At 37.0% G+C, this 72,089-nt stretch overlaps 3 protein-coding genes and 1 long non-coding RNA gene across 5 annotated transcripts; 1 reads left to right on the top strand and 3 right to left on the bottom strand.

The window, feature by feature from the left end:
- Nucleotides 1-21,028: 21,028 nt before the first annotated feature.
- LOC132035571 (pectinesterase inhibitor 4-like) lies at nucleotides 21,029-21,813 on the bottom strand. Its single transcript, XM_059425870.1, has one exon. It carries the CDS (start codon nucleotides 21,733-21,735, stop codon nucleotides 21,148-21,150), a length of 588 nt encoding a protein of 195 aa, XP_059281853.1. The 5' UTR covers nucleotides 21,736-21,813; the 3' UTR covers nucleotides 21,029-21,147.
- A 15,344-nt stretch (nucleotides 21,814-37,157) lies between these two features.
- Nucleotides 37,158-47,795, top strand: LOC132034208 (protein disulfide-isomerase 5-2-like). The gene is made up of 5 exons (XM_059424491.1): nucleotides 37,158-37,409; nucleotides 39,911-40,014; nucleotides 44,577-44,947; nucleotides 45,257-45,564; nucleotides 47,386-47,795. Exons 1-5 carry the CDS (start codon nucleotides 37,206-37,208, stop codon nucleotides 47,692-47,694), a joined length of 1,296 nt encoding a protein of 431 aa, XP_059280474.1. The 5' UTR covers nucleotides 37,158-37,205; the 3' UTR covers nucleotides 47,695-47,795.
- Nucleotides 40,593-42,041, bottom strand: LOC132035570 (uncharacterized). Its single transcript, XR_009409317.1, has 2 exons — nucleotides 41,543-42,041; nucleotides 40,593-40,894 (listed from the first exon to the last, which is right to left on the bottom strand). It is a non-coding gene; the product is annotated as an uncharacterized LOC132035570 (long non-coding RNA).
- An 842-nt stretch (nucleotides 47,796-48,637) lies between the features above and the next one.
- Nucleotides 48,638-67,028, bottom strand: LOC132034207 (receptor homology region, transmembrane domain- and RING domain-containing protein 2-like). Of its 2 annotated transcripts, XM_059424489.1 has the most exons (4): nucleotides 66,532-67,027; nucleotides 65,763-65,993; nucleotides 52,853-53,257; nucleotides 48,638-49,756 (listed from the first exon to the last, which is right to left on the bottom strand). In XM_059424489.1, exons 1-4 carry the CDS (start codon nucleotides 66,656-66,658, stop codon nucleotides 49,185-49,187), a joined length of 1,335 nt encoding a protein of 444 aa, XP_059280472.1. In that variant the 5' UTR covers nucleotides 66,659-67,027; the 3' UTR covers nucleotides 48,638-49,184. The 2 variants fall into 2 exon arrangements, with proteins under 2 accessions (XP_059280472.1, XP_059280473.1); XM_059424490.1 differs by lacking the exon at nucleotides 65,763-65,993 and having other exon boundaries at nucleotides 66,532-67,028.
- Between the last annotated feature and the right edge of the window lie 5,061 nt (nucleotides 67,029-72,089).

Below are 72,089 nucleotides of genomic sequence, written 5' to 3'. Positions count from 1 at the left end.
AACCTTGGTGAGGTATGATTGGCACCCGACACCTACTTAGGGCCGAGCGAACCAGACTATAACTTTGATCGTCTAAGTCCCGAAGGACAAGCAAGGCCAATGAGGCCAACCTGTGAACACAATATCATACATAAATAACATTAGGGCCATTTAGGCCGACCTATCTCTGTAATAACAGCCCAAAAGGCATTATGGTGGATGTTGATGACATTATGTAATTTAAGTATATATTAGGTGTTTAATACCTTTCTAAGACATTTTCTGCAAGTATTTAAGTTGTTTCTGTAGTTTCAAACAAGTTAAAATTCTGTTACACCAGATACTTAATCTGTTGGTAAAAATAAACAGCTGTTGCATGACATTATGTTCAGTAGTTTCAAACAAGTCACAAAATCTGTTGCAACAGATGGGTCAGTTGTTGCAACAAATCTCACAGCTGTTGAAGAAGTTGCAACAAGTTGATAATTTGTTGCAACAGATGGGTCAGTTGTTGCAACAAATCTAACAGCTGTTGAAGAAGTTGCAACAAGTTGATAATCTGTTGCAACAGATGGGCCAGTTATTGCAACAAATCTAAAAGTTGTTGAAGAAGTTGCAACAAGTAGATAATCTGTTACAACAAGTTTATAATCTGTTGCAACAGATAGCTCGCCTATTTAAACAAGTTACTTAGTTGTTACGAAATCATACCTAGATGTTGTAAATGTGTGTGTGTGTGTGTGTGTGTGTGTGTGTGTGTGTGTGTGTATCTATATATATATATATATATATATATATATATATATATATATATATATATATATATATATATATATATATATATATTAGTAATCAAGTAGTTTTCATCCAATTACTCTAATGGTCACTCGATTTGGGAAGAGTACACTTGGTTGATCATATGTCCTGACTCAGAATACAATCAAATTGATTAGGTACATACACTGAATAATAAATATCATTGGTTTCCTTTGTTTATCACTAAATATGGGTGAATCAAGTAGTTCTCATCAAATTTCTCCAACGATCACTCGATTTGGGAAGAATACACTTAGATGATCATAAGTCCTGACTCAGAATACCATCAAATTGATTAGGTGCATATACTGAACAATAAATATCATTGATTTTCTTTGTTTATCACTAACTATGGGTGAATCAAGTAGTTCTCATCTAATTACTTCAACGATCACTCGATTTGGGAAGAATACGCTTAGTTGATCATATGTCCTGACTCTGAATACCATCAAATTGGTTAGGTACATATACTGAACAATAAATATCATTAATTTTCTTTGTTTATCACTAAATATGGGGGAATCAAGTAGTTCTCATCAAATAACTCCAATGATCGCTCAATTTGGGAAGAATACACTTAGATGATCCCATCTATTCTGAAGTTTCATAGTTGCAGTGATTCCAAGATAGGAAGCTTACTAAGACTTGTTTTGGGATCTTTGTGAGAGAGAGATCAAGCTCCCTTTTAAAGAAAATTTTAAGGTAATTTTTTGGATCAATTCATGGTTAAATTAAGTTAGATTGGACGCTTTAATGGTTGATATTAACACTCAGTTGAATCAATAGAAATTACCCAAAGGTTCAAGAACACTCATCAAGGAGAAGAGCTTTGGTTTGAAATTTATAAATCAGTCTCTCAAGCTACTCTTAAACGTTACTTTAGGATAAGATTATGAGTCCAATTGTTTGTTATGTGTCTTAGTTCAGATTCAACTATTAGTGTGATCACATCCAAACTCATGAAGGGAGGACTAGTCACCCTCCCTTTGCGTGAGTTCAGCTAAGGCCATGATTAGTTACCCCACGCTTGTATAAAGCTATGTATGTTGTGGGAGATGGTTGATTATTCCCCTGTATGTAGATCTGGCATACGCAAGACATAGTTACATGCTTATTGAAAGTGTCAGCGTCACTTTTCGTGCGTATCGCTAGACGACAGGTACGCGTGGCACAATGTGAAATCTCTTTTCATGAAAGATTATTTGATTTTAAATAACTCGGCCTTCAGTTTCAGATCAGTTTACAGTTCTGCTTACATTCTACAATTTCAACTTCAATTCAGTTATCATCTTATAGTTCAACTTTTAATTCTTCTTTATCAATCTTTAGTCTTTTTAAAATGCTTTTTTGTTATATATGCACATATTCCCCTTGGATATAATGTTCCCTCAGAAAGTCTTGTGCCACCTTTTAGGAGGTAGTCTACTAGAATTACTAGCATACCCTATTAGTGGTACTTAGCCCATTTGGGCCTGCCTACATTGTCATGGCAGGTGTTGAGACAGTTGACAGCGAGACACATGATTAGATTCAAACAATACTGACCCTATCGATAAATGTCATTGATTATTTTCATGGATGGCCACTTCCTTTAAGTTTACATCATGTTTTAGATATTTTACTGTTGTCGGGGAATGCCTCATAAACTTGTGGACTCATATTCTTAATTAAAGACTCACAACTTGTTAGTAGGTACATTTTTTAGTTACTTTAGCACTAGATGTTATATTCAGTTTATTACATAATAATAATAATATTAATAATAATAATAATAAAATCTTAAATGATTATTGTTAATCCAGTTAGCTTAATTAATAATCTATCATTCATTTAGATGCAAGGTTCGCTTGATAGACAGTAAAGTCCGATGCCAAGCACGTTCCACCTAATCTAAGGACATTCGATCCTTAAAATGGGCTGGTTTCATCCAATTTTTACCATAATAGATGGAGGGCAGAGAAAAAAGTCCAAATAAGAGAAAGAAATCCTTTACCACTACCAATTTCACCCATTCGAAAAGGAAGGGGAAACTAGGGTTAGATGAGATAGCTGATAAAGATGAGTATTGAGGCTATGATTGGGAAAATTCGGAGCTTAACTATGGTAGGCATTGGTTAATCTCAAATGTCGATTGAAAGGAGGTGAGCGACTTAGATTAAAATGGATAGTTAGTCAATTAGATAGGTAGGTAGGTAGGGAGTTGGCTATGTTGATAATTTGGGTCACAAGAGGTTTGATTTTGGGTTGGATGGGGTGTTTCGTATTAGGTCGGTTGGATGGGGTGTTTGGTAGTAGGTCAGATGGATTGGGTTAAATGAAAAAGAGGGTTATTTTAGTTGGTGATGGTTTGAAGTACGAATGAATTGGACTAATGATTTTGGATTAAATACAAGGGAGATTGACATGTACATGCTATTGCAAATATCAATAAATAAATAAATAAATAAAGTGTGCTCTAATATCATGTTGAAGTGTGTGACTATCATGGTATCAGAGCAGAAAAAGGGGTTTTGGGATCGAATCTCATCGCCACCCATCATCCAAAAGAATTTTCACGTGCTTGACACACGAGAAAAAAAAAATTAAGCCCGCACATGAGGGGGATATTGAGAATATAATTAAGTGAACAAAATATGCTCTCTCTAACAGCTTAAGCTTTTAGTTGAGATAGTCGCACCCTTCAACACATACAACTCCTACGTAGAATTAACATATTTTTTACCTAATATTTTATTTACCAACTTAGGCTTAAAAATGATGGCATTATGTAGCCAATCTTGTATCCGGCCTCTAAATCATGTTGAACATAATATTTTTTCCCCTACAATCTTGCTGAACGGAGTATTCCCCCCTCCCCTCTAAAATCATGCTATGTTTGGCATACTTAAAAAATAATAATAACATAACAATTGGGAGCCGAATCCAAAGTCACTTCACTTTTTTGCATGTGATATTGATACGTCGTATGATTTTGATGTATTGCGGTATACATAAAGCAGTAGTCATTTAGTTAAACTAATAAATTGTTTGGTATTAAAAGAAATATAACGTCATATATATTTTTATAATACGGAAAATGATCAAAAATACCTCTGAACTTTCAAATAGTATTTATTCATGCCCTCCGTTATGCTTTTCGTCCAATTGTCTCCTACTATTATACTTTGGCACTGATTTGCCTTAATTTAAACGGAGTGACACGTGACAGCCTGATAATAAAATGACCCATTCCCAATTTTAATATCCGGTTCTAATTAAAACCCACCTCAAATTTTGACCCATTATCCGGTTCTATACATATTTTATACATGAAATCTTGAGCGAGGTTCGAACATGATTTTTTCCAGAAACTTAACATGAAATTTATACAAAATTTATATAATTATATACATTTTTCATACCAATTTTATACACGAAATTGTGAGTGAAATTCTAAGTTTTGAGCGAGATTCGAAGTGTGATTTCGCATATGTTTTTTTTGCAAACTCATCTTATGTTTGATAAACGAAAATCTACCGCTACGTTTGATAAATATGAGTCTTATTTTTTATATATATTTTTCCAAAAAAATATCTTCGTCATAAGTCGAGCTATCCAATAGCCCACATCTACCTCTCGTGGAACGAAAAACTTGGCCCTAATGGGCTTTCTTTTCATGTAGAGTGTTAAAAGTAATGGAGGAATAATTACGGCCTAATACCCACAAGTGATCTAGTTTACCAAAATTAGCCCAACAATCCACTTTTTACCCTAAATATTCCTTTGCCTACCTAGTTTGCACCCTAAGACCACCCTTCAGCCTTCAAACGCTCCATCTTCTTTGGCCCTCAATACCCACCCGCAACTTCGCTACCCCCACCCTAACCTCACTCATTTTCCATGATCTTTTTTTTTTTTTTTTTTGGTTCTATGATTGATAAGAAGAAAATTTGGAAACGAAAATTTCATATCAAGAATCTCTCTAAATACACACACAGAGATATTTCTTCCATGGCTTTGTTGTTCATGTAGCAGATCTTGTGACTTCAATGAAGGAATTTTTCCATTTCTTAGGCTGAATAACCGTTCAAGAAATCAATTCCACTATTCGAACTTTCCACACGTTTTAGAAAGACTGATTTAGTGTTAGCATTGAATTTGATTCAATAGTTTTGTTTGTTTAAATTGGTAATAAAAATGGAGGATATAGGAGAATTGTTCGTAGCAGTAAGGATATCTCAAGGATTTGAAAGAGGAGAGTGGACTCAAATTGGGGGTTTAAATTCGTTATCTATACACTGTAAATTGGGTTGGTTCATGTGTTTATACAAAGTATATTAATGTAAATATGTAGCTATACTTTGTATACACTGTACTTTGAGTTGGTTTCATGTGTTTATACAAAACATATACATTATGTATACAAAGTATATTAATGTGTGTGTGTGTCTATACACACACAGTGTACATATACATTATCTATACACCGATACAACAATAGTGGGCTAGAATGATATAGTGGGTTAGTTTGGGTGCAAACTAGGTGCGTGTGTTGTATATATGAGTTATTTCCCCAAAAAATAGTGGCTTAGTAAAAGCAACTTGGGCAAATTTGGCATGAAAGAAATGGAGAGAAGTTAGAGGTTGGAATTGAGAAGTAAGAAAAAACTAACAATATTCCCTTTCTGAATAAACTGAATTTAGTGCGAATAAATTGTAGCTAACAGATTTTGTCTTGATAAGGTTCAAGATATGAATCAGTGACTAAAGGTCGTGTTTGGTATGATTGATACGATTTGAATTGGGGGGAAACACCAATTCAACACTAAAATGCGGAATTAAAGGATAACAAGAAATTGGGATGAGAATTGAAGAAAAGGGGATAAGAAATAGAGGATAAAAACAAGACCCAATGAATAATGAACCTATGAGCAAATCTAAGTAGATGAAATCTAGGCCCTCTCAATTTGATTCAATTCAAAGAACCTATACTATTTGAAATCAAGGCAAGGGAAATTCAATTGAATCCACAAACGAACAACCCTTCATGAAATCAATGGAAATCGGTTCAAAACCAATAATGGAATCCACCGTTAACTATTACTAATCTAAAGCTAGTCCTAGCTAAACAATCTATCTCTCCAAAGGAGTATTCTCAATTCATCATAATTCATAAACTAAGTGTAAATGAGGTAGATCCTCCTACTTATACTACTAGGAAATTAAAAGACAACTAGCTATTACATATTTGCCCTTAATGAGGCAAGGGTCTTGTTTGGCTAGTTGGGATGTTGACTTAGAATGCGAAATGTTTCTTCCTTGCACAAATAGCCAACTCCCTATCTTGTCCAAGTTTGCAAGTGTAGTCAATTTGCAGAAATGTCCCCGTTTGCACGTTTGGTCACTTTGCATTTATGCTCTTCTTGCACTTCTAGCCACTTGCGCATTTGGTCCCCTTTCTAGTAGCTTCTTCTACAATCAACTCCTAAGCCACCTTCCACACATCATAAGCCATCTTGTGTGGCTTGTAGGAGCCTCTAAAGGCCTTCAATGCCATCCTTACCATCCAAGCCGCTTGTAGAGCTTGAAGTCCATAACTTGGCTTTGGATGTAAGCCTTTAGATGAAGTGTGCCATGTGATCCTATCATCCTCCCCTCTTTCAAATGGATTCGTCCTCGAATACGAACCTAGCAAAACCCAAGGGAGGACACATGAAAACATACTCCTCAAGGATTGACGGTTAGCACGCAAAACCATGATCACATGTTTATGCCAAGGATGAACAAATTTGTGGTACAACCACACATCAATGACTATCATAATTAACATTTGCACACATGAGGTATCAAGAATTTAATCCCTCCAAGGTTCATGATATAAAGGTAAAGTAATAAAACCAATGCATGTAAAATATGAAGCATGTAAAACTACATTGGTTCTATTTGATATGAAGCACCATGAAGATTCAATTTTCAAGCAAGGACTCTTCCAAGATAGTGTCCCTAAATCACATGAGGTATCACCCGAACCAAATGGGTAGATTACCCACCTAGTATGGTCAAGGACACAATCATTTACCCTATAAGAGTCTCCCTTAACATAAGATGCACCCAAAATATATACATGGGCATCATCAAATGCAAACAAGTAGTAAATAAAGGTATTGCGTAACACATCTTCTCCCTTAACATAAGATGCACCCAAAACATATACATGAGCGTCATCAAATGCAAACAAGTAGTAAATAAAGGTATTGCGTAAAACATCTTCCTCTTCTATATTATCCTCAAGTGTAACCTCACTACTAGAATTTAGAACAAGATCATCCAATAGGTTACTATGAAGTTGAGCATGAAAGAAGAATTGGCAATTTCTAAACAACGTCCGCCTTTGTTTTGTACACTTTTCTTCCCCACAAATGGATCACAATTGGACCAAGGAAGATTTCCATCATGGGAAAGAGTGTCATCATTCTATAGTGGGTTACACATCACATTATAGTCTTCAAAGGAATCCAAATGCTCAACACTGCCAAACACCCCACTAGGTTCATCATTTCCAATAGTTATGTCAATATCAAATAACACATTATATATAAAGAGAGAAGAATTAATGAAGCATGCAATCTCACTCTCAAAAAGACAAAGGTCATTCTTCAAAGCATTTTCAATCTCATGACTATCTACTTGGCACATAACACCTTTAGAATCTTGAGTCTTAACAAATGACAACAAATCAAGGTCATGAGACTCATCTCCATAAGTGTCAAACATGGGTGGTGTGTCATATTCTAACTTCATCACTAAATTAAGATTCATTAAGCACATCACGACATTTCTCAATTAGTGGACTATCGATACAAGCAAGTTGACCAAAACAATTGACATCCACACTAGTTGGACACAAATCGACCTTACTAGACAATTCAATTCGATCATCGCTAGGATCAACTAACGGGTGTCCTAACAACTCACATGACAAAGTATTAATATGCATATCAAGAGGATCAACACTAGGTGGACACAACTTGAACTCAAAAGAAGAGTCAAGATAGTCATCAATAGGATAAACTAGTGTTGGATCACCCTATCAAATACATTGTCAATTGTCACAATAGCACTAAGCCCATCACAAGTTAAAGACTCATTAAGCTCAATTAAGGACAAGCTATCATTTAAACTTACTTCAACAACATGGTCAATCACATCATTTGTGGTGTTAAAATTAGCTATATTACCTTGTAGTTCGCACACAACATCTCCTTTACCTAGGATTTCAACTGTGGAGTCCGTTTGCTCATCTGGGAAGCCTTGACTACCTCAAGAACTTTCAAAGTTTGATGCTCAACATTCGGTTTGCTTCCAAGAATACCTGCACCATTTTTCAAACAACTAGAGAAGAAAGAAAAGTTACAAGGGTTAGAATGGGGTTGTGATAACTCCCTCACATCACTCCTCACAACCTCTCATTTTTCCACTCTAGAGTTGTCACTTTTCACTCCATTACTCCTCTAAATCTTTTCTCTTTCGATTTCATAGGAGTTAGGAAAAGTGCCAAATATTTCTTTGCAAGGGTTAAACAAACCCTCCACTTCCATCTTCTCCTTCGCTTCACAAGGGTTGGATAGCTTTTCCTTCATTTGTTGCCCAGCCTCTAAGTGTTCTTACGAAGGCGTACATGCTCTCAACATCTTTTGATACATTTATTGATTTCGTTTACAACCTTTGGAAGTAGGAAAAGAAGTCTCACTTGTTTGTCCACTACAAGAACTTGTACCATTCTTGCACCTATGAAACTTTATGTTTTTGAAGACCAAGGATTTCCCAAACACATGGACAATCATCTAAGGAAGCACATCAAGCCAAATGTTCTTTGTGTTTCTTGGATTAGGTAAATGATAATCTCTTCGCTCATCGGACTACTCTACGAGTGCATTCCACGTGATAGTATGGATCTTGCTCTCATCACACATTCAATACCCAATGCCTCAACCATTTTGAGGTGCAAGATAGTTTCCATAGCTCCCTTATCATCCAACAATAGGACATATCCCGCACTACCAAGTAAATTCATTCTTTGTCTTGAAGTTCTACTTGGGTCATTTCTCTTGAGACCTTACATCTCTTCTACCTCCATGGTGTCACCATCAATACTTCCTTGTACCTTCAACATCACAACTATATCCAGAACATGGCACATTTGCATTAGGATAGGAAGAATGATTTATTATTTTTCGTGAAGTAGGAAATGTAGACTCTTTTCTTCTCTTAGGTCGACTTCGACTTTGCTCTCGGCACAACTTATATCATTTTTTTCCCAAAATAGGTAGTGTCACAACTCAATGTATGTGAATATCTACTCGGAAGGATTCCTCGAAGGTTCATGTTCAAATTCACTATCCTCACGAACATATTCGCATACAAAGTACATAACCATAATTCTCTCGTTCATACAACTTCCCATTTCATGAAAATTTTCCATCAATTAGCTCATAACGTAAGTATGAAGAAGGGATGTACCTCGAAATAATATATACACGCGCGGCTACGGGCCGTAAATGACGGGTATCACGGGGCTAACTACCGAACACGCTATTCTTACTGTTCTGTTCTCATTCATAATATATGTATATATATATATATATATATATATATATATATATATTCACGACCTTAGAAAGATATTAACATTTGAAACATATTTACTTATATAAACATAGGCTCTAACAAATCATATATATATATATATATATATATATATATATATATATATATATATATATATATATATATACATAAGTCTATGAGACCACACTACCCACGCGATGCGTATCTACGAGCCTCTCTGCTAAGTACTTGACATATGGACGGACGGAGACCCCGTCGTGCCCAAATCATGAATATATACATACGTCATACATAAGTATATCATATGCGTTATCATAGTGTATGCCTTATCATATCACATATACATCATCATACCATACATGCATCATCGTATCGTTAACCCGCGTCCGGGTAACCGTCGTATACGACCAGCTAGTGGTGATCATGTCCGGCCTTCCAAGCACGGTGGAATCATAGCAGCTCGCCATAGCGGTGACATGTCCGGCCAATTAGGCACGGTGGAATCTCAAGCAGCCCGCCTTAGCGGTGACATGCCCGGCCATCTAGGCACGGTGTAAACATAGCGACCCGCGCGCGGTGACATGCCGACATCGTAGGCACGGTGGATTCATATCGTCATACATATCGTATACTTATCACTATCATTCATTTCATAGACATATCATGGCTCTATAATAACTTAACATCATCATACATATATCATCAAACATACATTAGAACTTGAAAGCAACTATAGCCATATCGCGGTGACATAAGGTTGTAACCCCCGATTACGTTATAGAGTAATCATAGTCGTTATATCTCACCTTGGAGGGACTACATTTTAAGGTGAGTATACATGAAGAAAACATCAATGAATCGTAGTCAACATCATTAACTTTGTAGGTACATCATATCGTAATTTCTAAAATCCTTAGGCTTGAACTTAGCATTATCATCATTATATTCTTAGCATATTTCTTATCTCATATGACTATTCATGAACGTAGGCTCTTAGTCTTTCGGAATATAGGAAATTCATGAAGAAGGAGTAAAATCATACATAGGATTCATGCCTTAGGAAGAAAGGTTGAGCCTTACATACCTTTGTCGTTTAGTTATTCTATTGCTTGCTCGTTCTCCTTTAATGTACTTGTTTATACCTTCAAGGGAATTCGTATCGACATTAGCTAAACAATCATAAGAACGTACTTACTAAAGCTAGAGAAAATTGGGCAGCGTTTCCTTCGTTTATACTACTTTCCTCCATATTCCATATCAACTCCCAACATTCATAACAACAATTACAATATCACTAACAGCAATTGTCATTCATTTACATTATTCGCATTTCACAATTCCACTCCAATTCTCCATAATCATGACCAAAGTCCATTATCGCGTTCTTTCACATATAATACTCATTTCATGTTCTAAATATCATTTATAACGTATTTATAATCTCAACATATCCATTTTCATGATTCATTCCAACTCTCTTACCCAATAATGACACTATTTACCCATTTTATGACCCATTTTCTATATTCTTCTACAATCCAGTGTTTGACTTATTAACACTTCAAACATCATGAAAATACCATGAAACTTACCCTAGATAACGTAGAAATAAGCCTCGAGTGGAAGTATTCTTTTAGCACCAAAACCCTATTTCACATTTCTTGAGATTTCTTGACTTGGATGACTTTAATGAGGTTTCCTTCACTTGATTTACTTCAATTCTTGTTGTTGATCTTTGATTCCCTTAATTTTATTGTCCCTTAATTTTCTTGTGGATGAAATATATGGAAGATTCTAGAGGTCTTGAGAGATGGAAGAAGTTGTTGAAATGAAATAAATGAAGTGGAGATTACATTTAAAGACTTGGAACATTTCAGTCGTCGGGAGTTCCACGGTGTTCCACGGTGCAGTGGAACCTTGTGTTGGCGGTGGAGCGGTCGTGGTTCATGACCAGCCAGCCACCACTTCTGCTGGTAGTTCCACGGACCCATCCACGGTCCGTGGATCAGTCTTGTCCGTGGAACATGGTCGTGGAACTCACGGTTCCACGAAGTTGTTCCCGTCGTTTCGTTTGATCTCCAATCCTTATGGAACCTTCTTAACACTTGTTTTTCACTTCATTAGCAATCTAGGAGACGTTATAACTCTTCTCCAAGACATTATTAAAACACCATTAACTCGATACTCGTAACTTTGCCCGACATACAACTTATAACTCGCTTTCCTTGACAACTTTCTTTCTTTAACTCGAATGTCTTTGGAAATCTTAATTAGGACCGTCAATTGCTATTTCTTGCTTATCAAAACGTCGTATATATCATGCCCTTCATTGGCCTATTCACTATACGTTAACGAAAAAATTTTCGAGGTGTAACATCGCCTCCACGTCCATGGTGTGTAGCATGAGACTCTTCATAACTCTCGTCTTCACCATAGGACTCGTATCAACTCTCTGCCCTCGCCCGTAAATGCCCGTAAGACCTATGAGAATCACTCACTTCATAATTACCCCTTGAGTAGTAAGGTTCACTTTTATCTTGGTTATGATCATATGGACTATCATAAAACCCATGAATACCATTATCTTCATTATCATTGTAAGCATAGTGATGCTCACTATCATCATCATGAGTCATATCTTCTTCCTCATAGCCTTCGTCGCTATTGTAGTCATACCCTCCACTGCTAGAGGCATAACTTTCCAATTTATCACCACAAGATCCCGAAGCTATGGATGACATCCTTATCTCTCCTTGTCCTTATGACTCCTCTTCTTATACCTACAAAACGAGCAAACAAGATTAGTAGTAAAGTTCCTCACGTCACTCGTATTTGCACTCAAGCTTACCTCTCAATCTAAAGGTTCTTCCAAAGTTGGCCAAGAACCGCTTATCCAAATCAATTCACGAGGTTGCTAATCTTTGTGGAAGAATAGATTCTTGTTAGTTGAAAGACGAATGACTCGATCAAATGAAAGGACTTGAGCCAAGAAGTTTCAACGATATTAAAACGAGAAAAACTTAAAAAGAATTGGCATGAAAGAAAGATGGACTCAAGAACTAATTAACAACAAGTAAGATCGATTACGCGTTGTTAAGTAGTTAGGAGAATCAAAGAAGTGAATTAGAAATGAAAGGAATTGAAGTGGGATCAATATATGTTTACCTTGACAAGTACGGAAGACCTCAAGATTATACGATCAACATGGTTTTATACGGTTGGAATTTTGGAGCTATACGGTCAGTATGATGTAATACGGCCAAAATATACGGTCAAGCTTCACTTATACGTTTGGGTAGTTGACTTGTACGACCCGTATGTTGAGTTATACGGTCAACCTTCCTTCACTTATACTGGCCGTATAAGTTTATACGGTTAGTACCTTTGGACCGTATCAAATGACCTTCGCAAACAGTAAGCTCCAAATTATACAGTCAACTTTCATGGACTATATATCACTTTGTTGTCCGTGAAAGTGTCCATTTTTAAGGACCAAAATTGGGACAAAAACTAGTCCAAACAACTTGCCTTTCACGGTCAACTTTTATGGATCATATAATATTATATGGTCCGTATAATAACACCCGAATCTAAACTCTTTTGTTCTTCGTTGGGCTCGTGATTTGTGCACGATTCTCTTGGATTTGCTGACCTATTGGGACCCAAGCAACCTAGGATTTACCCTTTTAGGATAGAAAACACTTTTTTCACAATTTTGGAAAATTCTTTTGGATCAAAACCGCCTTTTGGTCACCTTCTTCCTTATGAAGATTTGAATATCTTCAAGAACACCAAGAACATTCAAATTTTCAACCCCTTCAATTTCAACTCCAACTGACCCCAAATTTTGAATCTAGCCTCCCTTCAACCTAAAGAACAAAGCCCACTCCGAATTGTGACCAATTGAATACCACAAATTAAAGACCCACTTTCAAGTTCTTCAAGTCCTTTAAACCTTCAAAACTCAAAAATAAATGGTAGATCCCTCAAATTAGCTCAAATTTCGGATCTAAGTTCTCTATGATGTGGAGAACAAAGCCCAATAGGTTTCCACCTCCAATTTTATCTCTTTCAACAAAAACCCAGACTTGTTCTTTAAGCTTAAAGCTCCAACAATGGTGAAATTCTCAAAACACCTTCAAACTCCACCAAACTTCAGATTTAGATGTATTACACCTCAACAAACTCAAATCCAACTTCAAAAACACTCAAATCAAACCACAACTTCAATTTTTAATTTTTTTTGGAATTTTTGAAATATATATATATATATATATTGAAATTTTTGAATTTGAGCCTAGGATTAGAAATTGCAGGAACAATCTCTTAGCCTATGCTCTGATGCCAAATGATACGACTTGAATTGGGTAAAAACACCAATTCAATACTAAAATGAGGAATTAAAGAATAACAAGAAATTGGGATGAGAATTGAAGAAAAGGGGATGAGAAATAGAGGATAAAAGCAAGGCCCAATGAATAATGAACCTATGAGCAAACCTAAGTATGAGATCCTCTCAATTTGATTCAATTCAAAGAACCTATACTATTTGAAATCAAGGCAAGAGAAATTTAATTGAATCCACAAATGAACAACCCTTCATGAAATCAATGGAAATCGGTTCAAAACTAACAATGGAATCCACCGTTAACTATTACTAATCTAAAGCTAATCCTAGCTAAACAATTTATCTCTCCAAAGGAGCATTCTCAATTCATCATAATTCATAAACTAAGTGTAAATGAGGTAGATCCTCCTACTTATACTACTAGGAAATTAAAAGACAACTAGCTATTACATATTTGCCCTTAATGAGGCAAGGGCCTTGTTTGGCTAGTTGGGATGTTGACTTGGAATTCGAAATGTTTCTTCCTTGCACAAGTAGCCAACTCTCGATCTTGTCCAAGTTTGCAAGTGTAGCCAATTTGCAGAAATGTCCATGTTTGCACGTTTGGCCACTTTCCGTTTATACCCTTCTTGCACTTCTAGCCACTTGCGCATTTGGTCCCCTTTCTAGTAGCTTCTTCTTCAATCAACTCTCAAGCCACCTTCCACACATCATAAGCCATCTTGTGTGGCTTGTAGGAGCCTCCAAAGGCCTTCAATGTCATCTTTAACATCCATGCCGCTTGTAGAGCTTGAAGTTCCATAACTTGGTTTTGAATGTAAGCCTTTAAATGAAGTGTGCCATGTAGGATCACATCAATGATGGAAAATGTTTTCAACAAAATATTTTCTTGGAAAATAAATGGTTTTCTACTCATTTTCTTATGTTTAATACGAAAGTTGAAAAACGTCATTTTAAGAGCATTTGCATATACTCAAAGCAAAACTACTATGAAGTTTTTAAATTCAAAGTGCAGCTTTTGGTGGTGGGGAGTAGGGGTTGAGAGGTGGGGTAATCAGGGGGGGCGGGGGGAGGGAGCTTTCTTTAAAAAAAAAAAATGGGAGCAGATGGGGTGTGGTAGAGAGGGGTAATAAACTTTTTTGCATTTTTTATATAAGTAAAATAAAATATATGAAAAAGAAAAAAACGGAAGGAAAAGGGGGAGGGGGTTGTTCGGGTGGGTTGCTTTAGGCGGGGTGTGGGGTTGTGGGGTGTAGTTTGGGGGTGGTGGAGTTGGGTTTATGGGTATTTTTCTGGGGGGGGGGGGGGGGAGGGGTGGTGGTCGTGGAGGTGGGGCGTGGGGGGAGGGGGGAATGCGTTGGTGTGTTTTTATTAATCCGGAAAGTGTTTTCCCTCAAATTTTTATGGAACACATTTTCTCCTATTTTTAGGATAACATTTTCCAAGATCTTATGTGCAACTAAACAAGTGAAAACAGGAAAACATTTTCCGTTGTACCAAGCACACCCTAAAACAAAACTAGAGAAAAAAGTAATCCCATTTTCAAAGTATGAATTTGAGTTTGTAAAGGAGGTCCCTTTCTAAAATTATAGTCCTTCCTCTCTCAACCAAATCCTCCGTAAAGGAAAAAAAAAAAAAAAAAGCATCATCTCCTCCTGTTGGCCCCATCTTAATCCTCTGCTTCTCATCTCACTTGTGGCTTATTCGGATTAGAAAAGTTTTGAAAAAAATAAAAGCAACCTTTTTGTTTCAAAACTTGATTTTGTTGCAAAAACCAAATTTAATTGTTATTCTAAAAAAAAAAAAAGATATAATCTTTGCACTAAAAAAGTAGGTGCTTTTCAAAAAAGAATTCTTAAATCAAAATAAGCCTTTTCCGAGATAAAAATAGTTATGCAAAAATTAAACCCAAGCTAACTTTAAGTGCTGTCTTAGATGTTTTTTTTTTCTGGCTCCTTTTCAAAAATCTAAGCATAGATTTTGGGGTAGAAAGCGTGTGGTAAAGAGAGCAGTGAATGCAACAGGTGATGACATTTAGGTACATATTTAATTTGATGTTTACACTCAACTACATTATAGCACAACTTTTTTTTTTTTTTTTCAAGCAAAAGTCCACCAATGGTGGAAGTCAGGGTTTAGACATGACCCTCGACCTGTATATTATCAAAAAAATTACATGGATGAGGACATAAACCATAACATCTCAAATGATGTGAAAAATGAAGTTAGTCACTATGATATACAAAAGATGAGGGGAAGAGTAATATACACAGCTTCCAATCTCATAAGGGTTATCCTGAGAAGAGGAAACTAGAGAGATCAATAGAAAACGGATGTCAATGTGCTTTTAGAGATTGAATCATTAAAACAAAATGGGTTTTTCTCTACGAAATTGGGAGTTCCTTGAAGATCCATTCTGATGAATACTTTAACTGATTCAGGAAGTGAATTAATATGATCATAAGCAAAAGAGTTCTCACCAATATTGGCAAGATGGTCAACAATATGATAATCACTACCAAAAAACTGCAATTTCCGACCTCAAAAAATAGACCTCACTTGAGGTCGGGAAAAAAAAAAGCGACCTCATGAGGTCGGTATAAACATCCTCTTTTTTTTTTTTTTTTTTTTTTTCCGAACTGACCGCACTAAGTCTGTAATTTAATAATAAATTTCGGAAAACAAATTATGACCTCAGTAGGTGTCAAAGGTGTCCCCCTGACCTCACGAGGTCGGTATATAAATTAAAAAAATTAAATATATAATTAATTGAGCGACGTCATGAGGTCGGAATGCATAATTTAAAAAATCCAAAAATAATTTTACAATTACCAACCTCACCAGGTCGGAACATTTCAAAAAAATAATTAAATTGTGGTAACCGACCTCACAAGGTCGATATTTGATCAAAACCCGGTCAACTATTTAATTAAAATATTCTTTTAAATTAAAAATAAAATAATTAAATTGAGGTCGGTAAATCAAACTAAAATTAGACTAACATCATTTTTCCACATTTTCGCATTCCCTCTCTCTCTCCGATTGCCTCGCTTTCAGCGACTACCCTTCTTCCCACGTCGCCTGCTGTCCCTAACCCAAAAAATAATATAATGTATCGACCTAATGATGTCATTAATATTTTTGTAGAAAAAATAATAATTTAATATATATTGACCTCATGAGGTCGGTATATTAATTTTTTTTGTTTTTGGGAATCCTGTGTAAAAGCTTACCAAACTCGTGATGTTGGTTTTCCAGACCTTATGAGGTCGAAATCGACCCCCGACATAATGTTGAGGTTGGATTTTTTCCAAAACTGACCTTATGAGGTCGGAACCGACTCCCGACATAATGTTGAGGTTGGATTTTTTCCAAAACTGACCTCATGAGGTCAGAAATATCAAATTTTTTAGGTCGAGTTTCGCATTTGTTTAGTAGTGAATTAAGGTGAGAATATATAATATTAATTAATCATTCAAGTGATAAATCTTTTCTTTCTTATATAGAAATGGGAGTTGTGGAGTTTGTCATGGACAAACAAGGGTAAAAGTGGAATTAAGCATTTCCTCATGATTAACAATGTTGTACTCTTTGCTTTACATTTCTTTTAATTCCTATTTTATCCCTCTTAGTGTGGGACCAACTATCCTTATAGGATTTTTAAGTCTTTTTTTTTTAATCTTTTTAAAAAGGAATCTTTTTTTTTATGCATATACTCTTATCGCCAAATTTTACATGTAATTGTATATGTCAATTACTTTTTAAATTACAATTATCTGAAGAAGAGAATAATCACTTTTCAAATTATAAGTATCTAAAGAAGAGAATAATTTAATTAAAAATAAAATCTTCATTTAATTATAATTATTCTTCAAAATAAAGTTGATTTCAAATTTAGAATAAAACAGGGGAACCAAATTAAAATATTTAATTAGGTGGAAAGACTTTTGTGGATTAAAATTTGCACAATAATTCTAATTTACTATTTCATTCTCACATAATCAGAGACTCAACAATGATACTTACCATATCAAGTGCAAATTCTATAATTAATCCTTTTTAAAATGTATTCTTTAGAATGTAATAAGTTAATGATGATAAAATGAACTTTAATTTAAAGTCCATACTAGAAAGAATAAACTATTTGAAAGTATCTTAAAAGAAAATTAATACTCCTTCCGATTCAAAAAGAGCGTCCACTTAGCCTTTATTTTATTTATTTTTGTTAAAAAAGAGTGTCCACTTACCAAATCAAGAAAGAATTAATCTTATTTTCTCAAATTTGCCCTTATTAAGTGTTAAGTGGTCAAATCTCAATACCTATTTAATTAGGAATAATTTGTCAGATTACCTATTTTGTGTAGGAATTAGTATTTTCTAAAAGGTGTGCATATGGCTAAATGGACTCTTTTTGAACCGGGGTGATTAATGTAAAACGAGAGAAAAAAAAAATTCTTTCTATTTTACAACATATTTCATTAATTCTGAACTAGAAATTATGTGCAAGAAATAGATGGAAAAAAAATGACTACATATTCATGCACTTTATATACAAGCATGAACCAAACCAAAAATTCATGTGTATGTATTTATTAAACAAGTGAAAGAATATTGATGATGATGATGTACATAAATAGCAAGAATAAATATGAGGGGATTGCAATATGCATGTGCATATGTTTTGTCAAAGAGTTTGAATAATTTTTTTAAAAAACTTTTTTTTTATTACATAGGGGTGGGGGAGAGGGAAATGGGGAAGGGATTAAAATGTGGGGATTCGAATTCTCACCAACAAGATAAAAATTCAGATAGCCAACCAACTGAAGTATTTGATAATAAGGAACTCAGAAAGATAGAAAAGATACTTGTTATTTGATAATTTAGTTCACCAGTATGAGAAGACAACATACTAATTAAGTTTCACATTACATTGCATATTTATGTTACGATTATACGGTTTGTGTTAGAATATCTTCACATGCGAAAAAGCACGAGCTAATAGGAGTAGTATAGAAGAAGCAAGGCTTAGATTCAAAGATCCTACACTACTTTGCATTTTTCATTTATCGCCTATGCATTTTCCAACTCTTTTTATCTTAAAGGATTTCCAATGGCATATTGATTTGATAGTCAAGACGAAATTATGGTATGAAATACTTGAAGATAGGCTACATCAACCTTTTAAGAATCTACTTAGTTTTATAGCTTTCAATCTCACGTAAAATAAAAACTAGAATAATTGAATACGTTACTTTTGTTGAGCTGCATCATGTTGTTTATGTTGTTATACATTCATGACAATCAGTTATGATGCTTAAGCATATTATTGTTACTTTAAGAGTCGTCAGCTTACTGAAAATACTAGAATCAAATAGTCTGATTGCAATTTTTCTCATGTTGGGTCCCACGCGCAACAGACATACCATACTAGTCATAAAATATATATCAAAGTAAAACATGTCATATTTTCATAAATTTAATATAAGCATTGAGTATGGATAATTTTCTTTAATGATATTTCACCCAGCTAGTTGAAGATAGAGGTCCCATTGGTGCCGGACGGATATGAAAAGATGGGTTAAAGATAATTTCCACTTTCCAAGCAATAATATGTTGCCGGATTTTGAGGCGAAAGGTGAAAAAGCACAAGCAATAATTGCACATCACGACAAATTAAATCACCAAATAGTCGAGAGTTAATTTTTCAATTCCTCATCCATCTGACAATTTTTTTTTTACAGAATTTATTAAATTTGTTCATGTCAAAATCATCCAATTTACCTTCTCTATCAAAGTTGATAAATACTTTGCGTTTACACCAAATTAATAAAGCTAATTTTTAATAATTAAAACTCAAAAAAAAATAAAAAAATACATATCATGTATCATGGTCATAATAATAAATAAATGTGTATGTCAAAAACACATGCCTTGCATCCCGACATACATTTTCCTTTTGCTCAATTTTGGACGATTGAAGCCCTCTTCACACAATGATAAATACTTATTTCCACTGTGTGTTTACTAAATTACAGTGTACCATAGTCAAGTAATGAAGTGAAAATATAAACTAATTTAATCATTATTATGATTAGATGTTAATTGTGTATATTCAAAAATATGTCATGCATCTATTAATTTGGTGGAAACATTTGGTGTAGATAAATTTTAACCCTTCCAACCCCCTTTGCAACATCTCTTACTTTTTCAACGTCTTTTTTTAATATTTAAATTTTAACCTCGACAAAAGTTACTACTAAATCAGAGGTTAGATCTGGTGTTCTTTTTAATTGTGTTTTATCACATGCCACAGACAAATATATGGGCGGTTTTTGCGTCCATTATCTTCCCAACATATGCAAGTAATTTTATGCTTGACTTCAAAAAAATTAAAGAGCCTTAAAGTTATAATTTGTTCCCCATCCCCATGAAAAGTTATTTAAGTATTACTTTGACACCATTAAAAACTGAAAATATGTATGAACAAAGAATATTTATACCAAATCAAGTATCTTAACCATAACAATGGCAAATTAAAGTGAGAATTACGTATTAATCAACATCCGTGCGCTAAAAGTTTATATTCATGTGTCTTGCATTTATTTACTTGTGCAAACATCGAAAGCGGCTATAAGTTTTTCCTTAAAAGTTCATCTTGCTCCTATTACGTTAAACAGCCTTCAGCCTTGCCTTGAATTTCACCAAAACTCAAACTATAGTACCTTTTACTAATAAAAAAAAGAGTTTTTAGATACTAATTCCATTCCCAACATATACAAGTGATTTTACGCTTGACTTCAAAACAATTAAAGAGCCTTAAAGTTATAATTTGTTCCCCATCCCCATGAAAAGTTATTTAATTATTACTTTGACGCCATTAAAAATTGAAATATGTATGAGCAAAGAATATTTATACCAAATCAAGTAACTTAACGATAACAATGGCAAATTAAAGTGAGAATTACATATTAATCAACATCCATGCGTTGAAAGTTTATATTCATGTGTCTTGCATTTATTTACTTGGTGCAAACATCGGAAGCGGCTATAAGTTTTTCCTTAAAGGTTCATCTTGCTCCTATTACCTTAAATAGACTTGCCTTGAACTGTCACCAAAACTCAGACTATATGCCTTTTATTAATCAAAAAAAGAGTTTTTAGATAATAATAATAATTCCATAGTATTTCCTCCAAAAAAGTGGAGCATATATAAAAGCGTAAAAATTAGGACTGTACATAATATTCCAATATTCCTCCAAAGGAAGAAAAAAACAAAAGAAAAGAGAAGAAACGATCATATTACAAAATTTTAACACACAAAGAAAATGAAGTAACATATTTTCATCCACCAACAAATTAAAATAAAAGTTCATATAATTTAACATATATTATAAATTTCAGTAAAGGTGATTTATAAAAGCCAAAGCATTGCTAGAAAGTTTAGTAACATAAGAAATGGTAGCACTAATCTTATTCTTCACAGCAGGATTCACTTTCCTATCAGAGAAACCATCCAGGCAAGAATTTGCATCACTTATGACAGCACTTGCATAAGTCTTAGCATTATCCCATTGAAAGTCCTTGTCTGGATCATTTAGATGATCCATGGCACCAAGTGTCTCTTTCAACTCATATACTGCATCTTTCAAGTCACCAATGCAGTCTTTAATGGCAGCCGCCTCATATTTTGTAATCCCTTTCTTTTTACCAAGCTCCGATACCATGTTGGAAGCGTTTCGCGTGCCATCTATGGCTATGTCAAGGGCAGTGTCACAGAGCTTGATAGGGTTACTCTGGACAGAAGAGGCATAAGGGAGAAGGGTGTTTAGGCAAATGGTACGGTATGTTGTGATATTGCATTTGGATTTGATGAAGTTGGAATTGGAGTTGGCTTGTGCTTTGGATATTGTGAATAATAATATAATTAGAAGAATTGGGAAGAGGGTCTTGATCAGTTTTCTGGAATTGGGGCTACAATTTTCCATGGCTATCTTTGTTGTATTGGGATTTAGAGTTGGAGAATTGGACAGTTGAGTGAGGGTGTTGGAGTTTTAGACAAAAGGGTGGATATATATAGAGAATTCAATGTCAGATGAATTCAATTTTTTTTTTTTTTTAATCATGTTGTTTGACCCGCCAAATCCGATCCGTTCATACTAAACCGTATTCCACCCGCCCATTTAAAAATTAAAATATTACGAGTAAATATGGGTTAACCCATTTTTAACCTGCAATATAATGAATAAGAAATGGGTCGGATGTGGGTTGGCCAAACCCGTTTATTTGTTTCCACTGCTTGTTTTTTTTTTTCACTAACATAGGTATGAGATAATTCTGTTCACCAATATAATGCTTAAACAAATGGAAAAAAATATCTAGTGCTTCTTTTTTTTTTTTTTTGTCACTGTTACAATTGCCTCTCATAATTCTCGCCCGCTTCATTAATCGCAAGTTACCTCATTAGGTGTCTGGTGAATTCAATATCTTACGCCATGATTGGTGATGCATGTATGAATATATTTTGTGCAATAAAATATTTAATTATTGGACTTGTGTTAATAATAAAGTATGTACAAATTGTGAGTTGTGAAAGACAGATGTGAACAATATTTCTTGCTGCCGTATAGCATAGGGCAGCTAGCAATCACATGCAGATTCTAGTCACGTGAACTAAGTTAAATCATTGATTCAATAATTGTACTGAAAATATCAAATCAAGCAGTTAGAACGGAATTCCCCATGTCGACATTGAAAACGGAATTCCCCATGTCGACATTGAATCCTGATTAAAAGAGGAAATAGAATCAGATTAAAGGTAGCAATTTGAGCTCATATTTAGAAAATTAGCCCATTTTCTCACATAGTGAGTTAGATTACTATATTTAGGTGGGTAAATATGAACTGTTCTCTTTAACCCATAAAAATATGGGCAAATATGGGTATCCATATAAAAACGCACTATATTCAATAACAACTCATTTTGAAAATGAGAAATTTCTTTTTACTTCCCACCCCAACCCTTACCCCACCACCCACAATCCGCACCCCACACTTTTTTTTTTTATTTCATATATTTTTTTTTCTTTTATAAAAAGCTTATAAAAAAGGAGAATTTTTTTTACTTACCTCCCACCCCAACCCTTACCCCACCACCCACCCCGCCATGCCCCCACCCCCACACACTTTTTTTTTTTATTCATATACTTTATTTTTCTTTTATAAAAAGCTTATAAAAAAGGAGAAATTTTTTCTCTTACCTCCTACTCCGATCCCTACCCCTACCCCCACCATACGCCCCGCCAAAATTCAATTTCATATATTTTACCTTTATAAAATTTTATAAAAAATGGAAAAAAAAATTCTTACCCCACCCCACCCCCATGACCCCCCCGCCCACCCCTCTCAACCCCCCCCCCCCCCCCAAAAAAATCAATTTCAAATATTTTACTTTTATAAAAGTTTTATAAAAAATGGAAAAAAAAATTCTTTACACCCCCTCCACGACCCCCTCCCCCTAAATTTCAATTTTCCTATATATTCTTCTATAAAAAAATTATAAATAATGGAAAAGAATTTCGGTCCCCCATCCCCTACCTCCAACCCCACCCCCTCCCCCACCCAAAAAAAAAAAAATTAATTTCATATATTTTACTTTTATAAAAAAAAATTATAAAAAATGAAAAAAAAATCTTACCCCCACCCCACCCCTCCACGACCCCCACCCCTCACCCCTGAAATTTATATGAAAAAATTAATTTAACTTGACAAAGAAAAAAATTATAAACATACACTTGAAATAATATTATACTTGTATAATATGGGTCAACCCATAACCAACCTAGCCATTTATCACCCAACCCCTATTTACTCACATAAAATATGGGCGGTTTGAAACCCAACCCATTTTTGTTCAAACCATTTTCAACCAAACCAAATCTAACCAAACCCAGCCATTTGCCACCCCTAAATCAGATAGAATTTTCTATATGTGTAATTTTCTTAGTTGGAATAAGATATATATATCTACCTGCATTTGATCATATTCCCTAACAATACATTCATTAATACCAATGTCTGACTACTGCTTGGGAGAATAAAATGGAGATCTCTTGTCTTAAACTATTTCTATTCTAACGTCAAAGAGTTTGCATAACAAATACAACCTATTATCATAATTCGTTTTGTAAGTAAATCTAATTTTGAAATTGTGGTGATTTTAACGCTTTACTTCCTGTTTCAAATTGATTTTTACTTCTCCTTGTTTTTTTTTTTTTTTTTAACCAAAAAAAAAATTGTTCAAGTCCTGAACATAATAATCAAAGTGAACGGGAGAAGTTATCTTTGAAATCTGAATTATCAATCAAATCTTAAAGTCGTTTCTTTACTTTTTTTCTTTCTAATAATGAGAAAGCAAAAGGGGTTTTTCAAGATTTAAGAAAGTAAATTCTTAAAGTTCCAAACAGTTGACTATCTGCATGTAAAAAGTCAGTTGTTTGGTAGGTACATTCTTTAAAAAGTCTTGGTTCCTACTTCTTTTACTAACTTCCCATTTATCACAAACAATATCTTTCACATTTCCTTTCTTTTTCCTTATATTTTAGTAGTCGGTAAAAACATACAAATTGTACTATTTGGAATTTCATCTTCTTTTTATTTGGACATGTTGTGGAAATTTCTTTTTCCTTCTGTCCAATCAGTTAATTCCTTTTTCTTGTCTTTATCCTCTTGAAGTTTGAATACTGAAATTCTAACCACTTAGCTTTTCTTAAAAAAATAAAATTCTATTTTCTTTAATTCTGTTCTTTAAACGTGAAAACTAGTAAATTAAAAACAATAAACACCAGCCATCGCATATTCTAAATACAGTACTCACCTATCTCAATTTAATTGTTTTACTTTCTTCAATTGTATCAAATTTTCTAAAAATGGCTTTATTTTGCATTTTTAAATAAAGTAATTCAAATTTTATCTCAGCTATTGTGTTAAAACTATATGGAACATCTAAGCTTTTACGTGCAAATTCGAATGAAAGGAGGGAACATTAGATAAATCACATCTCAACTCTTACGAGCAAATCCAAAATAGATATTCAATTAAAGATGTCTAATTCTTTTTATATCGTTTATTTGAACTTAAATGCCAATTTCAAACTTTGAAGTGAAAACATTAAAATAATTAACTAAAATACGTGTTCCAATAATACATACAGTGTTAGCATACATCTCAACTTTGTTATGTGAAGTCAAAACTAAGATATTTGATTTGAAACAGATGTAACACTTGGTTCAACTTGAATACCCTTTTTCACATTTTGAAAGCTTGCAAAGAACTTTTTTTCGAAGTGCTAAATGAGAAAAGCCTCTTATTTGTGTTTTTGTACTATTGATTTAATCATTTAAACAATAATAATTTATCATATTTAAATTTAATTTTAGTTACTAATTACTTTGACCTTTCAAAACTATCCTTTAGAATTCAAAAAGAAAAAATAACTAATTAAAAGGATCTAATAAAGAACACGCCACCCTCAAAGTTTTTAACCTTGTGTATTTTTAACCGAAAAATAAGTTTTTAACCTTTCGAAATACTAGGTTATTTTTGTTGAACGCTCCAATAACCTAAAAGCAGGGGGTGTTCATAAAGCACATGTGCTTGCCTCATGAGTAAGGGCCACATTGAGGGCTATTGTTGCATGCCTACAAGTCAATATCCTACGGAGGCACATGATTGTATGGACTTTTGGGTGCTTGTAACGTGCCATCCCAAAAATAAGGTAATTTGATAACATCACACTTTAAATAGGGCAAAAGCATAGGCGATGTTTGCGGACAAGATTCATCTTATATCAAGGTTACAAATATGTTATAATCTCTCACTACTATGGCATAATATTGTTGAGTTGCAAAAGCTTGACCAAAACCGATTGTATGACAAATAGAGCATGATATCCTAGTAATTCATTGTTTGAAGCATGGTGGTGGGTTTATGTGATGTTATTATACGTGTTAGACTTGTTCGTTAAGATATTCATCAATTGATGTTGGGTGTTTGTACTAAATAATGATTTATTTTCCTTCTTGTGTTTAGTTGATATTCTTTATCATTTTTGGTCTAGCCGTCTTATAGCTATGAATTTGGTCTAGTCATTCTATTGACTAGGGCCCACTTGAGTGGTCTAGTATAGTTTTATCTGCGAATTGAAGACCTATGAGTTGGCCTGACAGTCTTATTTGTGGAGGGCTACGAGTTTGATCTAATATGTGCACATTAGCTTTGTACCGTTTCTCGTCTAAATTGACTTCGTTTTTTCTGAAATTCTTTGCATGCCTAATTCTGAAATTGAAGAGGATGATCAACACAAACGACCCAAGAAAGACGCTCACAAGAAGATCCAGAACAAAACGGAAACTCACATTGATCACATCATGTATAGGAATCGATGATGTAGATGCCATCGATGGATCATTAGTTCCGTTCATTCCCTCCCCCCGCAACACCTTCCCTCCCTCTCCTCCCCCACCCCCCACCCCACCCAAAAAGAAACAAATAAAAAATGAAAAGAAGATTAAGACAACATGATGAAGGGGAACCTGAAAACGTCTGTGCTTCACACAGTGAAAATGGAGAGACGTTGTCGCAATATCAAGAAATAGATATAGTCGGAAAAACATATTTGGATTTGGAGACAAATGTAGGATCACCGGTTGAAGAAATTAGTAGTGAACATCCTCAGACGAAGGATTTCGATAGTCCTTTAATACCTGACTATTTGAATTGACATATGGCTTCACCATTGTATTATCTGCGAAAGGTTATTTCAGTATGAGGATGACACAGACGTGTTCCTTAAATTATTTTGACATATTCAAGGATGTGTTCAAGAAATCAAATATTTGAGCTAATTCAAGGGCAGTTGTTTCCGAAAATTTCTACTCCTGTCTAGGGAATGAACCTTCAATTCACATCTTTGGCCAATAAATGAGCTCACTACCAGGAGAAATTTTATGTCATCTCGTTTATTTTGCTCGATGAATGTCAGAGCTCAATGATTAGTTAAAAGGACTTTAAATAAAAAGAAAGTCGATGATTTTGTTGAAGAATTCAAGAATCTACCTAACAGTACTATTTTTCGAAGTTGAAAATTGTAACTCAAATATTTGTAATTATATTTTTTGTATTGTAACTATACAAAAGATTTTTCTATTTCTTGAATTTCAATTTTTTTCAAAGCTAATAATATTGTAAGTTTTATCTTCGAAATTAGTAGTTCTCAATTTTTAATTTTGTGGATTAAGAATAATAAATTCAAATAATAGTAATTTTTATTTTCATTTAGGAAAAATGCTCAAATTCTTCAGTGCTATTTGCAATTGTGAATTTTTTTCCCTTTTGAACTTGTCTAATATTACTCACCCTTATCGAGGAAAGAATCTCGACTTCTAAAAGATCTCCAGTTTGAGTATCATCTTAAACTATAGTCAAAACTTGAGGGGTAAATTTTGATCTTTTGCCTTTGAATACGTGAAGTCCACCCATTTTATGCTGGGACGTAACACCTCAAAATTTTTGCTAAATACGATGTTCCTTTCAGGCTCAAAGTTGTGCATAAGTGTATTTGGCAGGTTGAGTATGGAATATCTAAATATCATATTTAGAAAGGAAAAGGGTCAAAAATTTTGTTTAGAAAAAAAGTAAAAATATAGATTACAAATTTGGGTAAAAAAAACCCTTCCATAAAGTTTTCAAATATGCCCCTATCTTATCGGAATTTCTCAAAATAACCCGCTTTCATTTTTAAACCCGCTCCATTTAAACTCGCCCCAACTACATAAAAAACCCATATGCGACCAACTTGTTCCCGAGTCCTACATCTACAGCCATTAGGCATAGGAGCGGGTAACCCATATGGGTTTTTTAGTTAGTTGGGTCGGGTTTAAATGAAGCGGGTTTAAAAATAAAATCGGGTTATTTTGGAAAATTCCGTTAAGACAGGGATATATTTAAAAACTTTAATGACGGGAGGGGTATTTTTGACCCAAATTTGTAACGGAGGATATATTTAGCCTTTTTCCCAAAGTAGAGGGGTAATTTTGACCCTATTCCCTATTTAGAAAGATACACAGATTTTTGGAAGTAGGGAGAAGTAGGTTCATTTAGGAATTTATGACTCGCGAGAATGGATGGCACGGGTCCCAAGGGACTTGGGAAAATTTAAGAGTTGACCAAAGTCAATGTTTTGAACAAACATGTTTGGATTCATGATTTGAAGGTTTCAATAGGTTTATAGCAATTTTGGTTAGATTCTGAGGTGGTTTGGGATGGTTTGGACACATTCTGCATAAATAACATTCCGACAGAAAAATAAAGAACCTGACCTCTCATTTCGTGCATTGGTGGTGAAAAGGGTAATTCGACCACATGGTTAGGTCCATATCGTAATTTGTGACTCATGAAAACTGATTTCACCCAATTTCGAGCCCGTTTAATATGTTTTGCACCCTTTGAAGCATTTTTTTTTTTTTAGAAATTGGTAACTGTATCTATATTTCATCCTGATGGTGCGAGTTTGCACATCGCGATCGCGATGAAGAAAAAAGCTTTCGAAAAAAAAAAAATTGCAATGGCAATGGGTAGATCGCAATGAAGAAATGTCTGGCAGTGTATAAAATTGACAGATTTCTAAATTTTGGTTATTTCAACATTTTGGGAGTTAGGGAGCTCGGATCGAGACGATTTCAAAGCGATTCACCTGCAATGAAGGGACAAGTGATTCTCACTCAAATATATAATTACTTCATGAATCTAACTTTGGATTTATCATTTGAACGTGAAATCAAAGATGAAAATTGAGAATTTGATTTGGATAAATCCGACTTTTGAGTATCCAAATGGACTCCAAATGTAAATCTTAGCACATATTTGGACTGTATGGTTATGGACAACTCAGATATGTATTTTATTTCGAATTTCATACTAGGGGTGGGATTTGACTTTTTGGTCAGGTTCTTTTATGTTGCAATATGAGAAAACAAACTATCCTAATTATCTTAGAATCATATTTATCTCTAAATTAAAAATTAAAAAAACAACAACACATCACTGAAATTATTTTCATTTTTGTAAAATATTCCCTTCTTAATAATTATTTCTTTTAAAATATATATTCTTCCAAATACAAAGGAAACTACTGCCTTTGCGTAAACTATAAATAGGAACCATCAAAGAACATGGTGCAGCGGATGGGGCTGCTCCTCCGTTAATCAGAGGTCTCAAGTTCGAATCCCGGTATGGAAAAATACTTGGTAGGGAGTGCTTCCCCCCCTGAATGGGGCCCTACGCGGCAGGGGCGGAGCCAGCATACGGCTTGCGGGTTCGGCCGAACCTAGTAACTTTGATTCAAATTCTGTATTTGTCTTGAAAAACTTATTGAATAGGTACAAATTGTTACTTTAGAACCCAGTAACTTAAACGAATTAGCATCCCAAACCCACAAGCTTCAAATCCTGGCTCCGCCTCTCCTATGCGGCATGAATTCGGAGGAAAAGCAAAACCAGATCCAGATCTATAATTTCACTCAAAGCTCCATTGCCGCAAGATGCTTGCTCCTCACTCCAAAGGAACACGTGTTTATTAAAATTTGATTAAATATCATATAATTATATCGTTATTAGAAGACAATTTTAAGCCTGAAAATAAGGTTAGGGACAAATAGAAGGAAGACTTTTTGAGCCATTTTTACTATATTAAGGTTTTTTTTATTTTATCAAATAGGTGGAAAGAGGGGCAAATTTAATCCAATAAGTGGAATTAGTGCAGTTTTAAACCATTTCTAACAAGTTAAGGAGCCAAGGGTCTATCGGAAACAACCTCTCTGCCTCCCAAGGTAGGGGTGGTGTCGAGGTAGTAACATAGAAGGTCACCCAACTATGGGTAATGATCTCCCAAAGTCATATTTCGTTTTTTGTAACAACAAGGTCATCCAACTTTCCCTATCATTTCAAAAATCACTCAATTAATATTTGACCAACAAAATATGAAATGCCATTTGATTTAGTCCACATGAACTTTTCGTTTATATGGCAATAAATTCCTACCTGACCCAAATTCATAACCCAAATTAACTCTTATTAACCTTATTCTCTCTTAATTAAAATAGAGTTTCACTCTCTCCGAAAAAATTTGCCCATTATTTTATTAAAATCGTGTCTTCCTTTTCCTTCTCTCAGTGATGTCCATAAGGATTTTTTAACGACATTAAATAAATGTATTTCTTGAAGTCTGGCCATTCCTCCTGACCCATAAATCGTGCTCCTATCATATATCGACAACACTAATAATTAATCAGAATAGGAGCACCCTTGTTTTCTCTGATGTTCTATGCAGTACTATCGATATAGTGGTCTATTTTCGCATTAAATAATGCCTGTGGGAAAGAGAAGAACCTTCTTTGAGATTTTGTAGCTTTTGACTTCAGTACACCAATAGTTTCAAAGTTCTAAATTTTTGGTGAGAGCAAAAAGTTTCCCTCGTGATTTTGTTCAACTGAATAGGGTTAATAAGAGTTATGAGTTTGGATTGTGTTGGGTCTTCTTGCCATGTAGACTGAGAAAAAGAAATTCATGCGGACTAAATTGAATGTAATGTCATATTTTGTTGCGATTCCCAAATGGGAAACTCCATGAAAGTAAAAGCAAGGAAAACAACGAAGAAGAAAGGAAAAAGAAACAGATAAAAGTTTAAATTTTCATTCCACATAACTCTAGAATGCTTACAAATTATATAAAGCAAACCTAGGGGTACTAATGTAATTAGATTATAAAGTAAGGTTAATTGTAGCAGTAAAAACTAAGAAGGGTCAAACTATAAATAATAAAACTTAGCCTATATCTCCATTCGTTACATTCCATCCTCCTTAGGAAACCTTGTCATCAAGGTTGGAAATGGAACAAACTAGTGATAGTATCTTGATCATGAAGATTGCAAATGATTTGTTGTTCTAGAGGTCATCAAATGCTATAAACAGTTGTAGTAGCAAGTATCGGTGCTTTCTTCCACATGAACATATGAGAAGTGTCACAGCTTGATCAAAACATGTAGACCTAATGAACTGCATAACACACTCTAAAATGCATTCAACACACTTTTGGAGTAGATGATTCCCATTCTGATCTTCAACACAACCCATAACATGGCTATCAAGCTCATCAACCATTTTAGTCTGTTGATCCAAATCGACCACCTTTATGGCTTTCTGGATCACTTGGCGACCATAAATCTGAAAGCTAAGGGTGAGAACAAGTCTTTTGAGCTGATCATCCAATTCTCTTATTTGAGTTGCACTTTCATGTTTGAAAAACTTCTTTTCTTGATAAATGTAAACCTTAACAACTGCATCACCTGGATCAGCAGAATATCCACCAACTGTAGCGATAACATAACCATCGTTTGCAAGCTTTATAAAATTTGGATGCAGCTGTTGTCTCTTAGATGCAACACAAGCTCCCAACCAACCAGTTGGCAAGTACACCTCTTCCAACTTCCAAGTTGCAGACTGTCCACCAAATTTCAGAATTACAACATTCATATGCTCTCCAATTCCAAGTTTTTTTCGCACATCCTTGTGCGACTTGCATAATCTCCTTGCAACCATTGATACATCATCAATTTCATGGAAAGTAGGTTTTAAGTAGTATTCTGGCAGCCGAATAAGAAAATCAAAATGAGAATTATCCTGTGAAATCTGCCACACCCTTGACCTATGATGATTTTCAGCTGCCATGACATGCTCTGCATAGATGAAATCCTAGCTAATGTTGGTGCCACAAAGAGGTGGACCAGCTTGTTCACAGAGAAATACAAAATCCCACAATGTTTGAGCAATCTCTTGGGGCTGAAATCTGAGAATTACGTCTGAGGTCCTTTTTGCTAATACCAGAAATAGTTCTAGAGTAGGGTGTAGCATTGAAGCAAAAGCCTCAGATATACTAGCAACATTTTGTGAATTGAACTCATCAACCTTAGTCAACACCATTTCTGTCAAATAGAGAAGCGCACCACTAATCTTTATCTGTCACGACCCAACTGGAGGGCCGCGACGGGCACTCGGTGCTAACCCACCCGGGCACCTCTTAACATACTTTCACATCACATCTAGGTGAGCCATGTAGTTAAATCATACTTTTCATTCATCATCATACTAATCCCATTGGGCGACAATTCATTTATAACATCATTGGCAACTGTGCCCATATCAATGTACACAAGCCGACGAGGCTAACAAAACAATATCCATAATGTAGGCCGACAAGACCGAACACATCTAACCATATACACATGTCTACGAGCCTCTAAGAAGAATACGTCATATCATATAGGCAGGACAGGACCCCGCCGTGCCCATAAATATGTACACAAAAGAATCTATACCAAAAGCCTGCAAACTCCGAATGAATTGGAGCCCCACTATGTAGTCCCTGGATAATGAAGCTACGGGTCAAGTCTGTCTCCCTGGCCACCTGCTGGCATGACGCAGCGTCCACAAATAAAAGACGTCAGTACGAAGAATGTACTGAGTATGTAAAGCATGATCAATATCAATATGAAAGCATAACAGACCACATATGAAATAACATAGGATGGGAGATAATAGTATTATCGTCGTAACACTTACTTGCTTTCCATAGGGACATTCCATTTCTATTGCGTATCCGTGTACATACATCCATATCCGTACCCATTTACCTTTCGTTTCCATTTTCGTATTCATATTCATATTTCCATTCATACTCATGTTCATATCATACACATTGCATATACATAGCCTTTTCTTAGCATTTGCATATACTTAGCATATTCATACTCATATTGATGTCATATACATAGCATTTATATAGCATACCGACCACGAAGGTTCGGTGTTTCACATACTCCGGCCCTACCAAGGCTCGGTGTCATACATACTTGGCCCTACCAAGGCTCGTGGTTATCCGTACCCAACCGCACGTGGTGTGCGCGCATATATATATATATATATATATATATATATATATATATATATATACATACATACATACATTCTATCCTACCATATAAGCTCGGGGTTTCATAAGTAGCCACATACGGGCACATGAACATATAAGCTCATAAAGCATCTTTAGCATTATTACTATCGTCGTTCATTACCTCTATCCTTAAAGGATTACTCGTCGTATAAGGAACTTAGTACAATCGTATCGTATCGAGAATCATAAGCTTAGTAGCTTTTAGAGATAGGATCATTGGAGAATATCGTAGGCTCATAGAAGGATAGATATTTGGCCAAAGAACCATGCCTTGTGAAAGAAGGGTTAGCCTTACATACCTTTTCGTTTAGCTATTCTATCACTTGAACGTTCTCCTTCAATGCTCACGTTCTACCTTCATTAGAGTTTATACTAGCATTAGATAATCAATATCCTAGCATACTTGACTAAAGCTAGAGAAAATTGGGCAGCATCTCTTTTGTTTATACAACTTTCTCCATATCATATATCAACTCCCAAACGTTTATAATATCATTCACAACATCATAAGCAACAATTTTCATACACCTATATTATCCATATTCCCTAATTCACTTCAAACCATCCATAACCATAGACATATCACGGTATTACGTTCATTCATATACAATGTCGATTCCATGTTCTCAATATCATTTATAACATGATTATAATCATAATGTATCAAGAATCATAACTCAATCCAAACATCTATTCAAAAGTGACACTATTCCCACATTCATGACCCATTTCTATATCCTTTTTGCGATCCAAGTGTTTCAACTTTCAAATACCTTAAACAACATGGAAATGTCATAAAACTTACCTTAGATGGTATAGGAATGAACCTTGGGTGCAAACACCTCACTTGAGCAAAACCCTAGTTTCACCTTCACTTGGATTTCTTGTAATCTTCTAACCCTTGGAAGCTTTTTAACACATAAACACTTAATTCTTCCCTTTGTTCTTTGTGTTCTTTTGGGCTTGAGTGAAATGTGCTTAGAGAAAGGTTTTGAGCTCTCAATACTTGTAAAAGATGATAAATGAAGTAAAAGATCCCAAGGCATCTATTTATACAAAAACTAGAAATCAGCCCGTCGGGACTTCCACGGACACTTATACGGTCCGTGGAACATTTCATGGCCCGTATAAGTGGTCGTGGTTCACCACCGGGCAGACACCAACTCGCCGGGTGTTATACGCACCCTTATACTGCATCGTATAATGTTATACGGATCGTATAAGTCGGTCGTATAACCCATTTTTCCTGAAATGATCCCCGTCGTTTCGTTCGATCTCCAATCCTTATGGAACCTTCTTAACACTTGTTTAACACTTCATTAACAATATAAGGGACGTTATAACTCCTCTCCAAAGCATCATTAAATCATCACTAACTCGTTACTCGCGAATCCTTTCCGATATTTATCGTATACATTGCCTTCTCTTGGCAACTTTCTCGTCTAACATCGAATGTCTTTGAAATCTTACTTAAGGTCATCAAATGTCATACTTTACTTATTGAAACACCGCATACTTCGTACTCTTCGTTAGCCTATTCACTGAAAAAATTTTCGAGGCGTAACATTATCATAGTCCACAAGTAGTGTAGCAAGTAAAGTAATGATACGTCTTTTGAAACAACTGCCTGTAACATCTGAAGTATATCATCAGTACCAGACTTTAGCACATAGCTTTCTTGCATCTTACGAATTAAAACTGAGAATTCAGTCATTTCCCAGCTCGAATTATAGGACCAATGATTCAAAGAGGTTGGAAGTAATTGTCCATCAATAATGCAATACTGTCGCAACTATTTCTTGTGTACAACTGATGTAAATGGAAATTGATCTCCATGTTTGGATGATCCAAAACCAGAATACTTACACCATTAGGAGAGTATGAGCTTCAAGCCATTTAGTGAGACTAGCCAGGCAAGCACAACCTTGTATCTGTAGTTATTAGCTTTCGGACCAAGTCGCAGTTCTAAGGAAACAACAAGATCCACCAAATACATTATTCCCTTCTTTCTCACATTTTCAATTAATGAAACAGTCTGCAACATGTCAGAACTATTACCAGCATAGAGAGCATAAACAACAATTACATTCCATCTTACTGTGATCTTCTCTGGCACCTCCTTGAGAACAAATTGAACATTGCCTACTTTACCAGACTTACTACATTTTCCAATCGCTACATTGAAGACGAAAACATCTCGGGATAACCCACTGCCCTTTATTCTCTGTTCAATGGCAAACAAATCGCTAATACATAAACCGTAATTACTTTCGAGCCACGCAACTCTATTAACATCATTCATTATGCTTTGCTTCTTCAGCTCTTCAAAGAATCCTCTCGGATTTGGATTGTGAATCCAAAACCTTACGACATCAGTAATGAAGTCTTCAACCACACAATCCTTGCAGTAATCATTCACCGGTAACAAGGTTACTCGTCCCGTGTCAAGCAAATTCTTTGTCCATGTTCACCAGTAGTTCAACTAACATGAAACTCTCACAATTTAGTTCATTTTGAGCTTTTGTTAGAACAACATCAACCAATGTTGCTATAGAGGCAGGAAATCCAACTTTATCTTTGTGCGAGAAATCATCAAACACTTGGCTCTCTTCATTTTCAGAATTTTCCCCATATTCACTCTCGATCCCGATTAGTACCTCCTTACCCGAATTCTCCGGTTTCACAACATCTGGATCAATTTCAAACACCTGGTCCTTATTGCAATTAGAAAAAATAAAGGATGTATGATGTATCTCCGAAATTTTAGCACCCAATATAGCAACTGGAAAAACATTTCCATTTAATGGAGGAGACTTATCTAGCACCTGGACATCATTATTGTCGGTAACTTCTTCATCTTCTTGTGTTAGTACTTCATCATACCTAGCAATGTGGACCAAATGATCCCCATAGTCATTGCAAATTAGTTCATAAATCGTCTCCCATTCACCACCCGGTTAAAATTGTTGTCTAGAATTGACTCATTATCCTCTACATCACATTTCGAGATTAAAGCATCATGAGAAATCTGTTCCGCTCTTTGAGTATAACTATCAAACAACTGGTTTATGTCACAATCTGAATGACCAAGTGATAAACCATGTGCCTCATTAAGAACCAAACCTTGCATCCGATCCTCCATTTCTCCATTCATCATACTTCCATTCTCCAGATTAGCATCCTCACAAGCAGAGCAAGAATCATCTAAGTATGTCGCCAAATAATTTTCTGGAAAATTGTCAAACAACTTATCTGCATTATTTACAGCAGCGTCCTTGGCGTATTTAACTTCTAGCGGCACAATCCTTGCACAATTATTCAACTGCTTATCCATCAGATTAATTTCATCCCTTAAAGGAAATTTGTCGAGCACCTGATCCTCGATTTCTCTATTTCCTTCCTCAAGCAAAGGCTTGTACTTTTTTTTTTGTATTTCTTTCCGACATAAAACTTGGTCACAACTTGCCTAAGTCTCTTTTTACTTGAAAGCTTGTGCTGTCGACCAAGTTCATATTTGCGCTTCTTCCTCCATGCTTTCTTCTTGCCCCTGGTGCCACGTTGTTCGCGCCTGGAGCTTCGTGAAGTTCCCATGGTTGCTGAGATATACTCAAAGCCATAGTTATTTGGCTGGAAATTGGGATTTTCATTGGAATACCCCACACCGTAGCTTGCCGAAAGAAAAATTAGGGGTTGCTTGATAATATTGATAGGCACCTTGATATGCTGAAATCTGATGCGCGTTGTAACGGTTTTTAGCTTCGTAGAGTAAACCATGAATACGGATTTGAGATATGGCTGCGGTAGCCGAAACTTGGGTTGGGTAGTAGTAATAGGGATAAGACATAGTAGCTGAATTGGGGTCGAGAATCGTCGGCTCTGATAGCAATTGTTGCGATTCCCAAATGGGAAACTCCATGAAAGTAAAAGCAAGGAAAACAACGAAGAAGAAAGGAAAAAGAAACAGATAAAAGTTTAAATTTTCATTCCACATAACTCTAGAATGCTTACAAGTTATATAAAGCAAACCTAGGGGTACTAATGTAATTAGATTATAAAGTAAGGCTAACTGTAACAGTAAAAACTAAGAAGGGTCAAACTATAAATAATAAAACTTAGCCTATATCTCCATTCGTTACATATTTTGTTAGCCAAATATTGATTGACTTTTGATGTGATATAGAAAAAATTGGTGACCTTGTTGTACTACTACCTCGATAATGTCTGCATATAGTCTATCCTTTTCATACCCGGGATTACATTGGGCATGATGTTGTTCTAATAAGTTAAAGAACACTTTTGACCTTCCCACTGGCACCGCGTAAAGTATAAAAAGAAAAAGAAAAAGCAGATCTTAGTTGTACAATTCCATACAAACTGGTGCCACTGAACGCAAGATGCGCTCCATTTGGATCATCACGTTCCTCCTCTTCCTATCTCGGTTGTCATTGGCGGAGGAGCAGAAGCCACAGTTCGAGGTGGATGGGAAAGTATTGGAACTAGATGAGTCCAATATTGAAGCTGCTATTTCCACCTTCGATTATATATTGATCGATTTCTATGCTCCTTGGTGTGGTCACTGCAAACGTCTTTCTCCTCAGGTCTTCTCTTACCCACTTCCTCTCTCTTTTTTTAATGCTTCGGATTTGCTTTTTACTTAATTATAGTGGGGTGGGGGTGGGTGGTAGGGTGAGGGTGAGTGGTAAGGTGGGGGTGGGTGGAGAGGGGTGGGGTGAGTAGGTAGGGTGGGGTGAGGTTGGGGTGGATGGTGGGGCAGGGGTGGGGGTGAGTGATAGGGTGGGGGTCGGTGGGGTGGATGGTGGAGGGTGGGGTATAATGGGGAAATGAAATACGTAACCACGGAAAAACCACCAAATCCGTGGTTACAAAAATTGGGACTTTTCATGGTTATATAATCATGGGATGAACCACGGGTTTACAGCACCATACCACATAATTTTAAGAACAATGGAAACAAACATGGTTTCATGGAAAATCATATATTAATGAACCACGGGAAACCACCATCCAAACGGGGGGTAAGGGGTCCTTTGGTAGGATGTATTAGAGAAAATAAAATATATGTATTAGCTTTGATATTAGTATTCCTTGTTTGATAGTGTTATATATCCTATTCAGTACCTTTTTTTTTTTTTTTTTTAAACAACCGTGGTGTCCGGGCCAGCTTGCGCGCACCTCAGTTAATTCCACGGTATACATGCCACCTCCCACCAGCAACAGGCGCCAAGTAACTCTGTCCACCAAGACTAGAACAGATGGGAAGAAATCATTTAGTGTTTTGTCTCTGCTGGGAATTGAACCTAAGACCTCATGGTGCTCAAACCACTTCACTGGCCACTAGGCCATACCCGTGGGTGCCTATTCAGTACTATAGCAAACCTATGTATCATTAATTCCAATATTATTCCTATTCTAATACACCCTATTCAGCACTGTTTCTATTTTAATACACCCTATTGAGTACTATTCCTATTATAGTACACCCCATTCATTTAATACAATAAATCAAACAGTATAACTAATCCTAGCATATCTATCTCAGCATTACTAAGCCCGGTAATACACCCTATTTAGTACTATTCTTATACACCCTACCAAATGGCCTGTTACCGTGATAATATTGTAGTATTCACGAACTAATCTTCTACCAAAATTTTAAGATGTAATAATCTTGTCTTTTAGAATGGGAAAATATTCAACTTGCAGCAGTTTTTAAATTTATCATTTTTATTTAAAAAAGTAGATAGAGCAGTATGTAAAAGACTGAAAGTAGGTCACATTGACCTTCAGACAGTGGCTTTGGTAAAAAAACTATAGGGCAAAAAGTAATATCATCTTAAGGTTTATTTCCAAATTTTAATTATTAATTAATTGTATATGGCAATTCAATACCTACTAATGTAAAATGAAATTATGGCACATGAATCAAGTATGTAGCTGCTAGTGTGTATATATGTGCACTCTCTTATGGTAGCTAATAAGTTGTTGATAGTGTTAATTTGACTCTTGACAAATTCTTATTAAAAAAAAATAAAAAAATTGACACTTGAGACATAGATGCTTATGATCTAATCTAATTTGAAACCATAGAGGGAGGGAGGGCTTATCATGGTCACGTAATTAAACTTATAGGAAAAATGAAGCTCTCCTTCATGCTACTAAAGAGCAAAGAGTTATTTCAGTTATAGTGAAAGAATATTTTGCATGCCGTCTTTTAACTTAATATGTTCGCATCCATGATACATGAACTGCTAGAAAGAATCTGTTTTCCATGAACAACATAGTTCAATAGGCTGACGAAAGCACACATGGGGGCTGATCTTAGTAACTGGATTAGCTTGTGTTATTTCACCGGTGAGAAATTACTCAGTTTATAACTTCTTGTGACTTTCTTTTCTCTTTTGGTACTGGTTAAATGCTTCCTCGGAAGAGTTTGTAAGGTTCATATGCAAAGTCAATTGCCCAATCAGGAGAGTAAAAAAGGTTCTAAGATACCTCGGAAAGAAAGTCATTCCCCCAGTTTAAAAAGTGTAGAAGAAGATGGGACAACAGAGGATAGTGGGATCAAAAAAGGATATTTGATTAAATGTAAAGGCCTAAAGTAATCTTGCAAAGGAAGTTCATTAGTGTCAGACAAGATCATGATATGTCATGTAAGAAGTGATTGTTACCACCTGACAACTGTTCGTAGACTGATGGGTATAGTTGTGCGTATTTCTAGTCTATTCAGCGTTCCCTGTCCTCTAAGAGAAAATTTCTCCCTTTATAGAGTGACTCTATGTTGGGTGCTTAAGTGTGTTGTTGGTGATCACCGAAACTGCTAGGTTGAATGGTTTCTGTATAAAGATTGATGATAATGTTCGTGAATAGAAGAAGGTGTTGTCAAGCTCTTTACTTGAGTTCATTAAGCTTCGTACTCTGCGTTCTATGTTAGTATTTTTTTGCTATCAAAGGGACATTTATTTTGTTTCTTCCCTATACAAGTGTAGACATGTGAACAGCATTTCATTTGCTTGTCTTATTGGATAATTGATATTTTGAATGTGACATCACGAAGCATTCTGACAAAAGTTCCTTGCAGTTGGACAAAGCTGCTGCCGATCTTGCTTTTCTGAAGCAGCCCGTTGTAATTGCAAAAGTAAATGCTGACAAATACAGTAATCTTGTTTCTAAATATGAAATTGAGTATGTCTGCTTTATCCGTCTTAGTTCTTACTACAATTATTGTATTAATACATTTTCACAATGTGCAAACTGCTTTCTGGTTAAATCAAGTTGCTCGAACCAAAAGAGAATAAGTTATTCTTTAGTTTGGTAAAACATTTCTGTTAGCAATATTAGATTCACAGTTTGTGATCTTAAATCAATTTTTAGTCTTCTATAGATTGCCCAAGACTGTGGAATGTAGATGCAGATCCTACAAAAGAACTTCATATCCTGATCCAGTCTTCCTTCTGGGGATGGGTCTTCCCTTTCTCAATTATGACGTATCGGTTATGTTGCCATCTAGGTCTTGGTTGGGGGGCGACTTCCAAATAATAGTCTCATTCTTCCTTCCCTTGATTCAAGATCCTTGCAGCTGAATTAATCCCCCATGTGTCGGGACCTGAACCCTGGTGGTGCTCTTCTACTGTTCTTTTTAGAAAGGTAAGTGTAATATAAAAGAAACTAGCATGTCACGTCCCAAAATACCCCCTAGACGTGATTGTCACCCAGCACACACCACCGGCCAGGCGAACCATATTTTCATATCTTAACCATAATTTTTGCAGCATTAACCAAATTAAATGAGCACTCAAATAATATAATAATTAATTACGGATAATTAGTGTCTCAAAATATTAACCAAATACTCTTGCCCAAATCCCACACTAGACCATGGAGCATCTAAGAGAATTAGAAAAGACTCGGGTTTGTAAATCCCAAAAGAAAAAGAAAAAAACATTAATAAATAATGATAAAGACACTTTTGGTAGCCTCCATGAACAAAGCGGCGGCTCACCTCAACCAATAGATTAACTCTAGCAAACTCGTGAGCTACTAGCTTCGTCGTCACCAACAGTATCTGCATAGACATGCAGGTAAGGAGTGAGCTATATGTAAATATAACCCAGTAAGATCCTCGACCCGCCACTCTAAATACCCCTGGAACAAGTATTAGAAAATACAAACACACAACAAGCACAAAAATATTATGCACAAGGATTATATCGTAATATAATATCCGACAAGGTCCAACAATGGTTTATCAAGAATAGGATATATCTCAACACAATTTACACTAAGGACCTGTCATAATAGCAGTTAAAGAATTTATCAACACCACGAATCCACAACAACATACACAATGTGTCAACTATATCAAGAAGCATACACAATGCTCGAGAAGCATACACAATGCCTCAATAAAATCAAGAAGCATACACAATGCTAAGGGAGCATACACAATGCCCAGTAAAATCAAGAAGCATACACAATGCCAAAGGGAAGCATACACAATGCCCCAATCTCATGGCTCACAGCCGTATCACATCACGAAACAATTTATAAAGAGAGTTTTAGAGTATTTGAAAATAAAGTATATGCGGCTGGCCTCAAGGACCACCGATTCTGCCAAGCACACGCTCGTCCCAACACATGGACCAGGCAGACAAAACATATTTTTAAAACGGGTTTTGAAAAGCAAGTACCCAAAGCTTAAAGTCTCACTTACCTCAAATTCATAATTCAAGCACACTTCCCAATAAATCAAAACTGCGTTCTCGAGTCTCCGGATTGCCTCAAACTACACAAAAACGGATTTAGAATGGTCAAAACCCTTAGGGTAAACCACTTCTATATTTTTAGAGGCTTAAACGGTTAAAATCAAACTTCAAAGTACGAAAACGCCCTCTGGTCAATGTGTTCAAAACCCGATAAGACATATGTTTTCGGGAAGGCCTTAACGAGAGGATTCCAACGATATATAGAAGTCTAAAATCCGACACTATTTGCCCCTTCAAATCAATGATTTAGGTTGAAGAGCTCTAGGGCTAAACTTTCTCAATTCCTCAAAATATCCCCATGTTTTCACCATAAAGATTCACCCATAATTATGTAATAAACTTAAATAAAAGATTAGAGGCATTACCTTGATGATTAGGGTTGAAAATCCCTATTTTTCTCTTTTCTTTTCCTCTCTTTTTCTCCCTCCCTTTTCTTTTCTTTCTCTGCGTTTTATGCTTCTGTTATGACTTAAGAACGTTGGCTTTCTTTGCCTTTTTAAATCGTTCTTTTCTTTCCTTTCAAATTTGGGCTTCAGCCCCCTTTTTTTTTTTCCCTCTTCTGGTAAATTACAAATTAACCCCTCATTAAAATTGGGGTTGTTACATAGCACCAAGAAGGTACTGTTCAAAAGTATTTACAGAGAATCCTAAGATGAATTCCTTCTTATTCTTAAAGGATTCTGTAAGATTTATCATTGCTTCAGCTTCATTTACAAAGTTGTGTTTACACCAAAAGCAAAACAAAAGTAAACAATTCTTCCTTATCCTCTGAATAGAGTTTCCTGTTGCTTCAAAGCATTTGTCATTTCTTTCTCTCCAAATATTCCACCATATACATGCAGGAATAATAGAACACCATTTCTTGTGGTTTGTACATCTTCCTTTAATGTTCTAGCACTTTAAAGTTCACATGTATCTCTACGCATAGTCCATTTAAGCCCAACCATGTTAAGGAACAACTGCCACAATTGATCAGTAGCATGACAATGCAGAAATTTGATGAATGACATTCTCAGATTCTTTTCCACATATGTAACACTTTGACCACAACATAATTCCTCCCTCTGTAGATTTTCATGTGTCAAGCAAGCCTTTCTAGCCATCAACCAGGTGAAACATGCCACTTTATAAGGGACATTTCTTTCCCAGATTCTTCCTCAAGGCCAACATCCTCCTTACCATCCAACAGAGTTCAGAAGTCTATAACTAGAGTCTACTGTAAAGGCACCCTTGCTATGAGCTTCCCAGATTAGTTTATATTGTCCTTGAGTCAACCCTTTGAAAGATTCAAGTACTTTCAAGAAACCAGCCGTTCTGCCCAATTCCCAATCATTTAAATGTCTCCTGAAGTTGATATTTCATCCTTGTTGCCCCCTCATAATAGCCAAAGTAGCATCAGGTAAAACATTTAGTCTGAATAGATCAGGGAACACATCTTTTAAGGGAGCATTCCCTATCCAGTTATCATCCCAAGAAGCAATCCTTCTTCCATCACGCACTACAAACCCAATATTACAAACATTCTTTTTGCCAGAGAGCTCTAATACTCCTCCACAAACTGACTCCATATGGTGTAGTCACTACTTTCTTAGTCCAAAAACCTTGAGACCCATATTACTTCCTTCAATAGTGCTCTTTTGAAGTGAATCTTCACAACTATTTCATCAGTAAGCTGCAGTTGTGTTGCCTCAAAATTCTGATTCCTAACTCCCTTTCCTTCTTGTTAAGTGTGAGTAAATTTCATCTAACTAAATGGAAAGAACTCTTATCTCTATTGCCCTGCCAAAGAAAATCCCTTCTTAGTTTGTCTAACCTCTTCTCCACTTTGACTGGTAAAGGGAAATAAGGACATCAAATATGTGGGAAGGGTATCAAGGACACTATTTATCAGCATCAATCTTCCCCGGTGATTAGTATTGACTTTGCGCCTTGCCAAGCTCTTTTCACATCTTTTTAGAACTCCCTGCCAATTGTCTAAAGCTTTGTTCCTAGATCCCAGTGGCAATCCCATTCCTGATCCAGTATTCATCCCTATATGAACCCATTTGGATTGCAACAGACAAAAAAATGAACAAGGACACTTGCTTAAATCACATGGGTTATCATACATACTCACACACGCACGCGCACACAAAAAAATGGAGCCTAGCTTGAGGATCCTGCCCTAGCCTCTTTGCTGTCTCACTACACCTGACAGCTGCCACCACCATCCACTGCCCTGCATCTCTCCCTGAACCTCTCGGGCTCCTTAATATACCTTCCTATATCCCAATTCAGAACATGATCTTAATGTTCCTTCTCTATTCCAGACTCTCCCATATCTAAACAGTTCCAACATTTCTAGAATTTCCGTGCACGTCTAGTGCCGAGTTCTGATGTAGGATGCTCATTTTATTTGGCGAGTCCTGGTCAGAGTCAGATTAGCTTGGTCAGATAAGCATCAAGGGGCATAATTAGGAAAGTGCTGATGGGTAGAAGATAATGCAAGTGGGAATGGGAACGTAATGCTGAGTTGTGGACTCTGGTCCTGAGGAATTGGAATTGGGGTTTTATTTAATCTGTAGAGGATGTTCTCTATAGAGTTCCCATGAGGCTGAATCACCTAAAAGCTACCTTTCTCAGTCTCCTTTTCCACTACAATATAACCATTGGCTGAAGTCCAAACATACTTCCCTTTTGGGAGAGGATGAAAACGAAGAGACTTTGGACTCAAGGTTTCCTAGATGCTCTTTTCTTTTGATACGACAAATAAAATCAAAATAGACAGACTATACCAATGCACATGTTTTATAAGTTTTGGTAATTTATCACTAGTAAATGAATGCAATTGTTGTTTGAGATGAATTTAAATGGAGAAACATGGTCAATGAGGATTCATATACTGGACCCCATTATGTTTTGAATTGAGGCGTAGTTGTTGATGTGAATGTTTGCAGTTGTTGGGTAAAAAGGCAGTGAAATGTTTCTTTTGTTGGAATGCAGTGGCTATCCAACTTTAAAGATATTCATGCATGGAGTTCCAACAGATTATTATGGACCAAGAAAGGCAGATTTACTTGTGCGATCTTTGAAAAAGTTTGTCGCTTCTGACGTGGCCATACTCAATTCTGACTCAGCTATTAGTGAATTTATTGAAGAAGCAGGCAAAAGTTTTCCTATATTCATAGGCTTTGGCTTGAATGAGTCTACCATATCACATTTGGCAGTGAAATACAAGAAAAAAGCATGGTTTTCTGTGGCAAAAGATTTCTCAGATAAAACGATGGAATTCTATGATTTTGACAAAGTACCTGCATTGGTAGCCCTTCATCTGAGTTACAACGAACAGAGCATATTCTATGGCCCGTTTGAAGGTAAGTAAGTTCTTGAAATTTTCGTGTAACTTGAACTTGCTATATTCCCTTTTCATATGGAAAACACAAATGACTAATACTCGGATATGTTTGTTCTTGAAAGGTTTCAGTTTATATACTTAGTAGCTGCCCTAGTTCCATATGCCTATGAGCTTTATATGGTGTTCCTGTTTCATTTTAATTGCTCGGTTCTGCATTTGATCTATCTTCACCCTATTAAAGAACAACCAACTATTTTAGCTGAAACTGTGCCTTGCATATTATATTACAAACAGTGACTGAATCTAAGTTTTTCTGCTATGGTTGCAGAAAAGTTCCTTGAGGATTATATCAAACAGAGCTTGCTCCCTCTGGCTTTGCCCATTAATCAAGATACTCTGACATCGTTGAAAGACGACAAGAGGAAAATTGTTCTATCAATTGTGGAAGATGAGCATGATGAGAGGTCGAAAGGATTAGTAAAACTCTTGAAAGCTGCTGCATCTGCGAACCGTGACTTGGTGTTTGCTTTTGTCGGGTTCAAGCAGTGGCAAGACTTTGCTGGGTCATTTGAAGTATCTAAGAAAACTAAGCTACCAATGATGATTGTGTGGGACGGAGACGAGGAGTACTTTTCAGTAAGCTTGAAACCTCTTATCCTCTCTCTCATCAAGTATAGTTTTGCCTAGTAAAGTTTTACAGCTCTAAATAAAATTTGCTTGCGTGTTCCTTCACCATGTTAAGTGAGCGACAAGCATGAACTCACACATTCTATAATTTCTCTTTAAGTATTAGAGAGGCATGAATCTATAGTTAGCGGACATTTCTGTTCAGACTTTCTCCTTTTTTGCCGATATCTTATCTATTAATTAACCAGCTGGTAAAGGAAGTACAACATTAATTATTCATGTTTTTATATCCATGCTTCAGTGGTTCAGATTTCCAGCAAGTGATCTTGAATGGCTGACCTGATGGCTTTAGTAGACATCACCTAGGTCATGTAAGTACTCAAAAAAAAAAAAAAAAAAAAAAAAGAGAGAGAGAGAGAGAGAGAGAAACGAGGAACTTAAAGCCCAAGGAAATGGGGACATTGATGATGACGTCACACACCGTATTGGTGCAGGGTGGATGAAATGGAGGCTTGCCTCCGGAGTGTTGTGTGACAAGAAGGTGCCACCAAAACTTAAAGGCAAGTTCTACAAAGTGGTGGTTAGACCAATTATGTTGTATGTGAGGTATGCCGCCGCTCAAGAAATCTCATGTTCGTGGGTGAAAGTGGCGGAAATGAGAATGTCGCGACGGATGTGTGGGCACACCAGAGCGATAAGATTAGGAATGAAGTCATCCGAGACAAAGTTGGAGTAGCCTCGCCGGAAGACAAGACGCGGGAAGTCGAGGTCGAGATGGTTTGGGCATGTGACGCGGAGAGATGCAAATGCCCCAGGCGGAGGGCGAGAGGTCGGCTAGCGATGAAGCATTTCGGGGGAGGTGATTGGACAAAGACACGGCGCATTTCCCGCTTTATCGAGGACATGACCTTAGATAGGAGGGTATAGAGGATTCATATTAGGGTAGAAAGCTAGTAGGTAGTCGCTTTTATCCTTTCTTACGAGTAGTTTTATTGCTCTATAGTTTCTTGTCTCTTGATTTCTGCGAGTATCTGTTGGTGTATAATGGCTTATTTACTTTCATTGTTTTCATTTGCATAATTGCTTTGATTTGTTTGTCCGTATCTGACCTTTCATATACCTTTTCTTGAGCCGAGGGTCTTCCGGAAACAGCCTACCTACCTAAGGTAGGAGTAAGGTCTGCGTACACTCTACCCAATTTTAATCCCCACGTTGTGGGATTCACTGGGTATGTTGTTGTTGTTGAGGAACATAAAGCCCAAACACATGAAATAACGTCATAAATGCGCAGTTGGATTGTTATCTGCTCTCCAGGTAGTGGATACCACCAGAAGTTTCAGGGTGACAAATATTGCAGGATTATGGCAATTGGTTAAAACCATTGGACATGATCTTATTCTTGACTTTAATTCTACGTAAATTTGGAAATTTTAGTCTTTGTTCTTCTATGAGCATGATTTTGCTTTATGAGGAGTACGAGTCACTTTAACTTTTAGATTTTATGCCTGCTTAGGTTTAAATAAACTAATAAAGCGTTGCATGAAAAGCTTAAGTTGAATTTATCTTGAATTCTTATTAGTTATTTTTGAGTGTTTTATCTATTTGACTGGCATTTGAGATGACCTTGTAATGTATTGCATTGTGTTGGTAGACTGAGGAAACATACATTTGGTTGAAACACCTCTTTCATTTTTTTAAGTTTCTGATTAACTCCATGCTGTAAAGCACATTTTTACCTTCTCCAACTTTAGGACTAAGGTGAAACATTTAGCTGATAATTATTAGCAATTGACTTTATATACTGATGTTGAAATTTTACACAAACAATAGGTCATCGGCTCAGACAGTGTTGAAGATGAAGATCAGGGGTCCCAAATTACGCGGTTTCTTCAAGGATATAGGGAAGGAAGCGTTGTACAGAAACGCATCACTTCGGATGCTTACAAGGCTTTCAGAAACTCAATGTATATGATCGGAGCACTTATCCTTGTTCTTGTTGTGATATTAGTGGTGACGATCATGCAGTCTCTTAAAGAGGAGCCCCCAAGAGACCAGTTAGATCATCCAGGGAGCTCCACATCTCCATTAGAAGCCAGAGAACCACTTCGTTCTGGCGATAAAGAAGACAAGATAGATTAAGTTCACTTTTTGGATGTTAATTTCAATATAACCGAAATAAGTAGTTTGTAAGTTTGTAAAATCTTTGACAAGATAAGCAATTGACATGGCAGCCTCAGAGAGATGTTTTAGGCAGCCTCAGAGAGATGTTTTAAGTTTCAGATCCATAGTTATCATAAGCGAGTACATGAACAGCTATAAAAAAAACAAAAAACAAAAAAAAAGTGAGTATACGAACAGCTATACTTGTAGGATTGTTTTTAGGATACTCTTCATCCACTGATGGGAAAGGAATGCTTAGTGCAAGGTTTGCTGATTTATTTATTGTTACAGTTCTTGTGAAAATGGGGACAATATTTTTTTGTGCTGTGTATAATATGAGTTCGAAACCAAAACCGAAACTGCAGCTTGTTGAAAGCTGTTATTCAGAAGTTTTTGGAAGTCCGGCTGGGATTGAAGATCTTAATGTAGCAGTAAGGTTGATACATCAAAATTTCGAAAAAATTACAATTTTTCCAAGTGATGGCATTATAGAGTGCAGTTTGACCAACACATGTTTTCAGCTCTAGAATTAAAAAATGTATTTACTAATGTGATGCTGGAAATGTGTTGGAGACATTATGAAATCGACACTACAAGCCAGACCAACTTGACACTACTAATTTTACATTTTCCTTCTTGTAAATCAGTAATGGGTTGAAAATTGGTAGTCTTGGTGACGAACTTGTATCCAAATTGAGAAGAAAGACGAAAACCATCAACCCGAGATTGATATGGGTCAAATAAACAGAAATCACTGGCCAAACGTCATGACAAATGAAAACATTTTGAACTTGGAATACCAAAAACCTACATCACATAATTATTTCTCTTCGTAAGACCATGTTCCTCCCTTTTACACAACACGCTTTATTGTTCTTGCTACGCTTTTATTTATGGGCGCATCAATTTAAATAAGAAAACATGATCAATGAAGATTCATATAACCAATTCTAATTGATTCGGGACTAAATCACCGTCCTTATTGTGAAACATTAAATGTTCATGCTGTGGTTACAAATGACCCAATAGCCTGAATTAATGACCTAACAAAAGTATCCTGCTCAAACGTTCAAAATACCAGCTCTAGTCATCTCTCTGTCATTTATCTATATGTGTACATACAAGCTCAACTATCTAAGCGAAAGGTTTCAACTAAAAGACCTAAACCATCAAGCAATGGAGACCTGCTAAGAACATCAATAGCACCCAAACAAAGCAAAATAAAAAACAAGAAGGATATGTAAAGGGGGGCTACTGCTTACAGCATGAGCACCCATCGCTTTGCGTGTGTACACTCTTAAAAAACCTCAAAAAAAGAAAAAAAGAAAAAAGACGGAAGTAAAAACCTCAAAAAACAGAAATCAAATCTATAACAGAATTGTCACAGTAATGTACAAATCCAGGGCTTCCTGTCATATTCCTCCGTCTGCCCATGTGCCAGAGCTGTTGCACTGATCCTTGTTAACAGATCATGACTCACATCCCGGAAGAGACTGAGCTGAAGCAAATGGCGAAAAGCTAGTGGTCGACTCACTATGACGCAGTGGGTTGGGATGCCGACTTGAGGAGCCAATGTAACTCGATGAGACATTTCCTGGACTAGGAATATATGGTGACATGTATCTTGAATTAAGAGGAGATAAAGAAGGATAGCCCAATGAGTGAGGGGATATCAAATAAGATGCATGAGATCTCTGGGAAGACGCATTTTGAAGGTCAAGTGAACTGCGGCTTATAGAAAGATGAGGGGACTGATGGTGCGACTGAAGCGACTGGCGGTTATAAGGAGTACTAGAGATTGATTGAGGACGAGAAACTGAAGGGGATTGGGATGCTCTTGGACCTATTTGTATTGCTGATGATGAAGCTAATGACGATCTTAGGGATGACAACGAAGATATAGAAGCTAGACTAGAAGAAAGCAATGGTGTAGATTCTGATGCTGGTGGATCACCATTGCTAGTTCTTGCATCACGTTTACAGACGGGGCAAAACGTTCTCCATGATGTAAGCCAAGCGTCAACGCACATAGCATGAAATTCTGCAAAAAAATTCCGAGGAGATACCTTAGAGAAGAAATCTGATGAGAACACACAGGATATGGCATGTATCAACAAATTACTGCCCAGGTCGGGAAAAGTTTTCATATTGACTAAAAACTAAATCCCATAGATATACCAAATTTTGCAAATTCACAATGAGATATAGCAGCAGTGACAAGGATAATATTCCGATCACACTTTAACTGTAGCTTGAGAAATTACCACAGTTCGCTGTCTAGAACCTTGGAAATATAAATGATACCAAAGGGTTGGTAGCAACAGCATTGATATCAGGTTCTTCTAGCATCTTCACAATGATTATTGCAAAACTAATATTCATAGATATGGATCCAGAATATAATTATTGAAATTTGCTCGATATTTTTAGAAGTGCAAAGTGCAATAGAGCAACAAGACTCCTAGAAGTTTTAGAGCGAAAAACATCATGCGTGTTTCTTCGATGCAAAATGCATTATTCACAAAATATACTCCTACATAATTATAAAATTTCAATCAACATTACCAACCTCAATATCAAATTTATAAAAATAATCTACATGTTCTGTTTCATATGACACAATTTCCTTATTAGTTCGTTCAAAAAAGAACTACACCTTTCTATATTTTAAACAATTTAACTTTAACTTTTCCATTTTACCCTTAATAACATGCTTTTACAACCACATGCCAATGCAAGTATAAGACCGTAAGTTTCAAAAGTCTGTTTTCTTTAAGCTCAATATTGAATCAAACTATGTCACATAAATCGGAGTGGAGGGAGTAACAGTTAATTTCATCAAATCTAATTGAACTAAACGTAATTTTAACAAGCTAACTTAATACAATTTCAATTGCAACATTGATTTTCAATTTTCAACTAATCAGTCATAAAAATGATTTGAAAACCAATTTCACCATTGTTTCCGTAGCTGTTCTAATAATCAGCTTTAGTAGCAACTTGCAAATCTCATTCTTTTTATAATTTCCTAAAAAGCAGTAATCAAGAACTGGAGAATAAAAAATGAAATAAAACAACAGAAAAGGGAGAAAAAGATTCATGGACAGCCTGAGAGACTAGCAGAGAGAGGCAGAACAGGAACCAAAAAGCAAGAGCATTGAAGAACAAAACTGAAAAGAAAAAAACCGAATCAAGAGAAGTAGAGAAATACAGGTAATAGCAGAAGAGTTACAGTAAACCAGACAATGAAGTGGACACTGAAGCGCAACTAAGAGAGTCAGATGTAAGAAGGGAAGGCTTGCTCGGATTGCTTTGCAACTAACATTTCTCAGGAATTGCATTACTTCACCCATCGGAAGTAATTACCCTCACTTCGAATCACTTCGGCATTTTAAGTGATGGAGCAATCACATCGCAATCAAACTATGCTTCAGAAAATGTAAAACAGCTGATAGGAAAATGCATGTTGTGATGGATGTTACTGCTTATATCGGAGTGGTACACCTAGTGATATGTTTGGGTGACTAAATTTCAACACCATTTTTCCATCAAGTAATAAAAATTTATTAACAAAGCGCAGAAAACAAACTCGTATACAAGTATACCAAAAAAGTAGAAGACCTCACACTAACTTTCAACACCATAGCTAAGACAGAGTAACTACAAAATAAATAATTGCACAACTGCAAATAAGTGTATATCCTTTGTTTTATTTTTTGGGTGCAACATGACTAGGGAAAAATTGTTAAAGCCGGATGCCATGTTGGACTTCCTCAGTTTACTTCATTCTCGATAATGTCCCTACTCTAACGGATGTACCCTTAAACAACATTCTCTTTTATGTTGTTCATTTTTACATCAATACAACACCTACTTTACCACTCAAAAAACAATTATACATCTGCAATAAAACATGAAAGCCAAAACGCTTAGGGTTGACCAGAGACAGCTGACAGTAATCAACCGCAGCAAGTGTACCAAAACTCTGCAGCAATAGCCAAGATATGCCCCTGAAGTAAATTTCTCTTGGCTGTCTTAGCTACGGACTCTGAAATGGCCAGCTTAGGAACTTCTGGTCCCTCCTGAAGAAATTAACTCAGGTGACGACTTCTACAGTATTTTCACTAACAAGGTATCAGAGCAGGATTTATGCAAGGGCTTTAGACTAAGGTTTCTATCTCTTTGACAACATTAATTCCAATTCACTCCTCAAACAATGCTACAGATCTGAATATCTACTCCAAAAACAACATTCATCCAGATCCACATAGATTTCAAAAAGTCCAAAGTCGGAGTGGATATGCTGAAACATATACGATACCTTCAATACAAAAGTTATGGCAGGGCAGCCCGGTGCACAAAGCATCCCGCATTAGCAGGGTCAGGGGGAGGGACGCACCCCAAGGGGTGTGATGTACATAGACTACCCTGATGCAAGCATTAGTGACTGCTTCCACGGCTCGCACCCGTGACCTATAGGTCACACGGAAACAATTTTACCGTTGCTCAAGGCTCCCCTTCAAAAGTTCTGGTAGAATAATATTTACTTATTCTTTTAAGCAAATGTTATGATGTAAAGTTGTATATTTGCAAAGATGCATGCATGTTATAGGAATTACATCAGTGTTTTTCCCTGATAGAGGGGCATGGCAATTGGCAAGTAACAATAATGGGTATCGGGTAATAGAGCGTTTTTCGTCCAGAAAGTGTAAACATTCTTTAAGCAAATTTAGCCGTTGCCAAGACCTAGGAACACAACAACCATCATGCTGCCTGAGATGAGGTTGCCCTTGGCCATAAGTCGTAGATGAAGGGGAAATCAGAAGAGCCACTTTTAAATTCCCTGACAAAGTCCCAAAAAATGTAATAAACCTGAAAACTACTAATAGTGCACATCACCAACCCTGATATCAGCTATTTCAAGCAATTCTAGAAACCAATCAGAAGATAGAACTAAATCACCAGGATGTAACTCGAAAAACAAAGACAGGGAACCTTCCCAAGCGAAAATTAAAAAAGAATGAGCTTCTCCCCGAAGGAACCATGCATTCATTGCTTTTATCTAAGTGCCAAACAGAACCTGTATATATGAACACACTGGAAATCATAATAACCTCAGGAAGAGAGAAAAACTTACTGTGCCGGCAAGGAAGAATTCTAAGCTTGTCTCCCACACTATAGTCTTCAAGACAGATAGCACATGTTACTGATGTACAATTATCCTCCAAAACTGATGTAAATATCAAGCTTGGCATAGCTTTCACCAAACGACTACTCATTCCATGAAATTCACGAACACGTGAGGCCCGAGGCCGTTCTCTTCGTATCCGATGTCTACGGACAAAGAAGCAGGTAGCAAGCACTGCTGACATAGCAAGTAACGAAATGAATGATATAGCCATGATGGACCAGGCAGAGTTTTCAAAACTTGGGATTATCCATACTTCAACATCAATATCACCAGCATACTTTGTCAGTCTTTCTCCCGAAGCTCTAGACACAAACACTGCGGGTATCTTCACACCAGCAGAGTTTCCTGCCACTGTACCATGTGACTGGTTAAACACTTGGATGTTCAAAATTCACAGTTCTAAAAACTTACGCAAAATGAAGCAAGAGATGAAAGTTGTTTTTGCTTCTTTCAGACAGTCTGTTGGTTCTCCTTTTTTTTTTTTTTTTACCTCTCTCTCACAGGGCAAAGGAGCCGGGGATCTATCGGAAACAACCTCTCTGCCCTGACAAGTCTGCGTACACTCTACCCTCTCCAGACCCCACCTAGTGGGATTATACTGGGTATGTTGTTGTTGTTGTCTCCTAGTTCCTCAGTTCTCGAGCATGAAAATTTCTGATGCATTACATTGAGAAACTGGAGGATAAAACCAGGCCTAGAAGGTGTATATGTAATGCTAACAAATCAAACACTTGCCAGCAAAATAAGACTAGTTTGTTTGAGATTGCTACAAAATGAGCAAGCTGACTTGAAAATTTTTTAAGCTACTTTTTTAACGAGAAGATGGTTTCCACTTATAACAAGAATAGTTGAAAAACCCTGCGAATAAAACTTGAGTTTGAATCTCATTTTCAAGTCAGTTATATTCTAAGACAGGTTTGAGTCTTTTTCGTGTTTGGTGGATTTTCTTTATTGGCTACTGACAGCTGCTCTCCCCTCTCTCACCTTCCCCTCACAACGGTAAGATCAGCTACCCCACCCCCCTCCACCCCACCCCCACCAGGCCACCCCGACCGGCGATGATGACAACCACCACCGGTAGTATGTTTTTCCAGCCGGCCAGATCTCTCTCCTCTCTTCTCTTTTCTTTCTTTCTTCCCTCCCTTTTTTTTTTTTCCTTTTCTTTTCCTTCCTCCTCTACCCTGCGACCGGAAACCCTTCACCAGTAGGTTTCCGGCCAGTTTCTGCACAGGTACTCAAGTTTTCCGGCAGTTCCTGGCGGTGAACAGTGATTCCGGCCAGGGAACAGTATTTCCGGCGGCAAACAGGGATTTCCTTTTCCGGTGGTGAACAGGTTCTACTTACTTGGAGTCGGTACCTCCAGTAGCCCATTCCCTGTCTTTTAGCCTTATAAATTTTGCCTGCTCCGCCTAATTGAATATCTATTTCACTGCCTATAGACTCTTGCTAACTTGTACTTTAGTATTGATCCTTTGCTTGTCTTAGATTAACCTTTGACTAACGTCTATTTGCTTTAGTGGCTTTGGTGAGGATGGTAGACCAGGGTCATGTTCTCGGTTGGGGATGGGGGCTAGGGATGGGGGGGCTAAGGGGGTGGAGGGAGCTTCTAGGTTGAGAGTAGGGTCTTAGAATATTGGGACTTTATCAGGGAAGTCCATAGAGTTAGTTAAGATTCTTAAGAAGAGGAAGATTAATATTGCTTGTGTCCAAGAGACTAGATGGGTAGGACCTAAAGCTAAGGATGTGGACGGGTACAAGCTTTGGTTCTCGGGTAGGTCGAGGTATAGGAATGGGGTAGGGTTCTTAGTAGATAGTGAGCTTAGAGATCAGGTGGTAGAGGTTAGGAGGATCAATGACAGGATGATGGCGATTAAGTTGGTCGTTGGAGGTTCGCACCTTGAACATTATTAGTCTTTACGCCGCAATGCGGGTTTGGAAGAGGAGGAAAAAAGGCGCTTTGGGAGGACTTAGACGAAGTGGTGGTAAGTATACGCTGCGAGAAGTTATTCGTAGGAGGAGATTTCAATGAGCACATTGCGTCTGTTTCGAGGGGTTATGACGATGTGCATGGAGGATTTGACTTCGGGGACAGGAACGGTGGAGGAGTCTTACTCCTGGATTTCGCAAAGGCTTTTGGATTGGTGGTAGCCAACTCGAGTTTTCCGAGAAAGGAGGAGCACTTGGTAACCTTCCGTAGCTCGGTAGCTGCGACGCAGATAGACTTTTTGCTCCTTAGAAAAGATGATAAAGGCCTCTGTAAGGACTGCAAGGTCATTCCGAGTGAGAATCTTACGACCCAACATAAGCCATTGGTGATGGATTTCGAGACAAAGAGGAAGAAGAAGAAGAGGGTCATGGATGACCGACCGAGGATTAGGTGGGGGAGTTTGACTTTATCTAGTGCCCTAGAGATGGGGGAGAAGTTGGCTACGGGAGCGTGGGATAGTAGGGGGATGCGAGCAGTATGTGGGATAGGACGGCTAGTTGTATTAAGGAAGCAGCTAGAGAGGTATTGAGGGTCTCAAGAGGCCGTCGTGGTGGGCACCGAGAGGATTAGTGGTGGAATGGAGAAGTCCAAGGGAAGGTGGAAGCAAAGAAGCAGGCGTATGTAAAGTTGGTAGGCAGCAAGGATGATGAAGAGAAGCGGACGAACAGGGAAAAGTATAAGATGGCGAGAAACGAGGCAAAGTTGGCAGTTTCGGCGGCAAAAACGGTGGCAACGAACGCGCGCCCATACATGCGAACAGAGGGACGGTGGGGATAAGAGTTGTTCGGCTTGCCCGAGCGAGAGAGAGGAAGGCACGCGATGCGAATCAAGTGAAGTGCATCGAGGACGAGGATGGCAAAGTGTTGGTAGAGAAGGCTCGCATTAGGACGGAGATGGCGGTCATACTTTCATAAACTCTTGAACGAAGACAGGGACAAAGACATTGTGTTGGGAGATTTGGAGTACTCTGATAGGCGTCGCGACTTTGGATATTGTAGGAGTATAAAGGTTGAGGAGGTTAACGGAGCTGTTCATAGGATGCGCAGGGGAAGAGTGACCGAACCTGACGAGATTCCTGGGGAATTTTGGAAGAGTGCAGGCAGGGTAGGCTTGGAGTGGCTGACTGGGTTGTTTAATGTCATTTTCAGGACAGCGAAGATGCCCGAAGAATGGAGGTGGAGTACAATGATTCCCATGTACAAGAACAAGGGCGACATTCAAAGCTGCAACAACTATAGAAGTATCAAGCTGCTAAATCACACTATGAAAGTGTGGGAAAGGGTGGTGGAGATGAGAGTGAGGAGAGGTGTGTTTATTTCAGAGAACCAGTTTGGATTCATGCCAGGGCGCTCGACTACAGAAGCCATTCATATTGTAAGGAGATTAGTAGAGCAGTATAAGGAGCGGAAGAAGGACTTACACATGGTATTCATTGACCTAGAAAAAGCTTACGACAAAGTGCCAAGAGAGGTCCTATGGAGATGCTTAGAGGCTAAAGGTGTACCTGTGGTGTACATTAGAGCGATAAAAGGACATGTATGATGGAGTTAAGACCGAGTAAGGACGGTAGGAGAGACTCGGAGCACTTTTGTTTTGATGGGGTTGCGTCGGGGATCGACTTTTAGCCGTTTCTTCGCCTTGGTGATGGATGAATTGACGCGACAAATACAAGGTGAGGTGCCTTGGTGTATGTTGTTCGCGGATGACATAGTATTGATTGACGAGACTCGTAGAGGAGTTAACGCTAAGCTGGAGGGCTGGGGACAGACGTTGGAGTCTAAAGGATTTAAATTTAGTAGGATCAAGACAGAATACTTGGAGTGCAAGTTCAGTGGCGTACCGCATGAGATTGACGAGGAAGTGAGGCTTGGTACCCAGGCCATCCAAAAGAAAGTAAGTTTCAAGTATCTTGGGTCTATTATACAGGGAGATGGGGATATCGATGATGATGTTTCACATCGTATTGGTGCGAGGTGGATGAAATGGAGGCTCGGCTTAGAGACCCCGTGTGACAAGAAAGTGCCACCAAAACTTAAAGGCAAGTTCTACAAAGTGGTGGTTAGACCAACTTTATTGTACGGGGTGGAGTGTTGGCTAGTCAAGAACTCTCACGTTCAGAAGATGAAAGTCGCGGAAATGCGAATGCTGCGATGGATGTGTGGGCACACTAGGAGGGATAGAATTAGGAATGAAGATATCCGGGACAAGGTGGGAGTGGTATCGGTGGAGAACAAGATGCGGGAAGCGAGGCTGAGATGGTTTGGGCATGTGAAGAGGAGAGACACAAATGCTCCAGTGCGGAGGTGTGAGAAGTTGGTCTTGGACGGTTTCAGGAGAGGTAGAGGGAGGCCAAAGAAGTACTGGGGAGAGGTGATTAGACAGGACATGGCGCAGTTTCAGCTTACCGAGGACATGACCTTAGATAGGAGGTTGTGGAGGACTCAGATTAGGATAAAAGGCTAGGTTGCTTATCCTTTCATCCTAGTAGTTGTAGTTTTGCTCATTCGTTTATTGCCATTTGATTTCTGCTTATATTTGTTGGGCCTTGTACTTCGATTATCTTATATATCTATGGTAGCTAATGCTCCTTTCTTTCCGTAACTGGTATCTTAATATTTAAGAGTACGCTTGCCCCCAGGCACTTATCCCGAGGCAATGCTCTAAAGTTGCTTTGTGATACTGGTCCCTAACTCCGGTGGTCCTTTTGATCACCGGATCTCTCACTCTGCTTCCTTTTCTTTCAACCTTCTAGGAGATGGATGATAGCATTTATTTCGCGGTAGGCTTTAAGTCTTATGATATTACTAGATCCTCAAATACAGCAGAACATTGGTTTGACTGGACTGAAAGAGGTAAAAATTTCATCAGAAGAGTTTCTTTGAACAAGAAGACTTTGGAATGGATAGTCCGAGAACATGAGGGAGGCATCAAAGGTACGAGGCAATGTAGTGAGAAGATGGAAGAGGAGAGACAGTTTCTCTGAGACTTTTTGCTCCAGGAATTTTAATGGCTATGGCAGATATATTAGCATTATCAGTTTACGAGGGAGAAGGAGAGCGGTGATAATCATACCCGAAGTATCGTTTAATGCTGGCTAGACCTATCTGGCTGACAAGATTGGCAGATTCATTAATAGCTTTGTTGACAAATTTAATGTGAGGAAGCCTAGGTTTGTGGACAAAGAGTTCCAATATGCAGAAGCAATTAAAAGCTGTAAATGGTCAAACAATGAAGTGGCTGGGGTTTCCGCATTAAAGAGGGGAGAGGTCATTCAGATAAAGGAAGGTATGGCACGTCATCAGAATACGGTACTTGGCAGATGCTTGGTTGGTTATTTTGTAAATGAGGAAGTTCCAACTTTGTATGACCTACGAAGATGGACTTCTTCCACTTGGAAACAGATCCATGGGCTCAATATTTATGCCATGGGAGAAAATCGATTTCTATTTGAATTTCCATCCAAAAGCATAGGTGAGCAAGTCCTGAAATGGGAGTGGCACTGGAAAAGAGCCCAAATCAATCTTCAGTGATGGTCTTCTTTATCAGGAGTCATAGAAAAAGGAAATATGCCAAATTCCGTCTGGATTAGGGTTGTGGGTGTGCCGCTCCAATTCTGGTCATCTGAAGTCTTCAAAGTCATTGGTGAATTTTGTGGAGGCTGGCTGGAAACAGAGGAAGAGACTCAACTCCGGAATCATCTAAAGTGGGGTAGAATCAGAGTCAAAGGAGATGGTAGAGAGGTTCCTAAAGAAGTCACCCTGCAGCAAGGCAGATTTCTTTTTACCCTCAGGTTTGGGTGGAATCTCCGGCGAGAGTTGTCATCGGAGAAGAAGAGGAGAAAGAGGTGTTACATTCTTTTACCCAGCAGATATCGAAGACACTGGGTAAAAGTACAGATACAGTAGCTAAGCAGAAGGAAAAGACAGATGCTGCTGACTTTGCATGTGACTCTGCAGAGGCAAGTGGGGTAGGTTTAAATTCAAATACTGAGAAGGGCCAGATTTATGTTGGATCTGCGAAGGGTTTAATTATGGGCCCAAATAAATTTAATTATTTGGCCCAATATGAGTCTGAAAAGGGACCAATTTTAAGTGAATCACATGGTGGGTCACGTGCATCTTCTCCAAAACTTAAAACTCCAGATAGTTCCACTGTAGATGGCTATAAGAATCACTTCAACAACTTGAAAGAGATGGCATCCAAATTCCTCGAGTGCTTTGCCAATTGGGAAGCTTCTACCAACATGCAAAAGGCAATTTCAATTCCCTCCTCTTCTATATTACCACTTCACACAGATTCCCCAGTTTTAGGGTTCAAGAAAGTGGCGAATTTAAATATTGGGTCGGGGAGGAAAGATGCAGGAGATAAAGGAATGAATCAATACCGAGAGTTTGAAGAAGATGGGCAGATGGTCTTGCCAACTGAAAGTCAAGAGGATGAAGAGAAAATTGAAGAACATGGGAACACAAACCAAATAACTCTACTGGGAGAGCCTACTCCTATACAAACAGATTTTTCGAAATGTGAAGAGGAAGCAGTGATGAGATCGAACCTGTGGGTTCAGGGTAATATTGTGAGGTTGAGCCAGGAATTCGGAGCAACATTTGAAGGTTGCTCTAGGGAGGCCGAAGCTTTATTCACAAAGATTGACCAGAGGAGAGAAAAAGGGATAACTTCAGTTATCTCAATAGAACATAATGCCGATAAAGAGACAGTTCCTAGGGAGCTAAGAAATTTGATATTTGATATGAATTACAAAGATGGGGAACCAAGGAGTGAATCAAGAAGTAGGGGAGGAAACTAATAACTCCTTTATAATGAAGATAAAAATAGTTTCTTGGAACGTGAGGGGGTTGAATATGGAGAGTAAAAGGAATACTGTAAGGAGTAGAATACAACAATTGGGGGCTGATATCTATGTTTTGGTGGAAACAAAATTGAGTGGGGAAGTGGGAAATTATCTACAACAACTCTGGGGAAATAGATGGGTGGGGGGTGTATGGCTTGAGTCATTAGGCACTAGGGGGGGGCATTATAGTGTTATGGGATAAGAGTCAGTGGAGAGGGGAAATAGTGGAAAATGGGAATCAAAGTTTAACTTGTAAATTGTGTGGGATAAATCAAGATTTCATCTGGTTTATTACAGCAGTCTATGCTGATTGTGGGAGAATTGTAAGGAGGGAACTGTGGGAGGAGATAGGTGCTATGAGGGCTTTATGTGAGGGTCCGTGGGTGGTTTGTGGTGACTTTAATGTCATAAGATTCCCATCTGAAATAACTGAATGTAGCAGGCTATCAGGTGCTATGAAGGAATTTTCTGAGTGCATCAATGAGGTGGAGTTAGTGGATCCTCCTTTATTTGGGGGGTCCTATACTTGGAGAGGGCTCACAGAACTGCCTCTAGGATTGACAGATTTCTCTTTTCAACACTTTGGGATGAAATGTTCCTACAGATCAAACGGGATGTAATGCCAAACCTGGGATCTGATCATAATCCGATCATGCTAACATGCGGAGATTGGTCCTTTAAGAAAACTTATTTCAAGTTTGAAAATTGGTGGTTGAAGGTGGATGGTTTCAGAAGCAAAGTGCAGGAATGGTGGAGCTCCTTTGATGTTACAGGAAGACCAGACTACAAGTTAGCTGCAAAGTTAAACCTGTTAAAAGGTAAACTTAAAGAATGGAGCAAGGAGAATAAGGGAAACTGGAGGGAAAGAAAAGACAAAATACTGGAACAAGTTGGCAGCCTAGAAGTTATTCAAGAACAAAGACCTCTGACTGAAGATGAGCAATTGCAGAAGGCTCAGTTGGCTATGGAGTATGAAGAAGTGGCTAGAAATGAAGAGATAGCATGGAGACAAAGATCTAGAGTGCAATGGATCAAGAGTGGAGACAAAAACACAAAGTATTTTCCCAGGATAGCCACAGCTCACAAAAGATTCAACACTATTGACACTTTAATGGTTGATGGAGTTAGTTCCTCTGAACCTATGGATATTCAGAATGCAATTCTAGAATTCTATCAGAACCTTTACAGTGAGACAGAAGCATGGAGACCAAACTTGAACATTCAAGGTGTCCAAAGCATTACTGGAGAAGAGCAAATATGGATGTCAAGGCAATTTGAAGAAGATGAAGTATGGGAAGGGATCAAACTGTGTGCTGTTGATAAGGCACCTGGCCCGGATGGATACACAATGGCCTTCTTCCAGGCATTTTGGGATGTTTTGAAGGAGGATTTGATGCTGACTTTCCAAAATTTCCATTCTCAACAGATGTTTGAAAAAAGTTTCAATGCCACCTTTGTGGCCTTGATCCCAAAGAAGGTGGGTGCAACTGAACTAAGGGACTTTAGGCCCATTAGTTTGATCACTGGTGTGTACAAAATAATTTCCAAAGTGCTGGCAGAAAGGCTAAAGAGAGTGGTGAGCAAGTTAGTCAATAAGCACCAAATGGCATTCATAAAGGGGAGGCAAATTATAGATGCTGCTTTAATAGCAAGTGAGTGTATTGACACCAGACTTAGAGGAGAAGAGCCAGGAGTGATGTGCAAGCTGGATATTGAAAAAGCCTATGACCATTTGAACTGGAATTTTCTTATCAACACTCTTAAGACAAATGGGGTTTGATTGCAGGTGGCTAAAGTGGATGGAGTTCTGCATTATAACTACCAGGTTCTCTATTCTAGTAAATGGAGAACCTGTGGGTTTTTTTCCTGCAGAAAGGGGGCTCAGGCAGGGGGACCCTTTATCCCCTTTCCTTTTCATTATAGCTATGGAAGGCTTGGACAGCATGATGAGAATTGCTTCTCAAAATAGCTGGATCAGAGGATTTAATGTGAGAAATAGGGCTAATGAGGCTATGGAAATCTCCTATCTACTGTATGCTGATGATACAGTAGTTTTTTGTGAGGCAAATCAGGAACAGATCTGCCATTTGAGGGTGATACTAGTGGTTTTTGAAGCATGTTCTGGGCTGAAAGTCAACTGGAGGAAGAGCAGTATATTCCCAGTCAAGGAGGTGCAGCAGATCCAAGTGCTTGCAAGCATTTTGAATTGCAAGATTGAGAATTTGCCTACTGTTTATCTTGGAATGCCTTTGGGATCAATGCATAAAGCAGTGAAAATCTGGGATGGCATCATAGAGAAGACTGAAAAGAAACTAGCTCTATGGAAATCTCAATACCTATCCTTGGGAGGAAGACTCATCTTAATCAACTCAGTCTTGGACTCCTTGCCAACATATGTGATGTCCTTATTTCCTATACCAAGCAAGGTGGTTAAGGCTTTGGACGCTCTAAGGAGAAACTTTCTATGGCGAGGAAACAATGAGGGAAAAAAGTTTCACTTGGTAAATTGGGAAGTAGTTCAACAAAGCAGAATGCATGGAGGATTGGGGGTGAAGAACCTAAAATTACAGAATAAAAGCTTACTCATGAAGTGGTTATGGAGATATAATCAGGAAGATCAGGCACTATGGAAAGAGGTAATTCAACATAAGTATAGCCAAAATGGGAAATGGTGTACAAATGAGGTGACAAATACCTATGGTGTGGGGGTATGGAGGACCATTAGAGCTTTCTGGCTGGCTCTGAAGGCAAATGTTAACTACAAGGTGGGTAGGGGTGACAAGATTCTTTTCTGGAAGGAAAATTGGAGTGGACAGGGGACATTACAACTACTGTCTCCTAGCTTATTTTCTATAAGCACAAATCCAGATAGTACAATAGAGGAGATGTGGTCTCCCCAAGGCTGGAATTTGGTTTTCAGAAGACTTCTAAATGATTGGGAAATAGCATGGGTAGCAGAACTATTGACAGTAATTGGTGGATTTCAAGGAACTAATTTTGAGCCAGATAAATTGACATGGAAGCATAATCAAGATGGACTGTTCTCTGTGAACAGATTGTACAACAAGGGTTTGACTGAAATTTCAGGGAGGACACCAGGACCTTGGAAATCCATTTGGAAGAGTGTGGCACCAACTAAGGTGAAGTGTTTCACCTGGCTGGTAGCTTGGAGAGCCTGCTTGACTCATGAAGAACTGCAGAAAAAAGGAATAAACATTGCTTCAAGATGCACCTTATGCAAGGAGGCCTTAGAAACAAACAATCACCTTTTCCTTCATTGTAAAGTTACGGCACAAGTCTGGGCATTGTTCATTAATTTGGCTAAGGTGAACTGGACTATGCCTGAACACACTGCAGACCTTCTAAGCTGTTGGATAAGAAGGGGAGGGAGCAAGAGTCAGAAGATTTGGTGGAAAACAGTTCCTGCCTGCATCTGGTGGAACATTTGGACGGAAAGAAATGACAGAATTTTTAAAGGCAGAGAAAGTTCATTGCAGAAGATCCAATGGAAGGTCTTTACTTCATTAAGTTTTTGGTGTAAAGAACAATATGTAGAAGAACCCTCAGGGGTTGGCCTGGTGGCAATTGACTTGAGCCTTGGGGTGCTCCCTTTCAAGGTCTCAAGTTCGAAACCCGCTGGGTGCAAACAATTTCGAGGGCCATCGGACCGGGGAAACCACCGAATTACCCGTGGTGCACTTGCGGGAAACTCCTTGCCGAGGGCCTGTGCACCCCCGGGATTAGTCGGGACTCAAAGAGACTCGGACACCCGGTGCTTAATCAAAAAAAAAAAACAATATGTAGAAGAGGAAGTTCAGTTAGTGGACTTTTTAGGATTACTGTAAGTATCTCTCTTTCAGTAAAATGTAAATTTTTGGAGGTGGCCAGCATACCCTTAATGCTGAGGAATACAAAATTACCAGTTTCAAAAAAAATGCTCCTTTCTTTCCAGACTGTTCTATCCTGACTTTCTCGCTTTTGTTATTCCTCGTTTTCATATTGTTTTTGATAAGCTTGTCCCTATCTGACTTTTTGTCTTGTTTTCTCTTGTTTTCTTGTTTTCTCTCTTAAGCCGAGGGTCTTTCGGAAACAGCCTCCCTACCTTTCAAGGTGGGGGTAAGGTCTGCGTACACTCTACCCTCTCCAGACCCCACATTGTGGGATTCTACTGGGCATGTTGTTGTTGTTGTTGTTGTTATATTCTAAGACACCTTCTTCCCCATGAGAAAAAACTTCTAGAAAAGCTCTTTATATATCAACAAAGGATGCTACTTCAATGAATAATCAGAAGTCCAAAACATATAGAACATTGTTGCGTTATGATGTCTTTTTGTCTTTCTGACTGAGTAGTGATTGTAGAGAACCACATTTTCATGTAGGTTATCTACTTCTGCACCATTAATTACCGGGACTTAAAATGTCAGTAGATCATTACATTATCTAAAAGATCAGGATAGCAAAAAGCACTAGACGGTGTTGGTGAAAGTGTGCTATTTCTTAACAATTCCCTCAAGCATCTTTCACCCAGTTATCAGTACCTAAACAGTTTTCAGCTGAAAACAGTCATGACGTATAAACATACAGTCATGACGTATAAACATACTTTTATAACCGTCACTTATCAAGAGAAAATAAAAAGGAATTTATACAACTGTTATCCAGATAACGTACAAAAACGACGATTCCACTCGTGCTTCAGGTGCTTTTTGTGTGGATCAAGTTCAAAGAGCATAGATCATTTGTTTTTACACTGCTACACAACTGAGAAATTAAGGCAACTGTTCCTTAACATGGTGGGACTTAAATGGTGCATACCCAGAGACATAACTGCGTTGTTGAAGTGCTGAAACATCAAGGGCACGAACAAGTAGCAAAGGGAATGGTGATACACTATACCTTCTTGTATATGGTGATCCATTTGGAGGGACAGGAATATGAGGTTCTTTGAAGACAAAGAAATCTCAATCCTAAAGATCAAAGTGATCTGTCTACTTTTGTTTTATTTTGGTGTGAACAGAATTTTACTAGTGAAACGGAGGAACTGTTAAATCTAATAGGATCCCTCTAAGAAGAGAAGTGGCATATTTTTGCATTTGATCTGTAATTTGCTTGCACTTTCTTCCTGCTCTTTATCAACAAAATTACTAATTTTCAAATACAAAAAAAAAAAAAAAAAAAAAAAAAAAAAAAAAAACCTGTCATCTTTTCTTGTTTCCAAAACTTCGATACCATTGTTAGAAAGGAAAAATAAGAGTTTCTGATCGACTTCAGCTAAAACTTCAATACTTCGATACCATTGTTAAAAACTTCAATACTTCAATTAATTGAACATATTCATGCCTGTGTTATGCAAGAAGAAAGTGCAGCAAATGAAAACGTTTATGCTCCATTTGCTTCAAACCGACATCGACTTCAGCTAAACAATCATTAAGGCCTAGAAGTTCGGAATGATTTTTACTCATAAAACTCCATATCCATTTATATTCATAATAATGTTCTTAGACAACACTAGTTTCTACGGAGACAGTATGGATGCCATAGACCGACATAAAAGACATACAAGAAACTTGATAAGGGTGTTCAAACTTCAAAATTTCTTCTTCATATATCAAATTCTTCCTTTGTGTTTAAACATTTTATAACAAAGCCAAGCAGTTTTGGTAATGAGATTGCCTAATGTGACATAGCTGGTTCTACCATGTTTGCGGAGTCAGCAGTGAGTCCTATGTAAATCTCAGTAGTAAAATCTTTGTGCCTTTTCAAAACACCACCTTACTTCTACCCCCAATAAATCAAGATTAGTGGAGTATTAGCTGACGGATACGTGACATCAACCAGTTTCAGTGATATTCCGCTAACAAAAATCCATCAGCCATTTTATGACCTCTTGCCACTTACATAACTAAGTATCAAGTAAGACCACTTCAACCTTCATTCTGAAACCCGGAACTAAAGAGTTTTAAAAAGTTGTAATGTCAGAATGCACTAAATCAATAATTTAAAGTGGAAGAGGTCATTACTTGCAACTAGTTCACCGTATTCATCATTGTAGATAATGGCTGCCTTGAAACCTGCGGCCTGGGCTCGTCTGACTTTATCTTCGAAACTACATCCACCCCTTACTATCAGCAAGAATAGATCATGGGTGCTATTTTTAACTGGTTCAACCTTTTTAGTCAAGGTCGAGCAGGCATCTAAAGGCTCCGCCACATACAGTGTCCCGCATTTGCCTGATCCCCTTACTGAAGGAGCTAATATTACAAAGAGATTCATTTAGTACAATATACAACAACATCAAAGAAAGTAAACAACGTCCCAAAAAGAAGTTTTTCAAAAAAAGAACTTAAGTTTTCAATGGAAAAAGCACCAGTACCAGCATTAAATTATCAAGAACCAAATTATTCTCCACTCGCAGTTTCTTACTTACCTACATATAACTTCCATAAAATAAAAATCAAACTGGAAGTAACTATTTATCATTACCCAAATTGTGAAACCAAACTACAATAAGGTATTGACAACGCCAAATTCCCAAATAGTAGACTGAAAATAAGATCTTACTTTACCATGAAACAGAAGGCAGGTAAAATTAAATTAAAAGAACAACATTCATCAGTATTCATATGCTACTAAAAACACTAAAAATTTAAACAAACTTAGCTTCCAATTTCCATTCAATATCACTCCCAAACCATTCCATTATACAACATAATACCAACAAGAACAACAATCAATATTAAACACAAAACAATAAGAGCAGAGTAAAGCAAAAGTAAGATTTAAACTCACCAAAATTAGCTTCAATGTCTTCAAACGATAAAGTTACATTCTTTCCTACCAAAACCACATTACCAAGTGCTCTACAACTCAAAACACAAACAACACTCAAGTAACAAAACACCCACAAATTCATCATCTCTAATAAACACCCTTTTTGTCAATTATCAAGAAAAAAAGGAACCCAAAGCCCACCAAAAAAGAAAGTATCAATTCACCATCTCAAATCTCAAAAACCCCACACAACACTGTTAGTTAATTTTCAAGAAAACCCCACACAACACTTTGAGCTAATCTTCAAGAAAACTCCACAAATGGAAACTGTCACTTTGTTGAAAGAATAGAAACATCAGCTTCCATTCTCTACCAAGTATAAACGAAACATTAAATTGTGAATAATTTTGGTTCCTTTTTTTTTTCTTTTTCCCTGTTTGGTGAGGAGAAAAAAAGAGAACTTTTTAGAAGGATTTGTGAATTTTTCGTGTCTAAATACATTTCAAGAAGGGAAGAACGCTAAAAAGTTGCTATTTATATAGATGTCTAGATGGTGTGCTCACTGTTCTGTGATGATTATCTCATATCAAGCTAAAAAAAACAAGAAGAGAAATAAGTGAGGATATGACCAAAATGGTCCTTTAATTTGAGGGTGGTTTCAAAATAATCCCTCCTTAAGTATGCATTGAACAATTTTGGTCCTTTAAATGTGAACATCCTCATCTCTGCTACTTTCATCTTTTGAACGTATGTTCTTGACTGGCTAGCACTTTGCCACATACAACAATGTAGATCTAACTACCACTCTATAGAACTTACCTTTACGTTTTAGTGAGACATTCTTATCACAAACCTCCATTTCACCCACCCCACTTCAATACGCTGTGCGACATCATCATCAATTTTCTTATTATTTTGAATTATAGACCCCAGATACTTGAAACTTCCTCTCTTAGGTATCACTTGTGTATCGATCTTCGCCTCCACCGCCGCTTCATGCGTACGTCACTGATCTTGCACTCATGAGTACTATTTTAGTCCTGCTTAACCTAAAATCTTTAGATTCTAGGATCTTTTCTCCAAACTTCCAGACTATCATTAACTCCACCGTGCATCTCGTCGATCAATACTATGTCATATGTGAATAACATACACCACGATATCTTTCCTTAAGTATGCCGCGCAATGTATCCATCACTAAACAAATAGAAACGGGTGATCCATGGTGCAACCTCATCATGACCGAAGAGTGTTCTGAGTCACCTCCACTGTCCTTACACTCTACCCCTTCTTTATTCTTAGACCTCGTTTCTTAATATTGTTACTTTTTCATGTTGTGTCTCAGTAACCATTTCAATACGGTCAGGATTGCACCGGTCTCTAGAAACTTCTGAAATGTTTAATTTGTATGGCCTCAATGATGAGAATATTTTGTGTGCCACTTTTGATGATGCATGCATTGGGGATAACGGGTTTTGGCTCCATTATACTTGTCCTTAATTGCCTTGATGTAAGTCATACTAGGTATAACACTAGACTCCAAACATCTCTGTAGAACCTCCCTAAGAACGTTATCGTATGTTTTTCTAGGTCACTGAACACCATGTATAAGTCTCTCTTCCTATCCCTATACTGTTCCAACAATATCCTTACAAGATCAATGACTTTTGCAGTTGAGCACCCCGAGATGAATCTAAATTGGTTCTCGGAAATAGACACACACCTAATCATCCTCATCTTTACCACCCTTTCCCAAACTTTCATAGTGTAGCTTAATGGCTTGATATCCCTATAGTTGTTACAATTTTGAGTGTAACCCTTGTTCTGAAATTATTGTACTCCATCTCCACTGCTCAGGCATTCTAGCCGACGTTAAATAATCCAGTTAGCCATTCCATACCTACTTCACATGCGTTCTTCCAAATTTCATCGGGATCTCGTCTGGCCATACGCTCTTTCTCTCCTCATCCTGCGAATTACCCCCTTAACCTCCGTAGACTTTATGCACCTACAATATCTGAAATCCCTACGACCCCTGGAATGCTCTATCCCCCTAGCACAATATCGTTGTCCTCCTCCTCCTCATTTAAGAGCTTATAAAAATACGTCTGCCATTTCCGTCTAAGGTGTGCCTCTTCTATCAATACTTCTCTATTCTCGTCCTTGATGCACTTCACTTGACCCAGGTCACGAGCCCTCCTTTCTCTCGCCTTGGCGAACCTATACAACTCTTTATCTCCGTCTTTGCCCTCGAGCTCTTCATACAAGTGCTCGAAAATGCCATTTTAGCCGACATAGCTGCAAGATTCACTTCCTACTTCGCCATCTTATATGTCTTCCTATTCTTCGGCTTGTCCTCCTCGTCTACGTTACACCTCGTCTTAAAATAAAATATTGTCGAGATAGGCAAAAGCCATGTAGGAAATCTCCAAAATAATTCAAATTCTTTTTTATTCATAAAAATTATAGGTATAGTTTTTTTAATTAATATTAACAACGAGATTTGTTATTGCTTTTTGTGTGTCCTCAAAAATTTAGTATGAGTATAAATTCTTCCAAAACTTCGGGGCATTAAATAATTTTTATCAATAGAAGAACAATTTCGAATTATCTCAAATAAAAAATGCATAAACTAGTCATCAGGCAAGGTAGAAATTATTTAATTTGGACTTTTCTAGTAAAAAAGAAGATTAACTGAGTTATATCTTCAAGCCAAGTGGAGCATGAATGAGGTTTCTCGATAAATATCGAGAAGTATTTTGTTAAACATATCATTGGGATATGGATTAATATAAATACGACAAGATTTGAATAAATAACTGATGTTTTACCATGATATTATAATATTTTATCATCTCAATTGAAGTATTGAGCCTCCTCATATGTAGTTTTACCAATCAACCGTGATGTACATTACAAATAATTTACCTAAAAGGATGATTTAAGTAATCAATGTTGTTGCTTAGAAATGTCAAAACTTAAATATTTTTGTTGTTTTAGAATTAACCTAGGATCTTTCACAACAAAATAATATTAATTTGATAATTTTTCAAATTGTAGGTAATATTTCCAGCTTAAACGATAAATCAAACTTGGACACTTAAAGGTAGGTCAAGGGAAGTATTCCTTGTCATCAAAGTGAATATATTCTTCAGCATTTAGTAAGGCTATTTTGGTCATTTTCAGATAATATCCGACAAACATAGAGAACAAATAGCATCTATAATATGGATGAAACTGTGATAAAAAATCTTTTGGCTTAAAATAATGTTGAAATATCCATAATTATCTTTCACCTCCAAGAGGGTACTGGATTAATCTAATCATAACTGTCCTTTTAGTTAATAAAATAACTTATTTGTATGATGCAGTTGTTATCCATTGTTTAACAAGTAGTTGTGAAGACTGAAAAAAAAAAAAAAAAAGAACAAGTAGTTCTGAAGGGTGAGTGGGGTGGTAGGGAGAAGGGGAACTAGGGGGTGGGTCACACTTCACATGGTTTACTTTGATGATTGTGAGTTTGTGATTAAGACGTAATGAGTCTTCAAGTAAAAGAATGACAAAAATAAAGGATTTTAGGTGCAAGTTGATATATTGGGCCCATTTAAATGTACAAATTAGAATTAAATTTGATTTGGATTGTATTTGTCTATTTAGGTTGTCCATCATTCTTCGTTTTCATAACTGTGGTGTGCGGTGTCTCGGGCCAGTTTGCACGTACACATAGTATTTTGTCTCCACTAAAACATGAATATGAGATAAACCTGTCAACCGGTCCGGTTTAACCGGTTCAAACCGGACCGGTAAAACCGGAACCGGTTGAACCGGTTAACTGGTTCCGGTTAAACGTTTATTACATACCGATCCGGTTTCAATTTTTTTGAAATCGGAACCGGACCGGTTAAACCGGTGGAATTAATTTTTTTTTTTTTTTTAAATAGAGTCGTTTGAAATTTGTTGGACCGTTGGGCAACGGTCCATTTGCAAAAATGGCCGTTGCCAAACGGTCCCAAATCCATTTTTTGCGCCCCCAACCCCCCAATTTTTTTTTTTTAACACTTTAACCCATCCTCCAGCCCTATATAAACCCCTCTCCATTTCCATTTTAATCCACACCAATTCACTCTTCTCTTTCTCTCAAATCTCAATCTCTCAATTACAGTTACTTTGCAACAATTAGTCACTTTAAATTTCTCTCAAATAAATATTATAAAGTCTTATTATAGTTTCAATTATTAATTTTGCAATTATAATATTGTTGGTGGAGTTAGTGATTTTGCAACAATCCAAAGTAGCTTTGGTGGATTTGCAATTCTAGCCGCCTTCACTTTGTTGGAAATTAGTAAAACGGCAATTTGGTACCTTCGTTCCAACTCTATCTTTATTTTTCGCAATTTAATTTACGCAATTTAATTCTAGCAATTTAATTTGTTGCAATTTATTTTCTTGTGATTTAAATTAATTCTATTTAATAATGGCGAAGAGATTTAGACGTGGTGCCGGTAGTAGTGGTATTGTTAGGGGTGGGCTTAATGAGGAAACATTTGTGGAAGAAACACCTAATTTAGGTATTAATGTTGGTGGAAATAATCCACTTTTAGGTCATGAGGTAATGCAACAACATTATACCGACACTTTTAATGAAATTTATGATGATGATGAAACATAAGCCCCCAAAAATCCCATAGGAGATACATGTCCTGCACAATCACATACACAAGACAAACCGTCTAGAACTCATAAGCCAACCGCTAAAATTTAAAAATTTATGACTAAGGATAGGGAAAGCCAAACAGTTAAATGTACCCTATGTGGACAAGTATTTGCTTTTAGGCAAGGAACTAGTAAGGATGGTGGAACGGGTACACTAAATGGTCATATGAGAAAGAAACATATGGATGTTTAGGGAGAGCAAACGGGTTCAAATGTGGGGGGTATTCAAATGAAGATAGACCTACGAACCGGTAAAAATTTTAAGTATGACAAGAAAAAAGAGCGTGTAGAAATAGCTAAAATAGTAGCTTATAATTGTTTACCATTTTCCTTTCATTCGGGTTTGGGGTTTGTTACTTACATTCAACGTTGTTATAATCCGTTATTTGAGGGTATTCCTAGAAGTACTTGTAGGGCGGATGTTATAGATTTGTATAAAAAATATAGATTTTATTTGCGTCATGTATTTAATTCTTTAAATTGTAATGTTTCTCTTACATTGATTTGGGTCTTAATCTTAACAAGTTAGATTTTTTTGCTATTACATGTCATTGGGTTGATGACAATTGGGTTATGCAAAAAAGAATTATAGCTTTTTTATATGATGAAGGAAAAGATCGTCACGATGGAAAAATTTTAGCGAATTCAATGTCTACTATTATGAGATTTTTTAACATTTATAGAAAAACACTTTGTATTGCTTTAGATAATGCTTCTAATAATACAAAGGCGATTGGTCTTTTAAAAAGAGAATTAAACCCTCCGCTAAAAAATATTTTTCATGTGAGATGTAATTGTCACATTTTAAACTTAATTGTTAAAGATGGTCTTGTGTGTTTTGACGATTCTATTCAAAAAGTTAG

The sequence above is a fragment of the Lycium ferocissimum genome, chromosome 10 (assembly GCF_029784015.1).
Source record: "Lycium ferocissimum isolate CSIRO_LF1 chromosome 10, AGI_CSIRO_Lferr_CH_V1, whole genome shotgun sequence".
NCBI lineage: Eukaryota > Viridiplantae > Streptophyta > Magnoliopsida > Solanales > Solanaceae > Lycium > Lycium ferocissimum.
Note: the sequence above shows the minus strand (reverse complement) of the source record. Positions and strands in the feature narration are given on the sequence as shown.

Excerpts from the sequence above, each read along its gene's own strand:
- LOC132034208 (XM_059424491.1), top strand. The coding sequence starts at position 37,206 with ATGCGCTCCATTTGGATCATCACGTTCCTCCTCTTCCTATCTCGGTTG. Across the intron at positions 37,410-39,910 it reads GCAAACGTCTTTCTCCTCAG|TTGGACAAAGCTGCTGCCGA; the intron begins GTCTTCTCTTAC and ends AGTTCCTTGCAG. Across the intron at positions 44,948-45,256 it reads ATTCTATGGCCCGTTTGAAG|AAAAGTTCCTTGAGGATTAT; the intron begins GTAAGTAAGTTC and ends CTATGGTTGCAG.
- LOC132034207 (XM_059424489.1), bottom strand. The coding sequence starts at position 66,658 with ATGATGAATTTGTGGGTGTTTTGTTACTTGAGTGTTGTTTGTGTTTTG. Across the intron at positions 65,994-66,531 it reads AGACATTGAAGCTAATTTTG|CTCCTTCAGTAAGGGGATCA; the intron begins GTGAGTTTAAAT and ends TTGTAATATTAG. Across the intron at positions 49,757-52,852 it reads AATTCTTCCTTGCCGGCACA|AATTTCATGCTATGTGCGTT; the intron begins GTAAGTTTTTCT and ends ATTTTTTTGCAG.
- LOC132035571 (XM_059425870.1), bottom strand. The coding sequence starts at position 21,735 with ATGGAAAATTGTAGCCCCAATTCCAGAAAACTGATCAAGACCCTCTTC.